This window comes from Pyrgilauda ruficollis, unplaced genomic scaffold (genome assembly GCF_017590135.1).
Source record: "Pyrgilauda ruficollis isolate IOZ18807 unplaced genomic scaffold, ASM1759013v1 scaffold65, whole genome shotgun sequence".
Classification (NCBI taxonomy): domain Eukaryota; kingdom Metazoa; phylum Chordata; class Aves; order Passeriformes; family Passeridae; genus Pyrgilauda; species Pyrgilauda ruficollis.
In genome coordinates, this window is record NW_024528266.1 from 4,851,060 (window position 1) to 4,923,148 (window position 72,089).

Sequence of the window (72,089 nt, forward strand, 5' to 3'; positions counted from 1 at the left end):
GGCTGGGACACTGGGACAGCTGCAGGCGTTCCTGCAGTTCCACCCCTGCCCCTCTGCCTGGAGGTGTCCCTGGCCCCAAGCTCCCGGAGCAGAGGAGTCCCATCTGTACAGACCAGAACAGCCCAGCGGAGCAGCTGCTGCCCTGCCCAGCCATGCCAGGAGCCAGCCAAGCTGAATTTGGTGACCCCATAAGGCAGTCCTCCTGGGCATGTTCCAGCCCAGAGGGGCAATTATTCCTTTCAGCCCCTGGGCTGCACCAGGGATGCTCAGTTCCTGTGGTTACCTCAGGTGAAAGCAAAATTACCAACCGCAGAGGCTTTTCTCCTGTCTGCTCCCCCAGTTCCTGTAAGAGGTTTTGGGCAGCCCAGTTAGGACACAGCCTTGAGCAGCCTGCTACTGTTTTCCATGGCTGCTGGCAGCTCTGGTACCCAGCTCAGCTGTGACCTATGGGAATATAGCAGTAGTGGCATCAGGCACAGGCATGTCCCTGGTAGGCTCAGGTGGGGAATGACTTTGCTCCCTGAGACTGTCCTCTCCTGCAAAAGTGGCAAACACTCAAGTGGTAACAAAAGTGTTTGAGGAAAGGCGTTGCACAAAGGGAATTCAGACGACAAAGATCATGTTCTGGGCTGAAAAAAAAAAAAAGCATTTCCCAGTGCAAGTTCCCCATTCCCATCTCCCCGCAGACGAAGTCTGCCACTTCCCAGCCACCTCCCCAGTCATTTGCAGGCAGAAGCAGGGCAAAGCAAGCAACACTCTGCATTTAGAGTAATCTAAGAAAAATGCCGACCTGCCACGGCCAGACAAGATTGCTTTTTCATGGCTCTGGATTCCAGACTGTGCCAATTCGATGCTCAGAGCCTGAAGGACCACTGAGGCTTGGCACAGCTCAGTGCAGCCACTGCAGCAAGCGGAGATGCTTGTCCAGCAGCAACAGCCAAACACAGCATCCCCAGGTGCCAAAAGCCCTGAGTTTTGTCTCCTGCACATGCAGAGGGGCAGGAGCAGACCCCAGTTCCACAGGTGCCACAGGTAATGGCAGCAGAAGGCACTTGACCCCCCAAAAAATAACGTGGAGGAAGAGCAAGGAAAAAACTCTCCCTTTAGTTGAACAAACACCAGGAACTACAACACCCACTTTGTTTAAGGGGAAGATATTTGAAGGAGCAGCAACAACCCACAGGAGGAAGAACCACGGTGCTGTACATCCCACATCTTGTGCAGATTGCTGCCAAATTGGTGGGAAGGTGACACATCCCAGGCAGAACAACAACTTTAAAATAATAATTAATGAATTATTACTGACAATTGGAAAAAAAAAATCCCAGTGGCTTATACAAATGAACGTTGGCTTCTGGAGTTTCTAGCGATAATAAATATTTAAACACCTCCCTTGTTTTAACATAAAGCAGAAGAGAAACGCAGCAATCGCAGTGGGAGCGGCGAAGTGTCAGAACAGCGGCGTGGAGCGTTGGATCAAAACACGGCGGAGACTCGCACCCCGTCAGCAGGGAGCGGGGAGGGGCCACCCCACCCCCGGAGTGGCACTGCCACGGCATCACCATCACTCCCAGCACATTCCTGTGAACAACCACCCTGGATATAACCTGCCTCTGTGCTCAGCACACCAGGCCAGGAAGCTGACAAACTGGGTTGCTGGTTCTTTTCAGTGGAGTTTGAGACAGAAACTGCAGCCCTCGCAGTGCAAGTGCCAGGAGAGCATCTTTTCTGCCTGCTCCTTGGAGCACAGTTTGGCATCTTTGGAAGCATTTTCGCTGGCAGTGCCACAGTCATCCGCCTTCCTTGCCCAGCTTTTCCTTGCCATCATACAAGTGCTAAGGAGATTCCCACCCAAAAATCCCCGACCCACCCCAGCTGCTTCCAACCTTGCTGGTAGAGAACCAGTCTGAGTCTCCCCACACAGCGCAGCAGAATTAACGCCCTTCTCACTCCCTCCTTTACTCCTAGCAAAGCAGGTGGCAACATCTGCAGTTTACATCACCTGAAGTGCCTATTACAAGGTCCCATTTTTGGCGGTTCATAGCTTTACTTAGGCCTTTAATCCTACAGGCTGAAACCTTTCAGGCAAGACATCTGCCTCCAGCTCAGTGCCTGCCTTGAGCTAGGTGTGCTTTCAAATTCCTAGCAAAACCAACTCAGCTGTTTCCAAGAAAATAATTAAAGAAAAAAATGGCTAAGACCTGGCTTTCTTTAACCTCTTTTCCAGAACCCTTGCTGTGGCCAGAGAAAGTTTAGGACATGCCAGTGATAGATCAAGCACATGTCTTACTCTCTGCCCCTCAGAAATCCCCCTAGATTTTCTCAGCACCAGCATTTTAGGGCACATGTAACCTACACATTCAGTGCTATCATTGCAATCTGCATCAGCTTCCTGACCCTGCCACGCTGGGGATGTAAAAGTCCAACATTGGCTGCTTCAGCCTGGTATCTGCCACCATTTCCCCGTGGAACCCAGTGGCACAAGCAGGAGGGCAGTAACCCACATATTTGCTGGGGCACCACTCCACACACCAAGCACCTACCTTGCAGGTGCTCCAGCCTCCAGGAGCTCAAGCCTCTGTGTAGCTGCAGCCACATCACCTTCCCAGGACACAAAGCACAGAGCTGGGGACTGCTGGCAGGAGCCACAGCATCTGCCATATCTGCCTTCCTCCAGGGAAGAAAGGAGTTAAAAGGAAGGAAATACAGGGGAAAGGGGAACAAAGAAAGAAAGAATGAGCAAATGAGTTTTTTTCCTCTGCCTTGTTGGGGAGCTGCAGTTTTCTCTGGCTGCTGCAATTCTAGCTTATGTTATTGAAGTAAGATGTGCTGGGTCACAACAGGAAAAGGAAAATCATCAGCTAATAATCCTGCTTGTGCTTCAGCTCTGTGGTGAGACTGCCTCAGGATCATCCCCATCTTCTAAAAGTCACTCTTTCCAGCAAAACTAGGAAAGGCAGGAACGAGAGCAGTGGTCCCCAGAGATCCCTGTCTAGGACAGCTGTGCCACTGGCAGGGTCACTGTACACGGAGGCTGGGTCCTGTCCAGTCCAGCTGCGCCATTCAGTGACACTTGATCTCACTGCGTGCATTCAAGGCCTGAAAGCTGACAAAACATGAGCCCTCCTTCTGCTCTTAAATTCCCATTTGCTCTTTGATGAGATTAAGATTACCTGTGTGACTGGGCCGCCAGAGGACTGAAAAATACAATTTTTATGTATAATGTTTGTGACACACTTCAGATGAGCATATGGAAAGGATTTCTTTGCATAGAGGACTACATGTAGTGGTGTACAGACATCAGGCCAGTTTTAGCTTTGCTGTCTCTCTCTGCACAAAGTGCCATTCCACCCCAATGGCCTCCTTGCAGGGACCACGTAAAGGGTTATCAATTACTGCCAGCTTCCTCATCTACTGAGACATCTTAAACAGCTACGACATGAGAATTCATGTTCCTTCTGTGTACTACACGTAGCATTGCCAAGCTGTTTGAGTTTGAACTAACCACCGAAAAAAGAAAATACTCCACCACCTGCAGAGTCATTTCTGACCAGACATTTGCCAGGCACAGCAGGTCAGGGAGCATCAGACCCCAGGAGCGTGAGAAGATGCTGGCCCTGGCCCTGTGTGTGCCGAGAGGTCGCCTGCCCGCGCGTGCTCCAGCTGTGCCTGCGCCGACACGCAGCCTGCAATGAGCATCACCCCGCCACAGCCAGCGAGCCACACTGCAGGCAAATGCTCTGCTTAATTGGTCTCAGCTGGAGGCTGCCCTGTGCATGTCAGCGTGTTTAAGAAAGCAGGTCTGCAGGAGAGAAGACACCAGAGTAACCAATTAAAGAAAAAAAAAAAACAAACTATTTCCCTTCCCCCTCTTTCCCAGCCCTAAGCCCTGGAAGTTTGTTTTATTTTTAAGAAGGAGTGTTTCTCACTGTTAATGAAATCAACTTGAGAATAAGGTTTTGCTGTTGGTATTTCCAAGTCTAGTACTGACAGCATTTGTGGAGATAGTTACAGAAACCTGGTTAAATCAAGTCAAGGTTTGCACCTTTATTTCTTCCTTTTTGTTGTGTGTGGTTTTGGGTTCTTTTCTTAAAAAAGAGGAAAGAAGTGACACCAGGAAACGCTTCATCCAGTTCAAAGCCAAGTTTATTAGCCTGTAAAAGTCTGTTTCCACACAGTAATCATAATAAATGAATGAATGTTTATGGAGCGTAGCATAAAAATATATGGAGTCAGCCATAGGTTGGAGTTTATGATTGCTCACAAAAATTAATCAGCAGATCACATGGCATTGCATCAGAAAGGCAAATCAGTCCTAGGAATGCAAACAATCAGGATAAAAAGGCAAAACAAGTAAGAGCAGAGTATCAGAAAGCAATAATTAGTTCACAGTTCCTAATGTGGGTGACAGATTTTGTTAGATCAGGTTATTTACTCACTAATTTTCCAACAAAAGGTTGAAAACCAGTTGTAATAATTTTGCATTAATCTCGGTCAACATATCAGCTGCTCAAATTCACTGTCAGTCTCTAGGCATGACCATTAAAATGTAGGCATGTAAGAGACTGGGTATACTCAATAGCCCAGCTCTTTCTCCTACAGCCTGGTGGCCACCAACTCTCACAGCTATAAATCAAAAGCTAATGTGAGACAAGTGGGTTGAGATGTTCTAGTCCCTGTCTGAACATCTAAAAACCTTCTCTCTTCTTAAAAACCTCCAGCATGCTACAGGCTGCTCAGTTCTGGGGAAGTTCACCTTTCTGCTGGGCACAGCAAGCCTGACCCCCTGCACGGGGAGAGTGTTGGACACCTGGCAGAAACTTGTGTGTGTCACACGTACCAGGGAGAGGGCAGTGGGAACATCCCCCATGGCTCCTGTCTGCTTTAGTGCTGATGTTCTGTAGGATTGTGACCAATTGCCAAGATGATGCCTGGACTCTGCTCACAAGCTACATCCAATGCAGAGAAACCCTGTTAGGAGATTTGAGTAAGCAACAGGAGTTTCTGACCTTCTCAAAGGAAAATGTCTAGCCAAAAAGAGATGTATTTCTTCTAATGCTTTGGGCTTTCCTGAAGAAGTGCAGAGGGTTAGTCTTATTAACTCCATAAAGAGAGCAGACTTAAAGGACCAAGGGAAGAAAGGTGGTTTCTTCTCAAATGTAGGATGCTTATACACATCATAAACCAAGCTGGAGAGAAGTGCACCGAATAATTAATCCAGGCTCTGGCTGACATTATGACACCTGAAGATCCTTCTACCAGAATTCTGAATTATTTTCTATCAAAGATCCTTGACTCCACAAGTCAAGGTCCTATACAGGCCAATCAACCCACTGTCACAGCATCTTCTGTTATAGGGAAGTCATATTACACTAAGAAGCACCTTCAGAGTTGGTTGGGAAATTAACCCATTAAGGCTGGCTTCCAAAATCTGTTTTTGAGTAATGGGTGGTAGCATGACAAATTCTTCCTGATTATTACATTACTAATAATGCGACAATCCTTTAATATCATCTGAGAACTTAGAAGAGCAGTCAAAATCTTCCAGAACATCACAGCTTCTTTAGGCAATCTAGATCCTTTTCTTGCAAGAATAACGTTTTGCTATCTGAGTTTCCTTTATTCTGCCTGCCTTGGGCAAAACAGCTCTGCTGAAGCACCCAGCAACCCAGCTGACTGTATCCACCCTAAAAACCAACCGGCAAACCAAGACAAACCCACAGGGGGAGCAGATCCTGCAGCACTTCATCTTTCTTTCCCCAGATAGATACAGTAGTTTCAAAGATCATTGTATGTTCTGTAGTTATTACTGAGAAGAAGAAGAATTTCTTTCCTTTATAGATTTTGGGGCCATCTGTCCATGCTCAGTGCACACTGGTAACTGAGTAGATCCTTACAGTGAAGCAAGATCAAACTTATAACCAAGCCACCTATATAATATCCTCCAATTCCACGAGCTATCTGGTAAAGCCCATGGGAACATGGGGAGGACTGGAGCCTCCCAGAAGGCACGCTGCCCTGTATCACTAGACTGTTCATAATTTCAGACTTGTTCCTTGGAAACATATAAGAGAGCTTTGACATGGCTAGTGGCAAAACCAAATTGAGCCCAACACAGCCTAGAAGAATTGAGTTTCCACAAGAAAGGGTATTTTCCTTCCTTTAATAGGTTCAGTAATAAGTTTGTCAGTTTTGGCTTTGAAGAATTACCTGCTTCTTGACTGGGTTTTTACTTTTAGTTGCTTGGTTTTGTTGTTTTGGGTTTTTCATTGTTTTTTTTTTTTTAATTAAAAAATAAAAGCTATAAAAAAACTAGAGGTAGTTTTAAACCACAAGGTTCATATCTGGGGCGAGTATTTCTTCAGAGCTGAGGGACGTTTTTCATTCAGACCAGTATAAAACAATACTTGAGGGGAAAAAATGTTGAAAGAGAAAGCATTAAAAGAATAGGAACTCAGAGACCTCTTCCTGCTTCCAAATCGACCGTCTCATGAAATGAGTGTATTTCCTCCCTGTGAATTCTATATTTAATCCAGAGAGATCACTGAGTATGCCTGAGCAACCTGGCAGCCCTTTTCCTCCTCTTCAAACAGACCTCAAGATTCACTCTTGTCTAATGAGCAGTCTACATCTCCCAAGAAGATATATCCTTATGGATTTCGATGAGAGCAGACAGGATCAGTGGAAAATCCACTTCTGTTCCTTTTTCTTTTGTTGCTTTCTTGAAAAAACAAAAGGATACACCAAGGCTCCCCCTGGAAAATCAGCTGGCATTGAAAGCATCTCACAGACTAAAGGACCTACCTCATTTTTCAAACCCGTTCAAAATTCTGTTTTGGCACCTAAGAGCAGTCTTTCTGTTGATTAAAGGAATATTCGCAGAAAAATGACGTTCCAAATTTCACCAAAATCAGATGATATGCCTGTCACAAACCTTCCAACCTATCTCAAGTTGCTTCAATGCCAGCAAGTAGTATGGAGAAACAAAATGTCAAGAGGAAAACATTTCCTTAGCTATGTATAGTTTTTGAGACAGGTAGAGAGCTGAACTTTGAACTGAGAAGCAGTAAAACAGAAAGGAAGATAATGTTGTCATTCTCTCACAAAACATATTTGTAATTCCAAGTACTCCAACAGCAATGGGATGATCTATCCTCAGGACTACTGTTTGTTGCAAGACCTACAGATGAGATTTCACCTTTGCATGCTTCTCCATACAAAGCTAACTGCTAATTTATCACACCACCCTCACTAGTCCACTCTTTTTATACAACACAGGTCTGCGTTAATGGGTTTAAGGCTTTCTGTAATCAGTCTTGCTCTTACTTCACTAACCTTACATAGCCTCAAAATCTCAAAGTAACATTCCTAGTCAAAGAAAAGGCAGTATTTTTTCTGCTGCTTTAAAAAATCCAGAGTACGATGTTACCTTCAGTTACACAACTTATGGGGTTTCCATCAATTGCCAATTGAGAAGGAATAAGCTCTGTGGCTATTGTACCATCACTTCATAAGCATTCATTCCCACACGCAAGACTGAGGTCAGCATTTGGACCTTCTCGCTCATTTTGAGGGTTCTTTTGTAAAAGAGGTTTTCTTTGTTTAAGATCCCACAAACAGGACCTGTTTATGGAAAAAGAGAGATATTTTGAATACTAAAGTCCTTTATTCAACAACACAGAAATATCACAAAAACAACTTTACTGGGCAAATTGAATGTTTTTATACAGTTTTGTACATGCCCCATAAGTGATTATTTTTTTCATAAATACACTGTTTTCCAAAACTGTTTTTTTCCATAATTGCACAAGCATACATACACCTTACACAAATATCTATTAGAAAATTTAATAGATAACTGCACAGTTCAGAAATAGGAGAACACTGTGAAAGGAGTACATTTCTGTGGCCCATGTTTCTGAAAATACCCTCCTAGTTCCCTGCAATTGTGAAAATGGAATACTTTCTAACATAGGAGCTGTCTTTTATTCACTAAGAATACAGTAGAGCTCAGCGTGAAACTGCCAAATTTAATAAAAACAAAATCTGAAACATTTAGCTGTTACATGAGAACCCACTGTTTGATATCACTATGCATCTAACCATGATCAAAGACCCACTACTGCTTTTTGCTGAATGCATTCGACCCTGAATGGTATGTTCATTTAACTACTTTCTTTCTTCATTATTTGATTACAGATATAGCCCGTTTAAAGACTTTACATTCTTCAACATTAATTGTAGGACTTACATACCAGGGGGTCTGTACAAAAGGGAGTATTTTCCCTCATAGGGAGGGTCTGTTATTAATTGACAGAATGGGTACGTGTGCCTCCCTTTCAAGCTTACCATTTTTCATAAGTTTATCTGGGGTATGCCAAAAATGCTTCCACTAGGCTTAGCGCTCACACCTAGAAGACAGAAAGAGTTCTGCTTTTTTTTATTGCCCACACCCTTTTTTTTCTTTCACTGTGAGAATGAAGAACAGAGAAGAGTACAAATTTTCACACTGGAAAACGGTATTGGACCTTGTGAAAAGCACAAGTTGGTAATTAGAACTTGACAATAATCCGATTGACAAATATGTATATAAATGGGGAGGGGTGGGGAGGGCAGTGGGGAGAGACAGGCCAGAAAATGGATTTCCTTCTTCAAACATCACTAATTAAAATGCTCTATGCAGACTACATCATATTAAATACTGTTTCAGCAGAATCTAAAAACCTGATGGTGCAAAGGAACAACATCTGAAATGAAAACCGTAAGGCTAAATCAAAGAAAAATCACCTCTCGTTCATTTTCAATAATTAACAGGTGTGCTTGTTTGTGTGTTTAACAATTTTGAATTGACATGTAAAACACCACAATTACAATATACAGATCCATCAGTTCTTTAAAACAAAACAACAAAACAAAAAAAGGAACCACAACAAGACATGCAACATTAGGGTATTAGACAGTAAGTACATTGCTATGAGTATCTTTGTACACCTAATGTAGCCTGAACTGAACTTTGCCTCTTCTTCTGTAAGAGCAATGAGAGTTTTCCAAAGAGCAAGGCAAGCTTACCAGCCAGATGTGCAAATAAGGCTTCAGTTTGTAAGTCAATCAGTACTTTGGTAGAGAAGACCTTGCAGAGCTCCTACTGGTCTAGCGATCAGTAACAGAGGCCCCTAACCAAAAAGTCTCCAACACAAAAAAAATCCATACACGGCTGCCCTACAAACAGACACAAAGCTCACTGAATGGGCATTGGATGAGTATTCAACTGAGGATCTCACAAACTGTAAGAGGGGCACCATGATAGAAGCATTTTAAGTGTGACATTCCATCTCCGAAGGCATGTATGTGGCATCACACGACGCAAGGACACAGACACATGCACTGACCCTAACCTGAGGATGCAGGTGTAAGCACAGCCCAACTGTGCCCTCCAGTTACCCTGGCTCACCCACGCTCTGCCTGGAACTGCTGACACACACATGTGACTTCAGGAGGTTTCTCTGCCTCCATCCCCTGGTCTTCACTTTCTGGGCTGTTCCCAACACCTGCCAGCCCTCACTTGCCAAAGCTGGCATCTTTCCCACCTGCACAGGTCCCACACTGGAGCATTCCCAACCCATCCCTTGTGCTTCACCAAGTAAGTGTGACCAGGGGCCAAAGGCTGAAGTACTTAGCAAAAAGTGGAAGAAAGTGCTGAAACAGTAGGAGATTTACATGTGCTGTGCAACATTAACTGGTTATTTCCATGCCCAGCACCTTGTTTGTGAAACTACTGGTAGGCCTATCTTGTATAAAATTATAAATCTATCAAATACATGGCACAACAGCATTCACTTACTTTGGTGGCATGGCCTTTTCACTTGTGAGTGGTATGACAAAGCCAAGTGATAAAAAGTGATGATCAACTGATATTAAGTATCCCTAAGTAAAGAATCCTCTGTATTTTTTACGGCATGTCAGCTATATCCCTCTGTGTGCTGCCTTTCCATGGAGTAGACATTTCTTCCATACAGCTAGAACAGGAAGAGGAACAGCAAAGCATTTTTGTTAGGGCTTAAGGGACCAGTCATTCAGCAAAGCTGAGATCAGTGGACCAAGAAACGTGTGGGGAGAAGTGGTCTTTTTTAAAAGCATTTTTAAAAAAAGTCTTTTTTATACTGCAAAAATATCCAGGCTCTCAAATGAGCACAAGTGCAAGTGAGACCTAAACCAGTTCAACTGTCAAAACTCACTTAACTGTGAAGAGCTCCACCTGAACCAAAAATATGGCATTCCACTTCATAAAATATTTACTCCATTGACTGAATCTGTTACATAAGATCTTGTAGGTGAAGGGTAATTAAGCTGAGTCATCATTTTTCCCAAGGTCTCATACTCTGGTTTGTATACTAGAACAACCTTCATTTAAATGACTAGTTTTGCATATTTGCCTATGCTGGGCACAGTGAAAAATGAGTCAGACACCAGACAGCATTTGTGGAGAGATACCCCTCTGTAAAGCTCCTTTGGAAGCAATGCAAGTGCACAAACCACTATTCTAATATAGTGCTTGAAAGATTAATTTTAAGTGTTACGTCTTCCCCTCTCACAACACCACAACAGAAGGTAATTGCTAGATGCGTCACAATCTTTTTATCTTGGAAAACTTGGCATCAAGTCTCTATGGAAGGATGCATGGTAAAACAGTGCTGCTGTTGCTGCTGCTGCTGCTAAACAACTAGCAAAATAATAGTTAAAGCTAGAATTTATTGCTCCGGATTTAATTTGCAGAACCACACTGTTGTGTACAAACCATTTATCTCCATTGATGCTCAGACATGATTGTCTCCTTGTGTCTAAACACACAAAATACAAGCGGCTATCTGTACAGTTTACAGTACTGAAACACATATATTTGAAAATGAAGTATAGATATGTTACTTTTCAAAGATACATGACTTTATAGCAGGGGTTTACCCAAACTTTTTTTTTTTTTTTTACAGCCACTTTAAAAATAGACAACAACTTCACTAGTATAGCTAAGTTACATCAAAGAAAGAATTGGTGTACTGAATGTGAAGAAGCTGGCCAATTCCCCAGGCTCACAGGTTTTTGTCTTTTGCTTTTGAGGAAACCCCTATACATAAATGAAAATAGTGTCTGAGTATATTCTTCAATGGTGGACTAAGCAGTTTCTTAAAACAAGACTTTAGCTTGCCATTCACTTCGGACTGCCTCGAAAATAAGATACACTACTGCTTAAAAGAACCATCGGAATGCTTCAGCGCTGGGAACAGGTGTTCTCTAAAAAAAAAGCAAGAAAACAAGTTAAGCTTTCTTTTGTGGCATTGGCATACTCGAGATCTAGTTGTTCTTTTCCTTTACATTTTAGGCATACTTTCAGTTATCTAGGAACAACACGATGCCTCCCATTGCTTGGCAATTAATAGAAACATCCTTCTCCAAACACACACTATTTTAGGATCACACACAACACATTGTACTCAGTATGTAACACACCTAACACGCTGACTTCGCCTTAGGTTGTTAACAAGGTAGTCATGAAAATGCAAACATTGCTAGAAAAAAAATCTGGAAAACGGACAGTGCTTTTAGAATAACCACACAGTTGTACAATGGCTCCTGCCTTGACCCGGCATGCAGTTATGGTTCGGTGGGTTTGTGGGTTAAGCAGACACTTTGGCAAGACCGTGCTCAAGACAGGGGAGTAGCAAAGGCCCTGCTCTGTCACTCGGAAAGTGTGCTGTGTCTTCAGACACCTCAGGAGGAGAGGTTGGCATTTTCAAACCTCCCTTTGTTCCACATTTAAGTTGCAATGCAGAAAGAACTGAAAACGCATCCATGACTTCATTCCAGGAGGGAATCACCGTGCTGACCTAGGGGTGCTGCCCAGGACTGCTCCTGTCCTTTCTTTCACACACATGCAGGACCTTGGCTTACACAGAAACAGTCCTGTGTAAACAGAGCTACTGCCCCCCTCCTTCCCCCATCTGCTGCACCCTGAAAATGATACCCACTTGCACCCAGGTGCCTCCATACACATTTGAGTAGCAGCAAATTCCCTTCACAGCCTTAAAGTACAAGCTACATGAGAGGCTGAAGGGACTGAGCCTGAGAAGGCTGTGTCATTTCTGTGAGGAACTTCTCGTCCTCAATTTCCTTCAGTCTAAAGATGATGAAAGCAGCCTTGAACCCATGCATCTGGACCCTCCAGAATTAATGACTGCACTGTCCAGGGAGGGGAGAGTGAGCCCTAACATGACACTCTATCAGTCTGTCCCAGCTTACAAGTACTAGTTTCATTAAGAACTACCCAAAAAAAGGAGTGTTATACCTGAAAAAAAAAAAAAATCTACTAAAAGCAAAACTCTTGAAATTTGCAAATTAATATTTGTAACAAAGAAGTTCTCATGGATTTTGCTGGTGCCACATTTAAGTACATGTCTCTTTTTGAAAGAATTCTCTTTTTTTTTGTTTGTTTCAGGGAAGACTTTTTAATATTTTCCTAGTTTTTCCATAAAAATCCAACAGACCATGGATCCTGCAGTGCACACATGCATTGTACTCGGTGTCACAATATTTCTGAATTCCAGGGAACTGCTCATTAGTATGGCATGTATTTTTTGTTGAATAATTAGCCCAGTTTGTGATAAACAGGCTCAAGCAATACACAGCTTCTCTTTTTGTAAAAGCCAAATGAAAGGGGAGCTGTTATTGTTATGTTTATTGCTTCAGCACTTGGAAATACCAGAGATCAAAATAATTCTGCTGTATGATCAGAACTCTGACCTGTTGTCAATTCAATATCCACTCCCCCTCCACAAATGTTACACTTCAATAAATCATCTGAAAATTAACTTCCAAGGACAAAGAGCTGGTGTGTTGAATACAATCACGCTGACTAGTGCGAGTTCTCTTTGTGTTGGTGGTGCAAGAGTAGGAATTGCTCATATCCATCTTTACCAGTCCCTGCTCTGCCCGTTTACATGAGGTGAGCACGAGCACAAGTAGTGACAGAGCACGGCAGCCCTCGCACCCAGGTACGCTGAGGAGAGCGAATGCAATTTCCAGACCATCCACAGCGGTCTGTGTGGGCTGTAAGATGGCTGCTGAGAGCGAGGTTTACAGATTTATAATTTATAAAGAGCTTGGCTGCAGAAGAGGCTGGAGTTCGGAAACAATCGTATGACTAAATTGACCTCAAAAGAACAGTCAAACATGCAAACATATTAAACTCAATACACTGTCTTCTCTTGAAAACTAAATGTAATATTCTGCTGTGGGTCCATCTGCCTGAACACAAAACAACAGCTAGACAGAGAGATTTAAAGACATAGTGACTGAGACGGCTTTTATTTATTTTCTTGCCACATCAGGTTGAGTTACTGTCAGACGTTGTCATATCAGCTGGAAGTAAAGGTGTAATGTCTGATTAAAAGGTCATTCAGACCTTTAAATACACAGAACAGTATTTTTGAAGGGCAAGGCTGTGGTTTAATGTGTGTGCTTTTGAAAAACTGCAAGATAAGGAATTTTTGTATCTGTACACCAAGTTCTAATTAAAGATATACATTTACAATTAAATATCCATTGCGCTAACTACCAATTTGGGAATGAATTATTAATCCACCCTTAAACCAAAAAAAAAGAGAAATCTTTTAAAACTGAACAGCTAGATCAAGTTAAATCTTAACCAGTATATGCAATGAAATCCATAGATTTCACCACTCCAAGAATCAAGGTTATTTGCAGACAAAGAGAGACCCTTTAGCCCATTTAGAGGTTCAGCACACCAGCACACAAGTGCAGTGACCATCTACTGCTTGGCTGTATAAACCCAGCACTCCCAGCTGGGGGATCAAACTCTTGGTGAGATTACAGCGCATTTCTGGATCTCTGTGCTGCCGGTGGGGAATCATTATCCTGAGTGACAGGAAAGGCAGGTCCCCCTGGAAGCCTAGGGAGGGGTGGTGAGGAGCAGAGCCAGAGTTGATCAGCGCAGTTTTGCTGTAAAAGCCTTCACTGCTCGTGCCGGTGCAAATGCTGACAAACGGCAGCCTTGCTCTCAGGAGGATGCTCAGAAACCTGCAGCCCTGGCTTCTCCAAGTGGGTAATGCCATAAAGCATGGCGCTGGAGGGGATTTATCCCTACATAAACCCAGGATTAAATGTCCTCCACACTTTCAAACTTTCTGTTCTCCTCCCTATGTGCCAGCTTTCACTGCAGAAGAAGTAGCTCGAATATTTAAAATCTGAAAATCTAATTATTGCCTAGAAAAATGAGTTTCATATAGGGAACCACGCATGCCACATTTTTGGAGAAGGAGGTAAAAAACAGGCAATGGAAACCTACAGGAAATCTCCTCAATTAAGCAGAAAAATGATACCTATGTATCTGTCCTGGACACCCCATAGGGCAATGTAAAAACAGACCCTTGCTGTACACAACACGTAAAAACAGCATGCTGACAGGAGCTGTAAATTCCTCACCAAAGTCTGTTTCAACACTTGCATTTTCACAGCAACAGCGCTCAGTAAAGAATGATGCCTCCCACTGCCCTCTGGGGTGACCGACTGAAGGAGGCATGGGATGCTGGGACAGTGGGATTTGCTCATCCAAGGCCCACCTGCTTACCCAGCCCAGCTCTTGGTGAGCTCAAGCCTACCTCACCTGCCAGAGAATCCTCTCTCCTCAGCTCTCTGAGTCTCACACCCACCTGAAAGATGTGATACAGATACAAGGAATCAGGAAAGTTGGCTGCACCTGCTTGGGATGCTGCTGCTGCTAGGGTGCAGGAAAAATTCAGAGCCAAGACTCACTGTAAGTCAACTGTATTACTATTTTCTACAAGGCTAGGGAATCATTTGAGGTGAACTGCATTCAGAAATAAAATAGAATAATAAAATATATCAGAGCACTACATGATTATGACCTAATACTTTACCAATGTTAAAAGATATTGCATTATGTAAGAATCCTTTGATGTTTGATCCATGAGCAAAAATCCTGCTCTCATTGAAGTAAACTCATATGTTGGCTACAGCAAATTATTAGCCAGATGTGGCACTCCTCATTCCTCTTGAGGAGCCCTGGAAACAATCCAGCTCAACAGAGGCTCTTTGGGAAGTCTATAGCATCTGAGCTATGTCCAACGCAATCTTGGCTACCTGGTGGTCTTTACAGAGACCTATACAACCATAGAAATAAACAGCACATTAGTCAATCTGAAATTCACATGGCAAATGACATGAAACTGGTGGATTTCCCAAAGCAGCGGGACTGGTGCTAGCAACACAGGGAAAACTGAGCTTACCAAGATCTGCAGATAACCCAACATGAGCTTCTCAAGTTGGAGAACAATCCCTCCTTGAAATGTTTTGCACAAGAGGAGCAGTTTGGCCCGCTAAGTTATATACACATATATACATGTATATGTGTGTGTGTGTGTGTGTGTATGTATATCTCAATATATCTATATATATTGAGAAAGAGATATATGGTCAGATATAGAGAAATCCGGTGCTCTATGGTGGCCAAAACAATTCAGCTGGAAAGTCCTGGCCCCTGCATGAAATGCAATTTGAATCAATCAGCAGCCCAGCTCTGCAAATACTGACCATCACTGGCCATAAACCAGTGCCTGTATGCTTTCCTTACACTGTGTGAATGCACCTCATCAGTCTCACAGAGCCCACATGACCGCCAGCAGGAAAGCAAACTGGCCTTTACTTCATGTCACACCTTGTATTTCTAGTGCCACAAGCTAATTCAGGTGTGCGACGGTCAGCCTGGACATGACATCAGCATTGCTCATACATAAACAGGGCAGACTCTGGTGCAAATTCAAAACTCACTTTCCATCCCCAATTTCCCTCTCTGGAAAGAATTGTCCCCACACAAGAGCTGGGCTCAGGGCACATGGTGGTACAGGCACAGCCTCATTGCTGGAATGGAGCTGTCTCACACTGTGATGGGCTAAAGCCCAGCAGAGAGATGCAGTCTCCTGACCTGCAGAGCACTGTAAGAGCACAGAATGATTTGCATTGCAAGGGCCCGTATAGATCACCTCCAACTCACCTGCCATGGGCAGGGACACCACTCACTGCACCAGGTTGCTCAGATCCCCATCCAGCTCAGCTTTGAACACTGCCAGGGATGAGGCATCCACAGCTTCCCTGGACAGCCTGTTCCAGCACCTCACCACCCTCAGCATAAGGCATTTCTTCCTAATATGTAATCTAAACCTACTTTCTTTCAGTCTAAAGCCATTTCTCCTTCTCCTACCACTACGTGCCCCTGTAGAAAGTCCCTCTCCAGTTTTCTTGTAGGCTCCCTCTAGGTACTGGAAAGAGAACCATCTCCTGAACCACAGAGCATCAGCACCTCCTGACACAGAGGAAGGTGGGTGGAAGATGCCATGTGTCCTGCACCAGCCTCTTCTGCCACTGGCAAATGCAGTGTGGACAGCATCTCTACTCCTTACTTGCTTAAATGCTAAGGCATCCTGAGAGGAAAGCAGCCTTTCAAAGTATCTGCAGCCCACTTTGTTCCACTCATAAATATACATTACCTACAGCAATGACTTTGGGGAAAACCTCATGATGCTCAGATTCAGCTCACACAGTCTCCTTGAATGTTTTTCTTCAGGCAAGGAGGCTTAGGGGCAAGAAACTAGTGTGTGAACTGCATCCCCTGGAAATGCAGAAGGAAAAAGCAGAACCCAGCGTGTGGCACGTTTCTCCCAGCTGCTCTGCTGCCTGTCCTGGAGGTATGCCAGGAGACCCACCACGCTGACCCAGCACCCAGGGGGCCAGCTGTGCTGCAGGAGGATGAGGGGATGAGGCTTTGGCACACGTGCACACCAGCTGGCACAGGGGAGCTCCGTGCAGGAACAGCCCTCGCCTCAAACTTCTGGCATCCTCCCACCCAGCCACAAGCCCACGGGAGGGATGTGCTGCCCCAGCTCTGGACGAGGTGTGAAACAGTCCACGAAGCTGCCGCTCCCCACAGCTGCCAAAATCCCTGGCTGCCCACCAACGCTGTGCTCCTGCTCACTGTACGAGTTATCAGGCAGTAACAGATGTCCTCTAATAACAAGCTTATTATTGGACTTAGCAGATAAAAAGGGACATGTACGCTGGGTCAGAAGTTTGGTGGTGAGCTTTCTTCTACAGCCCACCTTAAAATATCTCTCGCCATACCTGAGCTACAGGCCTGTCTCCCTTCATACCAAGGATGAGTTTTAACATTTATTTTAAAAGTCAGCTTTATTTGCTCCGAGAGGACACGCATCTGTGTGCTGGCAGTTATTTTTCCACTTGCACTGCATATGTCTCAGGCTGTATTTGAGACAAACCAGATTTAGAACATACCAGATTAGGAAAACTCATTTGACTTTCTCTGCCGCCAGCTCCACTGAGTGAAAAGTAAACCTTTGCTACAGGACATGGCAACTAGACATTTTTAAAATGTACTGCTAAGTCAGGGTCATGGTTTGAAAACCCAGCTCTTCTCAAATAGCTCAGAGGTAACCTCGGGAGATTTCAGTGGAGTCAGCTGGGGAATAAAGCATTTGTGCCAATGGCCACGGAGACCTGCCACTGTATAGCTGGATCCTGCCTCTTGGACTTGACATCAGCAGCAGGTCACAGCTCCCCAGCCAAATCAATAGGATTAGTCAGAGAAGTAATGTGTTTCTCCACGGGAGAAAAAAGGAGCAAAGCTATCCCTCATTTACATTCACTGCACACCACAGTTTATTTTATATATTAACTTTTTTTTCACTGTATAGATGAGATCAAATCTGGGGGAATGGGGTCCTGATCTGAAAAAATGCGTAATGCCATTGGGGAAAACAGACGGCAACTACAGATCAGAAATAGTAAGGAATCCAGACTAATGCTGTCAAAGAAAAAAAAAACAAAACTCAGTCCCAGGAAGCCCCCCTCTGTGCCGGTGAGCATCCCCTTCAGCTCTAAGGGGAGCAGCTCCCATGCTCCACCATCGGCCTCGGCAGCCCAGGGGCCGGCCCGAGTCCCTAAAGCAGAGCAGCGGGGCGCAGAGGGCACCGGCACAGGGATGCAGGCACAGCCAGCCCTGGGAAGGAACACACCTCCTCTGCCCATCCCCTCCCAGGCTGGGAGTAGCTGCCTGTGGACGCCTTCCAGCACACTCCCTCCCTTGTGCCAGTGCAGCCCTTTTGGCCAGCGAGCCGGGGGACGGAGCCAAGTCTCCACCTCTGCCGTCTCGCTCGCTCCCGAGGGGAGCACGGCTTGGCCGCCGGCTTTCCCGAGGCTGGCATGCCGCAGGCGGGGCTGGCAGGGCGGCCAGCCGGGCCGGAACGCCTCCTGCCCCCTGCCCCTGCCCCCTGCCCCCTGCCCCTGCCTCCTGCCCCCGGCCGCCGGGCTCCAGCTGGCCACACTCCGGCCTCGGCCGGGGCTCCTCACGGCTCCCTGCCAAAGGCAGCGGGGAACGTATCACAGGTTTGGCTGTTCGGGTGAGGGGTCTCCCACGTCTCACTGTCAAAGGGAGTCACGTTTCCTTCCCTATTTCTACATCTCTCTTGAGAAATTCATGCAGTTCTTTCGCTTTTTCAGCTAGCCCTGTACCTGAGGCTGGAGCTGCTAAGTCTGCTGGAGTGCCTACTCAGCGTATGGGACTATTTTGCCTTTTTTCATTTATTATTTGCATTCCACCAGCATATGAAGGCAGGATGAGGGATTGTTTCTGTTGGTTCTGCCTGCCTGGCCTCTCAACCAGTAGGTCTGGCCTGTCTCCTGCTTTTTCAGGAAGGGCTCATATAAGCTTTAAGGAATGTTACTTCAGAGCCAAAGATGATGCTAAGCAGGTCAGAAAAGGTTTCATTCAGTGCTCTCATACTGACTGTGGGAATTAGTATCAACAGCTAAATGCTTTATTAGCAGAAAGCTGTTACTGACAAAAGTTTTAGAGAGAAATTATTGGATACAAGTTTGTTAGCACCATGCAACATAAAACTCAAGACTCTACAATGCACAAGACACTAAAAAATTAAATACCCACACCAGTGCTCAGCTTCTGCTTTTGCCTAGGATCTGTCTGGTTACTTCTGCTGACTTCTCTGGCAGACATTATCAACCAGAAGTGTGCCTGCCTACTGCAATGGATGTACCATGTGCACACACCTCCCCCTCTCTCACACACACACTGCCATTCACCTTCTCCCTAATCAAATCTCTGTGAAGACCATCCATCAGTCCCTATCATTTATCCTTCCCACACACACCAGCTCACAAAACAGAATCATTCTTGTTAACATTCATTCCATTAATGAGAAATCCCTGCTGGTTCATCATCCAGTGGTACAAGTCTTTGCACTCACAGGCTGACATCTCTATCATCCTCCAAACTGCTGCCCTGGGGTACAGTAATCTCTTACAGACTGGTCTCCAAGCAGAGGAGAGGCACGTTTCTTAGTACCAAACCTAAATTTAAATCTCTTTCCCTTTGAGCTGCTGGGGCTTCAATATCTTTTTCTCCTGCATGGAACCTAAAATCAGCTATGATGCCTCATTGGTTAGCTAACTGCTTCTGTCCTTTGGGATTTTTCATATGCTGTTGATAAAAGAGCCAGTGAAAAATATATCCATTAAATTCTTGGTCTCTGCTTGCTTGTTTCTTTTTCTGCAAAGCTTGCAAAAAAAAAAAAAAAAAAAAAAAAAAAAAAAAAAAAAAGAAAAAAAAAAAAAAAAAATACCTAGACTCAGCTACAGAAATACATCACTCAAATGCAGCACTTGATATCTGAGCTGAGGGAGTATAACCAGCCAATGCCTAAGACCCATCACAGGTGCCAGTTTGGCTCTCTTGTAGCCAAGCACCAAATGAGCACCATGTATTTTCTGACTGATGGAGGAAGAGGAGCAGCAACACTCATACAACAGATCACCACAATTCCTGACTGGTGAGGGAAACAGTAATGCATTGTAAATGGTCTTGAATCCCATTCTTTCCCAAGTGTGTCTTCTGAAATTTGCAAGGATGACAATTAAGACACATCTCAGTAATTATTTTCATGACACTCTGACCTCCACAGGACTTTGACCTCCAATTTACTCTACATCAGCTTCCAAGCAACCAGCCAACCATTTCACCACCTCCCAGAGCTCAGATGAGCTGGTGATGTAGAGGGGATGGGTTTTACATCATGCCTAAGATGGTGTAACCGAGTCCTCTCTCACCCCCTGCCACGTGGGTCACACAACCCTTCCAAATGTATCTTTTTCCTGTTTTGTTTGCTTTAAATTAAAAGCCTTTTTTTTACTAGTACTACTCACTTCGGAGATCACATATTTAAGAATGTATATTCTTTGTATATTCCTTGCCTCTCCTTTTCTGTTTCCAGCATCTTTAATTACTCTTGCTCTGCCCTCCTTGTAGCTTCTACACAGACTCTGAGGGCTCTTCAGCTCTCTTCCAAGCCTGTAACCGCCAAGGCTGCTGCACCCAATCTCCAATCCCCCACCACAGTTAGGATGTGTAGGACAGATGTCACTGAACTGCAGTTGTTTTGGGGTATTTTTTTCATGACAATGGGGAAATTTCTTTGTGTTTACATTGTGCCAGACTGCTATGCTGTCGGCATGCTCCAACTTTCCTAGGAAGCACAGTACACACCACCAAAGAAACCTTTAAGACCAAGAAGTCCTTGTGCAAGAAATCATCATTTTCAGCCTCTCCTTTGCAAGCTTCCCCTCTCTCTTTCATATCTGTTGGCTTTTCTGTATGTATGCCTTTCTCATTTTCTTACCCCTTGAACAACTTGTTTGGAAGACAAGACTCCACCCATACCAAAAGTTCACCCTGATATCGAAATTTTCTCCACAAACTCCAGTCAATTTTTTAAAATTAATTTTAAAAACTGGTTTATAATATCCACAAGGGCATGGGGAAAGCCCTGCTTAGCCTCATCAAGGTTCTCTTCAGCTCTGTGAAGTCTTGGCCTTCCCCTGCAGAAGTTTTGGGAAGATGGTTAGTGGTGAGCTCTTCAATTGCCTCACCTGAATACTAATGTATTACTCACAGCAGCAACCACACCTTGTGCTCTTCTCAGCATGGGAAATGTCACTGCATCCTCAGTCCTACCACTGCACCTTCAGCGCTCAGTCTGCCCCATGGTAACTGAGTCACTCCTGAGGAGGAGCAGGCATCCCCTCACTGAGGCTTGACATTACAACCAACCCTCAGCCACTCTGGAATTCTCCTCTGTTTGAGCACTCTGCAGCTCTTCTTACCTCCTCCTCTGCCCTCATCTTTAGTGATATCCATCCTGAACTCCCCTGGATTTACCCCATTTTCCAGTATTTATTAAGTTTTTCTCTCCACCTCAAATTTTAATACTGCTTCTCCACCTCCTATACCAGTGAATAATCTCTCTCATCTCTGTCAGAGATAGCTTCTTAATCAAATATATAATAAGATAACTTCTAGTCAAATGAAGTCTGATACCAGCTAGTGGGGATCCTACGTAGAAGTACAACAGACACCATGACCACAGCAGTCTGAAGCAGAAAAGAATACTGTCCTGAGAAAGGAGAGGTGCAAAGTTCTAAAATGCCCAACACTTCAGAGATTGAGATAAAGAAAAATACTGAGTAGAGCAGGGAAAAAATAAGATCCTGTGGTGAGTATGGAAAAGGCACTTGATGAGTATGCTGTCTGACAAGAACACAGTATCCAGCATGACCCAGGCTGCCTTTATTCCTTTTATGTTCTCGTATCTCACTTGGCACCACTGTCTGGTTAAAGAGGAAGGAACAGAGAGACTCTGGAAAACTGCAAAAGAATTAAACAGGCTTCACGCATACCTGGCTATGGATTTTTATAGTGTTAATTAAGAGGATGCCGAAGAGTTCCAGGGAGGAGAAAATATTTCCCATAATGTCTGAGAGTAGAAGTTAACAAGCCTGCTGGGATCTTTTTAGCCCCTGCAGAGCTAAGGCTTCAACATTATTAAATGGCTGTCGCATCTAAAGTACAGTGCAACATAACTCAACACACAACAGAAAGCACAGGATGCTGAATGGGGGATGACTTTAGATTACACCACAGAGTAATTCAGTTTCAGGACAGGTGTTTGCATGTGACTGAACAAGATATGACTGTGGAAAACAATTAAAGTACCCAAAAGAAGAGAGAAGGCAGACATGCAGTCAGGGCTCTCCAATAGCAGAAAAGGTGTCAAAGGAAGCTGCATGCTTCAAGACATTGTGGTTCAGTACAATCATCCAAGCAGATGAGCTATCAAAAACACAGATACTACAGAAGCAGAGAAATGCTTTCCCTGGATAGTGGCACTCCTCAGGAGACCTGGTGCCTGCTGCCAGTTTTTAAGCACATAGTTGGTGGCTTAGGAATTATTGGCCACCAAGTAACTCACAGTGACATGAGTTACTTACTGCTCCCAACTCACTTGGGTACATCCAAAAAGCTTACCTTAAAGCCTTTCCCTATGCAAGCAGCAGCCATTTCCCATTGCCACCAGTGATCAAAAGGATTATGCTGTATTTGATGAGTCTTTAAGGTGTACGTTCTAGGTTTGCCTGCTTAGAATTATTTCACCAAGCCTAACTCTTACAATATATGCATGTCAAGAGTTGGAAGACTACTAGTTTTCTTTTTAACAATACAAGTTTTTAGGATATTTGGAAAAGACCTGTTCTTAGCCACTGCCATACATAAAAGCATGACACAGCATACAGAAATTAATATAAATCTTTTTTTTCAACACTCTAGGGCACTTTTTTTTTTTTTCAAACCCAAAAAGCAGTACCAGGATGTTGTTTTCTGACAAAAAAAAAAAAAAAAAAAAAGTTTATGTTTCTTTTCTTTCCCCACTACCAAGGGATTCTTTCCTGACATCCTAACCCATTCTCCAAGTGAGCAAGGTCTTCCCTGACTCCAGCAAAGGTGTTAGGTGTGCACTTAGCAAGGAGAATTGCATGGAAAGTGACCCCAAGATCTGATAATATGAACATACATGAATAAGCAGATAAAAATTGAGACTGTTCCTTACTGTTACCCTCCTCCACTCAGTGGTATAAAGCATAACATTCATACATCTACCAACTTAAACAAAGTCTCCTTAAATGAATCAGGCATGATGTGTATAGTCTAAAATAGTTTGTACAAACACAGAATTGGAAAAGATTTTCCAAACATCCTGTAGCTGGCATAGGACTCCGAGTCATGATGGTGTTATGTACCTCTAACTGAAATATCTAGTTCAAAGTGACCTAGATAATTTGGGAAAAAAAAAAAAAAAAAAAAAAAAAAAAGACACTTATTATGCTAATTACTGCTCAAAAAAATCCCCAACCACCCTCATTCATCATCTTTCTCATGACACATGTAGCTTACCCAGCCTAAACAGAACACAGAGATTTCATTATGTCAGCTTAAAAAAATAGATTAAACAGTCACAACACTGAAATCCAGAGTCTGGCACAGAACCTTGATGTTCCAAGTGCATGACCTAAACTAGTACTTAGAAAATCATGCAAAGAACTACTGAGTGCAATCAAAATTCAGAACCACTGCAACCAGTTAACCTCCCTTACCATACAGACAATTTCACTAGCAAACAATCATAGTTCAATGATTTAAAGCAAGCGATTTTCAATGCAAGTAGAAAGCAGTGTTTGTATGAGAGAAGCTGTTAGGTCCCTGACCAGCCTACAATTTTGCAGAATTTCTTGAAATTCTGTTCAGTTCAGTACCAAGCCCCACCACTAAGAGATCTTCTTAGGCAGGAGTAACTTCATTTTTGCCCCCCCTTAACAAGAGTATGCACAGTGTATCATATCAAGCAGCCATTTATACTCTAAACAGTAATGTCATGGGGTTTGAGCACTTTCTGTGCTTTGCAAGTATCACACGAGGAAAGGGAAACAGCAACACATGAAACGGTAAACCAGGCACCATCCAACCACATTTCAGAGGAAATCACTTCCACTCAGTCATCTGCCAGAACCGCAAGGAGACCAAAAGTTTATCTCCTCTGGGCTCTAAACATATTCCTCCACCCCATAACTTCCACCAACTGCAGCACATTCCTGCCTTGCAAGACATGAACCTTACACAGAAGCTCAACTCCCTGCAAAGAGATTTCTGAGCAGCAGAGATCAGGCACTGGTGAGCAAAGATATATCTGCTCAGGTCTCTGCTGGAGGTGGCAGTAGGAGGCCTGGTGTAGTCCCCAAGAACCTTCAGAGGTCAAAAGGAAAACTCATCATAGAACATATGTTTATCACAGACACGCAGTATCTGAATGAAAGTGACAAAACCTCATGGCAAAATGTCCAGCAAAGGTCAGATCTAGCCCTGCCGCTCACTTCTACCCCTCCCTGCTCACACTGCCACAGCAGGATCGATCATGCACCATGTTGGAAGCCCCAAGCACGACCACCACAGTCAAGCAGTGAGGGCTCTCTTATGGTGCTAGCAGCCAGTTCCAGCACCAGGAACACTCCCTGCAGGCTCAAGCCTGGGAACAGAAGAACAAGAGAACCGTGGCAGAGCACCAGGGTCACAAACGAGGAGGAAAGAGGGGAAAAAACAGCTCTCAGGGCTGATCAGGGCTTTGCAGCCAACGCCAATGTAAATTGCACTCAGGGCAGATGGCAGTTCTTGCTCCAGCTGTAAACGCCCGGGAACAAGGACTGCTTTTTTGCCCTTTTGCAAAGCGTTTAACACATGCACACAGGGAGCCTCGGCCAGATGGAGGGCTACGAGACAGTGGCAGGCAGGAGAGACAGCCTGTCATACAGCAGCACTGCTGATGTTTAGTGATGAACGGCAACATGAGCTACAAGGTGGTCTTTCTTTCCACCTTCCAGTTAACCCGCTGGATCGTGTTAGCCGCCTGCTTCTTATCAGACTTTACAGCTCCCCCTCACCACTGCTCAATTCCATCATGCCGTCACTTAACTTGTGCATGTAATTTAAAGCCAGATAGACAGCGGGGAAATTGCTTCCTCTGAGGCCCCTACTAATTGACCCCTATCCACAGAGCTCAGCAGTCTTCCCTTAACAGCGCTCGCACGCGCTACGGCAACACGAAGTGCAAGTTCGGAGGTTGCCAGCGCAGCCTCTCTCCCCCGTGGCAATGCCATATGGTGTTAAGACTTTCAGGATCAGACGCCGTTCCTGCTGAAATCAATCATCACAACCTATCCCTGGAGAAGGCCATCTCAAAATCCCACTGGCTTGAAGCGCAGCTCAGCCAAGTGCCTCGGATTGGGAGGCTGGTATTGACTCAATCAGGTTGGTATGCAAACGCTCACTTTAATAGCACACATATCAATTAGCTGAGCTGTTACAAAGGGAGCAAGTGGTGCCCGCTACGATGACAGCGTGCCTAAACAGCTGATATTTCACATTTGGCAGGACCCTTCAGCCCCTGCCAACACAAGTCAGCCTCTCTGCCTGAACTTGCTGTCACGCTAATGAAAATGAGCACTGGGGCAACTGAGATTCACACACTGAATGGGGTTCGCTTAAAAGAGAGAAGGATGTGAACTACCAACAGGCACCTAATCTTCATAACCTGCAGCAGAAGTTACAGATGTGCACCAATCAGAGGAAAATAAGTAGTCTCTATGGGTAAATAAAGATTATGTCTCTTTAAACCAACTGTAAATCTGAATGAACACAGAATATACATACACAAGTAGGCAGCGTGCAACGTGACGTCAATCTGATTTTTATAGATTTATTATTGCTGTACATAAAATTTCCTAGTAATAATAACATTCTATGAAAAATACTAGAGCATTGGGACACTTTTAATGTGAAAACAGTACAAGAAAAGTAGGAAAAAAATAATTCAAGTGTTTTAAAAAAAATGCTGGGTGAGAAGCATTTCATGAAAAATGCAAGGGTCAGGAAGTGGAAAGTATTCACGTGAATCTGTCTTCAACTCCATATACTATCTTTGAGAGTTATATCCTGTGCCTTCATTGCACCAGTAGAAGAGATTTAAAGGAAAAAGAGGGAAATGGTTTCTGTGGGGTCAGCCAGTTTACAGTTTATTGGTATTTTTCCAATTTTTCATTTGTTTTTAAACATGGTTCCACCCCGCTATAAATCACCCCTGCACTTTGCAGCCACTGTCGAGCACAATTCACGAGTCATCTAAGTGTGTAGTGGAACGTGAGCCCCTCAATCCTTGACGCATAACCATGGGTGTGTGCCAACCAAGGTGCCAGGGGATCATCCACGCAGAGCAGTGGATTCCCCGGGAGCACAGGCCAAGAGTCACTCCAGGCACTCACTCTGCAGGGAGGCTGCCCTTGCCCACCCCCAACACCAACACCGCTGCCACAGAGCCCTCCTGGAGGCCCTGTCACCCTCTGACACCCTTCCAGCTGCTGGCCGTACAGCCAGAGCACTGCTGCTGCACCTGTGCTGTAGGCAGCCCTTCTGTCACTTTATTAATTTTAATTCCTTAGAAAGAAGAAAGAAGACATAAGGAAAACACCATGTAAATTATTCTTCCTCACCCACTGACAGACCACACCTCTGTAAAGAAATTAGCCACATCCTGTGACAAAACTTTGTGATGGGCCATGACCTGCAGAGAAGTGATGCCTTAGTGGCATCTCCACAGCTGGAAAGAGAAACCTGTTTCCTTCGAGTCACAGTACAGCAGCAGAGGAGCTTTTGTGTTTATCTATCTGACAGAGCACAAACAGGAGAGCAAGAAGGGGAAAGAGAGAATGAAGAAAAGAAGCAAAGGCAGGTGGTTATGAGAGCACAAGTGGCCAATTAAACCATGGGTTTTACTAGTCACAGTGGTTAAACAATTTTAATGGGAGGCTTTCTCATAGCACGCCTGAAAAGTTTTTAACACTACCGAACACCTTTGTCAGGAGCAAGGAACTTCTGGAAATGTGCTCAGAGATGCACACAAACCCATAGGAAGATATGATAATGTACAAATTCGTTTCTTCCAGAGATAGCTCACTTTCTGCACAGATCGATAAACCATCAGAACCTATCATTTATCACAAACATTAAATCCCAGCAGCACCCTGGTTTGCAAGCCTAATGAGGGAACTTGGCACACAAAGGCACTCTCAGTGCTGGGTAGTACGGGGGGAACTCTCTATGCCTCTGGTTCAGGGAGTCTCTTTTAGGCTATACTCAGCATTAACAGACTAGCGTGTTAACTATCCTTTTTGCAAACTTGCTGCAAAACCAGAAAAGGCATATTATTGAGAAAAGCAAGAGCTGAATCAGTTTCTATCCCCTGGGAAGTCCATCCTGGTTTTTGTGTTAGCGATGCTAGGTCACCATTCACAAAAAAAAAGAGCTAAAAGGATGCAGAGCTACAAATGAAACTTTCAGCAAGGACAGTTCACTCTTGCAAGAAGGAATTAATTAGTTGTTTTGATGAGGCTGGTTAGGAAAGAGTTAATGCTATCAGCCAAATGTCAGTGAACCCCCAAATGTTGCTTTTGTCCCATGACAGTGTCAATACCAACACTATTATCTCAATTTATTTAACACAGAACAAATTAATTGGCTCTAAGTGTTGCTTTTTCCCTGGAATCCCTCATCCCATCTCTTCTTGGAGAGAGCTCCTGCGAGCAATGAGCAAGGGAATAAACCGCTATGCAAACACACACAGGCACACACACACACACACAGAGGGAAGTTGCAATTTCTCACTTAGTTGCTGATTTCTGTGCCTACAAATCTTGGTGTCACCCGCCACACACTACTCCTCTGTACTAAATCCATCATCCTCGACACCTTCAGACGCATCTGAGACATGTGTCGAACCAGCAACACTATAATTTTTATAATGACAAGGAATTAAGTATGATTACTAGTCTTTTCTCTCACTTGTTTCCTTCCCCTAACGATACCATCCAATTGCCATTTTCCTCACGGTTGTGTATTTTGGTTCCCATTGTCTGTCGTACCCAATACAACAACTGAGATGTCTGCGACACGGGATCTGCCTGTCTCTCGTGCGTCTAGCAAATCTGAAAACCTGTTGTTACAGCTTTGGGGAACACAATACATTGTCAGTTCCGAGGAAACGTTGTAAAAATAACCGTACATACAGTTCAGTCAGAAATTAGTTCAGTCATACCTGTGCTATTCTTCCATTGTGTTTAATACACCACGAGCAGGTTATTTCATAAAAGGCATTGCCAAAGAGATCACTTGTGTGCGTTTCACCTACTACTGGGCTCCGTGGCCCGTTGTCTGTCTGGGACACATTGCTACCAGCCAACCTGGAGAAGAACTTGCCATTGCTTTCCCTGAACTTCTGACAGCGAGAACCTGGTGTTCAGCTAAAACTTTCCTTTTCCCACCTCCCGCTCCTACAAACCGCCCCGAATCGTCATGATTGCCATTAATTAAAACAAGGGAAAAAAAAAAAAAAAAAGGAGAGAGAGAATTTTTTTAAAAAAATAAGAAAAAGGAACCAGAGAGCCAGCAGTCTTATGGAAACAGCACGGCTTTTAAAAAAATAAGAAAAAGAAAAAGGAACCAGAGAGCCAGCAGTCTTATGGAAACAGCACGGCAGGTAAACCAGGTTAGCATCGTTCCGTCACGGCCACGAGCTGGCGGGGCGGGGGCCGGCGCCCCCCGGCCGTCCCTCCTCGGCCCGGGGCCGGGGGCCAGCGGCCGGCTCGGCGGGGCGCCGCGGGAGGCGGCGTTTCTCTTCCCTGCGGGGCGGAGAGGGGCGGGCGGCGGGGCCGCGCCGCGGGGAGCCGCGCCCGCGGCGGGGGCTCCCTCAGAGCCTGAAGGAGGCCTCGGAGAAGGGATGCTGCATCTTGAAGCTAGACAAGAAGCACTGGAGGGGCGGGGGCAGGGGGTTGAGGAGGGACGGCGGGAGGCTGGGGAAAAAGAAATCATCTCCTCTGACCTCTAACGAAGTGCCCGGTTTTTTCTTAAGCTCTTCACATTTCCTAAATTTGCAGATCTGGTGTCCCGTTTTGCGGTTCCTGCAACTGCTGCAGACTCCACAGTTGATGAGCCGCTTGCAGGGCACGCACACCCCGCAGCGTTTCCGCTTCTTCTTGGCGGGGTTGCCCGCCCCGGCCCCGGCCCCGCCGCCGGTGCCGCCGGCCCCCCCTCCGCCTCCGCCGCCACCGCCGCCGCCTCCGCCGCCCCCCGCGCCGGCGGCGGCGCCCAGGGCGGAGGCGGGCGAGGCCGAGGCGTGGCTCTGCGGGCAGTCCGCCAGGTTGGCGATCTGGAAGGCGCTGTCTGTGACGGCGGCCGAGGCCGCGGCGGGGGAGTGCAGGGCCGTCATGACGATGACCCCGGGGGGCAGGGAGAGGCCGCCCAGCGCCGGGATGGCCGAGAAGGTGCCGACGCGGTCGGGGAGGTTCATGATCTCGGCTTCGGCGGCGCCGCACTTGAGCTTGTTCATGCACTCGCCGGCCAGCGGCCGGCAGTGCTCGGGGGCGAGGGTGGAGAGGAAGTTGCCGTTGGCCATGGGCAGGGCGGGCTGCTCGGCCGGCGGGCAGCCGGGCTTGCCCAGCCGCTGCGAGTCGCTCCGGTGATGCATGCCGCCCCTGCCGGCGTGCAGCGAGGAGGCGGCGGCGGCGGCCGCGGAGGCGGCGGCGGCGGCGACGGAGGAGGAGGAGGAGGAGGGTTTCCTCGCGCCGCCCGCCGCGCCGCCGCCGCCGCCGCTGCCCCAGAGCATGGCGGTGGCGGCGGCGGCCGTGGCGGTGTCGCAGTTCCAGGGGGACATGCCGATGCGGGCGGCGGCGGCGGCGGCCGCGCTGGGGAAGATGGGGGTGGTGATGCGGGCGATCTTGGCCGCCTGGGGGAAGGCGCCGCCGTTGGTCTTGTAGAAGGTGGCGAAGGAGCGGTACCTCTCCATCTCCGAGTTGTAATCCACAAGGCTGTTGAGGGCCCCTTCGGGCAGGTGGCTGTCCTTGGGCAGCCCCGGCGCCTCGGGGTTGGGGCCGCTCTCCACGCACACGTTGGTGTTCATCGTGGCCGGGACGGGGGGGGCGGCGGGAAGGGACGGGGCGGGGGTGGGGGTGTCGATTAATCCTCCTCCGGACGCATCCCCGCGGTCGGTGCTTGGCCGGGCAGCCGCTCCTCCGGCATCCTCACGGGAGCTGCCGCAGCTGAAACACAAAAAGTCAATTCCGAGGGGGTGCGCGCGCGCGGGGGGCGCTGACGGCCGCCCACGGCCACCCCGGGGAGGGGGGAGCACACACGGGCGGGGGGCACACGTCGCCGTAGCCGCGGGCAGAGGGCTCCCAGCGCCGGCCCGGGCGGAGCAAACCCGGTCCCGGGACAAGGTGGGGGGCGGGGGACACGGCACGGGGGCCGGGAGCTGCCCACCTACCAGCACCGGGGAAAATGAAAAGGCAGGGAGAAAAAGCAGGGGGGAAAACAAATAAAAGGAATTAGAAAAAAAAAAAAAGAGGGAGGTGGGGGAGGGAGCCGCCAGCTGCCACGGTGTCCTTCTGAGCCCGGCGGTCATTAGCTGCCTGCCGGCACAGCTGGCTCCGCCGGGCGCTGGTTGCGGCGGCACCGGCTTCCCCGGCCCCCCCGCCGCCTCCGGGTACGGGGGGGCTGCCTGCAGGCCGCGGGGGGCACGGGGCTAGGTTTAAAAAAAAAAAATACTTAAGCAATTTCACAGCTTGTGATCCCGGCGCCTGCAGCTGTACTAACGACGGAGTATTTATCGCAGCCTCTCGGGGAGGATTCCCCGTCACCGCCGCCGGGGGCTGCGCAGGGAGGGCTGGGGACACACACACCGAGACGGGGACAGCCCCTCTGTGGGCGCCGCGGGGCAGGGGGCTTCGCCGAGAGACAACCCGGGAACGCTCGGGAGGGCACGTCGCTGTACCCGCTGAACTAACCCTCATCGGGGAAAGATGGCTTTCTGCTCCAGGCTAGGAAAGTTTAGGAGGGGGCTAAGGACACGGCGTCCGTTTTATCTCCTACCGCCCCCTTTCTCCCCCAGGGAGGTGAAGGGGGGTATTTTAGTTCATGGCAATGAGGAAGGTATATTATGGCAGCCTGCGCGAACTAAAGCAAAACATAAGCATAACTTAAAAAGCCCTCAGTTTATGAACACTGCCTCTTTGTTTTCCAGATGCTCTACCTGAATAGTTCAGATATTTCCAGCATCTTTTCTGATGCAGGGCTATCAGAAACGCTCACTCGTGGGGCTACGTCTAGTTTCCAGACTCTGGTATGTTTAGTTCAAAATGGTTATCAATTACGGTAATTACGATCATAATTAGATTAATGAACCGTTTGCAGCCCAACCTACCGAGTGCAAAAACTTCGTCTTCTCCCAACGTCGTGCACTGAAAGCGGGCTTTATGTAAACAAATCCAGATGAAGGGAGCGTAAATCTACAGAAGGAACCTCACCCCCGGCTGCACTGGGGACTGGCGGGCGTCCTTCCGTCGGGAAAAAAGAAAAAAAAAAAAAGACCCCGAGCTCGCAGGAGCCACCTCTGTGTTTCCACGTCAGGGAAAAACCCAGACTCTCGCTGCCTTCAGAGGTCTAGTGGCAATACAAAGGCTGCCCCGGAAAGCTCTAGGCTAAGCGTCGTCTTGTGGAGGGATGCGAAGGATTTGCTTACAGCAAAAAAAACCCTCTCCCGTTTCCAGAAAGGAAAACCTAGCTGCATGTCCTCGATAACAACTACTCAATAAAACTAGTTTTGCCAGCCATGTGTATGAAAGCCACGCATCTGGTAAGGAATAAAATGTTAGCGTTCAGCCCTTTATGCCAGAAGTCATATGCATTTTCTTGCCCTATTTCCCCCAGCATTAAATTGGCTTCTCTCCACAAAACCTTCCCTCGCTGGCTACCTTTTCTCTCCCCGCGATCCCCTCTCAGGCTTTATTGCCACCAGCAGCGAGAAAATGATGGTGCCCACCAACCGGGTCATTATTGTTTAATCGATGCATCTCCGGAGCATGAAAAGGGTACCCGAGACGCAGTTATTGATTTCCCTCCCCCTCTAACTATCGCCCTCTTTTCCACGAATGAAATAAATAAATAGAAATTGCTAGCCGGGTTTTGCGATTCTGTCCCTGCTTAAGCTAAATGTGACCGTACATGTTCAATATTGCATGTCTGCTCTGCCAAAGACAGAGAGATCAAAGGTCATATTTAAGATTCAGGAGGAGGGGCGGGTGCAGATTAATTAATAAATTAATATAGCGACGCCTTTTATTGCCCAAGTCTAGTATTAATCTACTTTTACGATCCCAGATAACAACAGAAAAAAAGAGCACCCGACAAACCTAAACCTACAAAATTAAAAAAAAAAAAAAAAAACCACAACCAAACAACCCATCCCTCTTAAAAACCCCCACAACTAAAACCCGAAACCTCACACACACAAAAAGACAAAAAACAAAAGAAAAAAAACCCGCGAAGAATAAGGGGGGGAAAGATGAGGGGGGAAAGCAAACCAGTCACTTACCAGGCTCTTTATTTGGGGGGGCTTGAGTGTGCAGACGCTACCAGCCTGTCTGCCTTTAATTAGTTGCACATCAGTCCCTAACACAAAGAAGAAGAAGAAGAAGAAAAATATCCAGATGTGCCTTGGCAGCTCCTCAATTACAACTTTGATACTTGTAAACAAACTGCGAGGGGCGGTGGAGGGGAGGGGAGGGGGCGGCGGGCAGGGCGCGCCCCCCGCGCTGCGCCCCGCCACCCTCCCCGCGGGCGGGCGCGGAACTGCCGGCAAACTTTGTGCCCCGGGAAGTTTGCGGAGGGGAGCGGCGGTGCCCCCGCCCGGGCCGGCGGGCTGGAGCGGCAGGCCGGTGCCCCGGGCAGCGCACGGCCACGCAGCGTGTCTTTTCTCACGCGCGTTCGCAGATCTCTAATGACTGCCAACCCCCGCGTACGCTATGATTTTTTTTTCAGACGCGTGAGGTGCTGCAGATTTCAGGCACATTCAGGCGAAATAGAGCCAGCTGAACCGTGGATGTTACACAAGTGTCTCGGCATTCACTAGAAGTTCTTTCCCAACATTTGCCCTTTGCAGGTGTCAGAGCACAGGAGGCGCATGGCACCTGTCCGGGCACCTGTCCGGCATCTGTGCGGGCAGGCCAGACAAATCCCACACCTGAACTGCCAACATTAAAACGGATCTCTGAACAAGCTGCTGACGTACAGGTACTGCACGCAAACACAACACAGTTCCTTAAAGAATTTCAGCAAACTATTTAAAAAAACACCAGCCAAGCCCACCTGCCTTTCCCGGAGTTCTTACAAGCACAAAAAAGGCCTATATTCACTGAATAAATTATGCATTGCAAGTTCTTCATCCAGCCCCCCTTGGTACCTCCAGAGTGAGCGCTGGTACTTACAGAGCCACTGCTGCAGCCTGGTGCTGCCAGCCTGGGCACTAAGCAGTTAAGAAATGGATGTTTCTGCCAAGAAAATAATTTTAACCATTCCTAAATTACAGAAAAAGAAGGGAAAATCGCACTGTTTCATTGGTTTTATATGTAAGTAAATGAAGGATTTATTTGCAGACTGAAGTTTTATTTCCTTCTGCTCCAAGCTGAATTCAAGCTCGGGGTACTCAACTCTACAGAATTACCCAAGGGAGAGGACTGCAGGAACCTCTCCTCAGGAGCAGCAAGACAAGGTGGATTTGAGCAGCGGGGCTTGGCAAGGACCAGCAGCCGTGTGGCCAATGCTCCATCAAGCGAGACTGACTGGTACAGATGAGGGACAGTTTTGGTCAATCAGGTAGGTTGAAGATCTGCAAGAAGTCGTGCCCCTGGCATTTATGTTATGGATTTGTACGCTTCATTTGGAAGCAGTATAGTTTATCTAGTTAATTAGCTGCTTCTAACCATACGATATGCATTTTGAAATACCCCCGAACATGGATTTACATAATAAAGCATAACCTCCCAACAAGCTAGCATCATCCTTTATGACAGTTCTGCTGCCTTTTTCAAAGTCTTTTTCTGTTTTGATACATTTTAACACAAACTTATGGGGCGGGGGGGAAATACAAATGAGGGGAAACAGTGTTTCAGTAATGTCACAAAGTGACAAAAAACAAGAGCTTTTCCTGTTGAGGTTCATTCCCTACCACTTTTCTCCCAAATTAGTTGTCAAAAGCCATATGCAATACTCCAAACACTGAGGACGTTTTTCAAACACAGACTTCTCCTGAACTCCAAACTTCCTTTAATCACAACCTGTGTCTCACTTAAGCAATCCTTTCCGAGTTAATTTATTACTCTTGAAGGAGTTACATTTTTAATAAGCTAAAAGAGAAAAAGGGGAAAACTCTGATAATCTTTTCTCATGCATAAGGAAGACCATTTCATGTATTTTTTAATTGTCACGTGAATTAAATTGCAGTGCTATATTTAACCTTTCTACTCCAGCCTGTAAAGTTGTACACTTTTTTGGTGCTGGGGAAGAAGTGTGGTATCCAGCTCAGATATTTGGGGGCTTTTTTTTTTTTTTTTCTGAAACCTTTTGTTTAGTAGAGTTTGGGGGCTTTTGTTTGTTTATTTGAGGGGTTGTTTTTTGGTTTTTTTTGGGGGGGGTGGGGTGGGTGGGGAAGAGAGGAATTTCTGGATTGTGTTTTGGTTTTGGATACAAATCTGTTTTATCCTGCATCCTGCCCTCAGCCTGGGAGCTGTCAGTGAGGTAGCTACAACTGTCTCATGATGGAGTCCTAAGAAAGCAATTCCAGATCATCCTTTTCACCATAATCTGTGCTTTCATGGGAGGAACAGAAAGTTAAAAATCACAGGCTCTGATTTTTGTTCAGAAACTACTCCTATTTCCTTTTTCTCAGGAATGCAGATAGAGCAGTATGTTGTGACATGGAAACATGGGAACTGCCCTCCCTTTGTAAATATTGATGTTGTTCTGAAAGAAAGTTGCATAAAAGAGAAACAAACTGAAATTCACATTCAGTTCTTGTTCATTCTATTACTGACTCTAGTGTGTATCTACAAAGTGACCACTGTAAACCTACCCAGATCCATCAAGTCTTACAAGCATTGTACCAGAACTAGAAAAAGGAGGTGAAGCAAGCCCTTGGGGGATTCAGCAGTTCATTAGACTGCGAGCTGGAGTTTTGGGGTTTTTTTTCCTAATATCATTACTCTTTCCTTTCTTGTGCTCTTTTCCTAGGCTTCTTAAAGCTCATGGATCCACTGTCAGGGCTAGACTCTGACCCTGTTGCTGTGTTTGGGTTCCCTTCTGCTGGGGCCAAGAGTTCTAAACCGGACATGCTGCAACTCTGCTTCTCCTCTGGGTGGTCCACGTGGCACACATCCTGAGCGGGCTAACCTTGGGGTGTGGGCTTTTCTTACAGAAGAATTGTGGATGGGGACAGGAAAAGTAGCTACCTCTGCTCCCCTGCCTTTTTCATGAGGAAATCTCCTGCCTTGAAATGTAAATAGTAGGTTTTCATTCAGGACCAGGTCCTTTTACCTGCCTTCAGTTTTGTGCCACACCTCTTGATGAAAATGGAAATAGTATCTCAGCTGTTTTCCACTCTCAGGAAGAAACACATTTCTGGCACAGCCTTTCTTCTTGCACCAGTCTTGTGGGCACTGAATATATGGCCCTTTCCTTCTTAGATGGGGGTAAATTAAAAAAGAGATGCAGAAGTTTTCTCAAAATTCCCAAACCAAATTATTTTTTACTTCATTGGGGCAAGAAACACAGGGAAACATCTTGTACACCATCCACAGCCTTAACAGCAGACCTGCACCCCATTGCCTGCAATCCCTTATAGCTTTTTAGCATCCTTTGAGGTACAAGTTATTTCATAGACCTGGGCTCCAATCTAACCTGAAAGCTGTCTGTCTGCATTGCCATGATACAACACCCAGCTCCTCCTGAGCTGCAGTTCACCTCTGTGACTTACAGCAGTGGTACTCTTCCTTCCTTCCTTCCTTCCTTCCTCCCTCCCTCCCTCCCTCCCTCCCTTCCCCTATGTGCCATTCCTCCTTCTCATAGTTGCAGCCAGACACTCATCCTATTCACCTCCCTCATACCTGCCCCTCTTGATTTCCACATGTGCAACCCATCCCAGCTCCCTGACAAAGGGGGGTGCTTCACTGCTTGCCAGCTACTGTGGAATTCTTGTATCAGTAAAGGGAAAGACCAGGCACAAACTGGTTTTTGTGTGCTGCAAGAAAAGACACCTGAGAACTGCTAAAAAGTGCTATCTGCCAGCAAAAATCAGAGTAAATCCCTCCATTAGAATTCCTTGCTTTCATCCAATATTACTGAAAACTACTCTCCTTTAGTTTGAAAGGAAATGCAGTGATTACCCCCTATTACAGACACCTACAAATATTTACTAAAATAATGTAGCAGAGGGATTTTTTTGAAAGTTATCACAGCTTAAACATTCCCATTACTTTGAATGTGGTTTGATTCTGCTTCAGGTACAGATGCTTTCCTGATGCTTCCTAGGCAGGAATTCAGATTGCTGATCCCCAATTATGCCAACTCCCAGAGGTGTTGGTGTGCTCGATCCATCACTGATGCAAGTCAACAATGCAGCGCTGCATTTGATAGGATTCTGCCAGATGAGAAACAGCAGTGCCCAGGAAAAAGAAAGCACACAGGGAACCTTATTGTCTCGATACTGGGACTCTGACAGGACAGAGATGGAGAGCTCTGAAATCTGGGTCCAAAGAGCTGGCTGCTAGAACCACCTGGATTTCCTTAGATCAACTCAGTACCTCCAGGTGTCTCTCCCCTGTGACTGACAGCCTGTGTCAGTCCTACAGTTTCATTTCTTTACGGTTCTTAAGAACCACCTGTTATTGGAGGGGGACTGGAGTGGCTTTTACCCTGTGAATGCTGTATGAATCTAAATGTCAAGCCAGAGATATCATGCCAGCAACTAACAAGGGGCTTTAGAATAAGCATTCCCTGGCCAGGGCACAGTAAAGCATAGGCTCATTCACCTAATCAGCTTTTGGGCTCCTCAGTGCTAAGGCTGCATTCTGTTTTTTTCAAATGGCATTGCACCAGCGCTCTTCTGGGGCAGCTACTCAGAAAGTGTATTTGTTCTTTCAGGGCTTGCATGCCCCCCACCCTCCAAAAAAAAAAAAAAAAACCAAAACAAAACAAAACAAAAAAAAAAAACACCCAGTGAGAAAGATTTGAATCACTGCTGCTAGTTCAGGATGCCTGACAATTTTTCTTTCCTTTTGGGCCCTATATTCAGAGACTTCTCCATTTGTCAAGTTTTACCTCTTTGATCTAAAAGTTCCCTATTTGAGAAGTATGCAGTCTATAAAACCATTCACCTGGTTTCCAGAGTCCACTCTTAACTAGCACATTTTCTGTGCTAAAATAATAACTATCTAAAAACTACTTTTCTAAGGAGCTGTAATGCCTTTGCACTTACAAGCAAAAAGTTTGAAATTTGGTCATCATGAATATACCTCATTTGGCTAAACTACCTATATTTCTGAGTTATAAGAAAGAAATCTTAGTTCACACACAAGAGAATTGCTAGAATTGCAATAGGGAAAAATTCTCTGAAGTGTGTAATTCTGGCTGATCTTTGAATACGGTTCCTTCTGTAGATACACTACCTGCACTGGAACTGCTAAGTGGTGTGACAGTAGCAAAAGGTCAGCATCACCCACAGAGTATTCAAATTTAGTGATCTCTTTTACCAGATTATCAAAGGAAGGAAGACATCCCACAGAATGGAGACCAACTCATTGATACTTGAGAAGCACATGGATATCACAGAGAGAGCCTGTACAAATAGGGAATTTGAAATTTCAATTTTGGAATATGGTTGTGTGGAGCTGGGACAACTGTGTGAAGGAAGAAAAGACTGATGCTGAGAATGGACCAGGGACTAAATGAGGAAATAATCCTGGGGGAGACGAGTATGCAATCAGACATATGTACAGAACTGGTACAGTAAGGATTTAATGGATAAGCTCAACTCAGGCATCTTCTGGATTTTCAGTACTTTAGTCTGTGACCTTTGCAAACATTCTGGAGGTTCTATCTCCTTGGCTTGGCTGCTTTTTAAATTTTGGTACTTGTCTTGGAAGTGACAGGTTTTGTTTTACCACTGTATGTAAGTTTTTGATAAGCTAGTTCCACTTTCACATTTAGTAAATTGGGGAGAGTAAAGACTTAATTAAAAAGCAGAGTTTTGCCAATTTAACATCATCTTCAGATGAATGACAGCTGTCTCATGTCAGGTTTTCATATAACTGCGATCAAACACCTCTGGTAAAACACAGTAATGAAAAATCAAGCTCATATCACTGAGCTGTGACTTTGGTCCTGGGATGCCCAGGATAGCTACATCAAACTATTCCAGGTTCTGTTGGTCTGGAAGAGCATCTGAAAGCAAAGTAGTAAATACATCAAACTTTTTCAGTACCTCATAAAACAACAAAAGAAAAAGTAGGGTCTGCTTCAGGTAATTTCTATAGGAAGGAAAATTTCAGTGGGGTTTTACTCTAGAGAAAAGTCTTTTCTCTGTAGTTGTGATGTTGCATAGCTTTGGCTACCTTCTCACTGAAATAGCCTGAGATGCTGCTTTCATCTCAGTTCTCACACTCTGACAAAAGACATGTATATTTTACTATCCAGTTTTGTTAATGCTTTGCTCCCCTCATCTGTTGTCACACTTTCACTGTTAAGACTAGTCTGAAATAAGCTTATGTTTTTAAATACTTGATTTCACATACTGCTACTATTTATGGTTAAGGCTTCCTTGGGAAGAATGACAATCACTCATGACTCAAAGATGGTCTCAATGCCAGAAGCACTTTGTATCCTGCTATAGGCCATCATTTTGACTTACAATAAGCACCAGCAGGCAGTGGATGGCCATTTCCTTTACTGTTCCCTAAGGTCATGTTAATCATCCTTCAGCTTTACTGTCAGAAGGCATAAAAATGGGACTCCACTGCTGCACAGTGTAGGACTGATGGATGACCCCAGAGAGTACTGCTGATCCTCTGCTGATGTCCCCAGAACCTGCTTCTTTCTCTGATTTCAGAGATATTCCACAGATGAATAGGGGTGCAGAGGCCAGCTGGTGGTTTAGAAGGTGCTGCAAGCAGCTGGATGCTGAAAGCACAGTGCCTGGCACTTAGATGACCACAGCTAAGCACCTCCTTTGTAAGGCAGGACATTCTGCAGCAGGCATTGTTTCACAGAGAAGGTAATTGCTGAGGTTTAGATAATACCAGTTTCCATCATTTTACCACTGTTACCACAGTTCCCTGAGTGCTTTTCAATATTCACCTACTTACAGCTGTGGACCCAAAGGTTCAAGAAAGAGGATGCTGGGAAAGGGAAATGATATTATTGATGTCAATGTGTGGTCAAAAGAATACACTACAATCCCAAAAATGGCAACAAAATGTGAGCTACTGGACTTGGGAAGAACAAGAACGAACACAGTGAAAAGCAAACACAAAAAAAAACCCCACAGACTGACAAGAGCCAAAGAAATATGGATAAAAAAAGTATTGTGATGATTTAACAGGAAAATCAGGGCAGAACAAGACACAGAAGGCACCACAAGGGACATGAGCAAACTTTCTTGTTCCAACAAGATAGCTATCCTTTCTCACGCATGTGCAAGCCTGTCCAAATGTGCTGTCACACAAATATTTTAAGCTGCTCTCTCCTGCCAGCAAGAGCTGTTATGATGGCAGCCGGTGCTGTGCTGCTGAGATGAGCCCCCAGAGAAAGCCCTCTCGCCTCTCACTTGCTGGTGTGCCGGTGTGATTCCCTGCCACTCCCGGCACAGCGCCCTACGTGCTCGGAATGGTGGGCACGTTTCGCTGAGTGCTCCAGCCCTTCCTGAGTGTAACTTTAGCCCCCTTGAGGAGTCACATACCTGCTTTACACTGCGTCTGCAGAACAGAAGAAACAAAGCCCCGAGCGCAGAAATCTTGTTAAAACATGCTATAGGCAGACCAGGAGATTTTATCAGCCAATTGAACAAGGACCAATATACCTGCACTCTTGAACATTTGTTTGTTATCACTGCTCTGCTGAGTCTGCTTCATTCTAAGTTGCAAAAGCGTTACTCTAGGCAGATGACAGGAATGCCCATTGTTAAATAATGTTATTATTTTATTACTCTTGGTTCTTAATGGTCCGAGACATTTTAGGTGACAATTGAGATCAAGTAACAGAGTTATTTCTTTTATACCTGGACTGTATTTTGCTACAAAACAAATGTTCTCTCAATATTTTTGTATGTCAGTCCGTCTGTCTATCAATCTATAACACCTGTGCAAACACTTTAGAGTAGAACTCCACATACTCAATATGTGAAGTTCTCCTTAACACTTCTCGAGCCCATTTACTATTCAGGTTTGCTGTTACACAAAGCAATAAACTGACCACAAAACAATTCGCCTTATAGATATAAAGCGAAGATTAAGGCTTTAATCAACAGTGTTGTCAAAGTATCTAGAAGAAATTAGTTTATCATGCATAGCAAAGATGGGTTTCTTGAGACTTCTAATGAAAGCTGATATAGCCATTATCTGATTACTGTAACATACACTCAATCATTAATACAAAAGTCCTCTTTAATGATCTTCATTTTATGCCCACAGCCATCCTAGGAGGAAGCCAGGAGGTGGGAAGGGTAAAGTAGTGCTTCTTGCTTTTGTTTATGCCAATTCTAATGGGGTTGTGACACTGAAGAATGCTAATTTGAGACTGATGTGTATTTCTTGGCCCTGATCACAAGATGTGGGTCAGACTTATGAGAGTTCAGCAGTATTTGATGTCCTGAGGGCAAGATGATGCTATTCAAGATGAATATAGAGGCTGTGCTGGTCTTCTCCAGTCCCAGGGATTGCCAGTTGCCCCATTAAGACAGTGTAAATCCATGTTCTCTATTGCAGCAGTGCTGAACCAAGTCCTGCTATGAGAAAGGAGCTGTGCCCTGGCATCAACATGGAAGTGATGATCCTGCTCTTCAGGAGAAAAACCATGGAGAAAGTAAAGATGCGTAAGGGGTCTGGTAATTATTTCTCATGTTTGTTATTGCAAACTGTACACTGTTGTGATTTTGCTGCTGGCTTCTGCTAGTAATTTGTTCTCGGGTTTTAAAGAATAGATCCCCCAAAAAATTTGTTAGCATCTGGCTCAATCAAAACGGAAGAAGTCACAATAAAGAAACTATCTTTCAAAAAAGGTGAGGACTGTGTCCTCTGAATGTAGATTTTTTCAAATGACTTTGGATTTTGCAGATTGTTGTCATTATCCAGCTATTTATGAAGAAGCATTATTGCTGTCTTTGTCATCAAAAGAGCCTTGAGAACACTGTTTGTCACCTAGGATTAGTATTGCCACAAAATAAATGTTCTCTCGATATTTTTGTAGATGCTTTCACAGGTCTCTAATGTTTCACATTAGAGAACCTGAGCCCCACTATTATTGCAAATTAAAATTATTTAATAGTGCTGCCTGTGAAAGTGTGTTGTTTTTACAGTTGTCAAATGTCTCAAACATTGATAATTTTGTTTAACAATACATTATTTTCCTTTAGTTCTTCTAGGCATACTGCAAGTATTATCTTATGATTCTTTAAATGTCTGTTATTGTAAAAGTAGTAGTATGCCTAAAATAGGTATTGATTTTGCATCCATAAAAGCAAGATACTGAGAAAGCCAATTATCTGTTTACCTCAGAAATATTAATGTCTTTATGCACCATGCAATGCACGCTGCAGGGTGTAACTCTTTGGACATACTGTGCATCTTTTTAAACCTGTAGGTTAAATGGAGAATAGTCTTGCTCTGAATCAGGAATTAAAAGTATCATTCAGGAAGTCTTCTAAATATCTTGACTTTAATGACAGGAGCATTTTAGCCTTTCTTTTTGTTAAAGCCTCAGAATTAGCTTTCTGTTGGTCACCCTCCCCCACATAATTCCTTCTCCTTTCTGGAGATTCTCAGCTGCTAAAACACACCCCTGCCAAATCTGCTGCAAACTGGACAAAAGAGAAAGTTCAATGAAACAGGAACACTCGAGTTTTCTGTTTGTGCCATGTGACTGTAAAACAATGGAGTTGCAGCATACACACAGAGTATGTAAAAGAAATGAATCTTTAAGAAATGTATGTTTTCACACATTGACAGGGGTACTAAACTCCCATGTTTTCCTTCCATATGAAACTTGTCACTGTGTATAATTCTATCCACATTCCCGTGGTTCACTTCCTGCTGCAGTCATGACAAATGTCCTTTTATATTTAGGAATTTTAGAGTCATTCATCTTTCATTTCTGTTATCAAATCTGTATTTCAAATATCTTCTGCATCCTGCTCATTCCAGTGTGATGTATGAATCTACAGATAATATATGCACCCCATGCTTATACCCACAGAAGCATCCAGAATTGAGTTCACTGTTCTCTTTGTCTGATATTCTTCCTTGACCACTGCACCCCACAGCAATCCCTTCAGCACCATCAGTTCACCTAAATTTCCTCTGCTTTTGATCCAACTCAATAAACCCATCCATTTTTCCTAGAAAAACACTGGAAGTTTATGAATGATTCTTGCTTCCAACAAATATCTGTATGTACATATGTACATTTACATATATACAGTGGCCATTTGCTTGTGCTGTAATCCTTGGGGAGACCAAACCTGAGCTGTCAATAATATAACCTGCTTTAGAGTACAGGTCACAGATAAGTCTGACTGGCATCTTAACGATTCTTATCTCTCTCTCTTGACTCAGATTTATATGTTAGGAGGTGAAGACAGGTGAGATGAGTCCAACCCATACTGCTGAAATGTCCATTTGCAATAGGAAGGTTCATGCATCAAGTGCTGTAGGGTGTGCAGGGAAACGAGATTCCCAAAGCGCAATCTGAGACTGATCCAGGGAAGACCCAAAACTAAAATACTGATCAGATTTTAGGCAAACATAATTTAAGAAGCAATACAATTATTAAGGTGGTAAGCAATGAAAAGGGGAAGAGAGAAGATATGAGCATTAGTAGGACAGTCATATGTTACCAGCAACTATGCTCAGTGGGGTAGTAGCGAATCAAAGTGGTTTTGGTTACTACTAGGTCTGGTTCATGTATGATCCCTTTAACCATAAATAAGGTCATCTCTCAAATTACCTATCAAGCTAGGTTCCTTTGGCAAGGTGTTTCCTTCAGGCATTGCAGTGAAAAGTTTGTTTTGAAGAGGGATTTAAAAGGCAGATGCAGCTGGCATGGATTAGAGATCCTTATGGAAAGAAAGAAAATCTTGTCATGGGAAGGAAAGGTGGACATGATTTGACTCACTGGTCTTTCTTCTGTCTAGTGGAGACATCACATCCACCACTTTAGAAGAGCCTGCTCCACTTGTGAGATTTCACCATATTAGCCATTTTCAGGAATTTCTAGTTTGCAATCTTGCTCTCTTCCTCCATCAAACACCTATTAACATTTCCCTCACAGTAAATCTTGCCACCAATGTGAATAAATATATTAAGAGTAATGTGTAGTATAGTTATCATAGTAATATAATATATAGTAATACAATGAATAGTTATTGCAAGTACTCCAGCCTAGCCTGGACACTTCAGGAAGTTTCACAATCCATTCACGGACAGCCACAGTGTGTTGTACTTTCCTGCAACCCTCACAATTTCCTCACTCACAATATTTAGAAGGAAGAAAAAAAGGGGAAGAGGGAACATGCAGAAATATATGTTGGTCATAAAAAGCAGACAGGCTCCAGAAAAATAACCTAAAGAACTAGTCTTCCCATTGTAACAGTTTGCTCTGGTTCAATTGCATTTTTTCTGTTTGCTGTTTCTTTTCTCTGTAGCTTTTCAGTTTTTGCAGTTCAACAGATCAAGAGTTCTTCCTTACTACGTTTCCACTTACTGAATTAAAAAAAAAAAATTATACTTTAAATTTCGATTATACCATTATATTTAGGAAATCTCTCTTGTCTCCACGTAACTTAAATGACAAGATGTTTCCTCCCTGTTTTATGTGATTCTAATTGATTATATATTTTGCCAATAATGTAATTAAAAAGACAAAAATCACAGTTATTCCAGAGTGAGAAGCTGTCCTAGAGCTTTACATCACCCTGATTTGAGGTGCTGGAGAAGTCAATGATATAATTAAGAAGGTTTTGCAGTCTTCATAAACATTCCAAGGTTATTCTCCCCAGACTGATGTTTTTTTCCTTGCCTTTCCACTCCAAGCCCTGTACTTGCCCATACATGCCACAGGGAAAATGGAACCCTCACAGATGATTTCTGCTGTGCTCCCAGCAATCTCTGTTAGCTGGACAAAGGATACTGAGGGCAGCTCTAATTCACTCTTTCCCTTTTATGTGGTGTAAATGAGCAAAAGGGCTGTAAGTCTCACCTTTTCTCTCTTTGTTAAGGATAATCTATTCAGAGCTCTCAGCACAGAAGCATCTAGTACTGTGTGTGTGTTGTACGAGGGAAAGAGTGTTACCTCTTGCATTGCTGGGAAGTCCAAACACATTTAAGTCAAAGACAACCAAGTTTTGAACCCCCACTGCAGTTCCCATCTTGGAAGAGGAATTGCCTTAAGAGGTACTACTAAAGACTGCCCAATAAGGGATTTATGGAGATCATTGTTGTACACTGGGTATATCTTTTAAAAGGGCTTTATAAATTGCTAGGAAGAGTCTTAGAATACACAGGAATATGCATATACACACGTCTCTAATAACACTAATTCCTCTGGTCCTTTTTACCCAAAAGGATTTCTCTTGTAGGCTATGAAATAGACCCAGCAGGCAGGGAAGTCTGCTGGCTCAATAGCAGCGATAAAAGTTAGATATCATAATGCTTCCATTTCATTAGGAAGCTATCTGTCTCCTGGTTGTGGCTGGTTATGACCCAGGAAAAGTGGATGTAAGGCTTGACATGGTATAGAAAACATAAGCTATGTATTAATGGTCACAGGCTGTTTCTCTCACAAGGACAGTTCTCTCAGTTCCAGTTGTACATTGTTTGACTTGGCAGTAGTAGGAAAGGAAATAGATGATTCAGTTGCTGTAATTTGTAAAAAGCATCAACAATTTTAGCCTGCATTTTTCCCTTCAGTCATACTCTCATCTCAGTTAAAGCTTCTTGTTTGATGTTTTCCTTCACTCTGACCATCCTTTAAAGCACTTGAGATGAAGTCAGGTAGAGAAGCAGAATATGGTATCCTCTGTGTACACCCTAACAGCCTCAGCATACATCAGTAAAGGGAATGGATTACTTCCCCATTCAACCTAAACTCATTTTGCCCTCAAGTGCCATATGCATAAGGCAGACTAAGGACTAGGGAGGATCTAGTGACATTACTGTACAGCTATGGTTTGGACTAGCATTTAGACCAGCCATAGCAGATAATTAGACAGATAAAGGTTTTGATTTAGGTGTTTGTGTGTTGTGTGTACAGTCTATCAGCCCGTCTAACTCAGTCTCCCCAGTATCATTTTGGTGAGGGGGTTGACAAGTGCAGTGTTTCTCCTCGAGTTCCAGGTTGAGAACCATATCTTAATAAGATATTAAAGCTTTCCCTGCAAAGTCTAGCTACTTTTTCCACATGTAGAAGCTATATTAATGTTCAGTCATATTGCTCAAGAAGAAAACAATACATCTAGCTAATCCCACGTATTCACTTTGCATTATACCTTGCTTCCCATTTGTTATAAATTTCTCTCCCTCTGCAATAAATTGATTATTCTTTTTTCTTTTCAGTTTTTCTGATTCCAAACCTCTGACTGAGCTTGATTTGCTGCTTCTGTTGGGCCACCTAAACTGTGTCATGTGTATTATACCTCAGGGTAGATCATTAATTCTTACCTCTTTGATTTAGCTGCCCTCTCAGTCAGATTCCTGCATCATTTTATCTCCCTCAATTTTTTTCTGCCAGTTTGAAACTCAGCTTTGGTTCTGCCTCCTTAAACATTAGAAGAAAGTACATTTCTTTTTCTTTGACCTCATTTTCTCACCTGACAACACAGCTTTTTTACTGATGTCTCCCCAAATCATGTTTTTTTTCCATTTAGTACTAAGGTTAGCATTTCTGTGTTTCAGCAAAAGCAGCTATTTGCGTTCCTATGATGTTCAGAGTCATCCTATGTGTCTGCCTGTGCAATTCTGAGTTCAGAGCCAAAACAATTTGGGAATTTGTATTAAAGCTAGAAAGCCTTTCTACTATCTTGATAGCTTAGCTGTATTTGCTGTCACAGTATTAACACGAGCCAGTTGTTTCTGCATTCCTCAGTACGTTTCTGTGTAATCTCTTGTGCTCTGTATCATTGCTGGTCACTGGTTTCTAATCAAACATTTTCATACGCAATGATACATTCATCAAATAGCTGGTAACATTTCTGCTACTATACAAAAAATCAGGCTAAACTTTCTAAGTAACTTTCAGGCTAAATCTACAGTTGAACCATTTTCATATTCAATTCAAAACTATCCTCCTTCACATTTTACTCATTTATTCCAAGTTCACATTCATACTCTCCTCAGAGTCATGTCCAACACTTCACAACATTAGCAGTCCTTTCAGCTGTTAAGGAACCAAAGTTAAGGTAATGTATCTTTTATCAAATACTGCCACCAAAGCTTAATTGTTCATGCTCTTCATCTTAGATGGTCCACAATTGCTTGTATCAGTAGTTTTAGCTCTGTGTAATACTCAACAAACCACCACATCCACTGCAGATTCATCAGAAATCCCATCTGATTTAACAAAAGTGGAAGCTGGCTTGGCAGCCTTGGAGATCAAAGTACACAAATGTATTTACAGGAGCTGAACATGAAACTGTTATACAATCTTCAAGTGTATAACTTTTTATTCTGGAAGCCCTCTTTTGCAGGTCAGTCCTTCAGTGCCAGTACCCATTTACTCCTTTTGAGTCCAGAGAGCAGATCATGTGCTAGCCATGGTTATGATTTTGTTTAATTTTGTATATACCTATTCATCTTCAACCCTTATCAATGCACCCAAACCACATCAAACTGCATCAATCTTTAGTTACTACTAAAGGGAGCCACCACAATACTGATCTCCTCCATCTTCACAACCACCACCTGCTTTTTAAATTAATATATAGAACAGAATAATTTTTCTCTAATAAAAACCCACAACTTCATCTACTACATAGCTTAAGAGCTCATTTTTACTGAAGCACTTTGCAACCCTACTTACTATGCGCTGTAGAAATTTGTGCCTGGGAAGATTTTGTTCTCCTTTAAGAGTTTGTCTTTTGAGTACGGCTTCAGTGCGCAGGATAAACAGACTGTGATAAGGAACCAGAGGTGATAAATGCAAAAGGGTTTAATAGAACAGCAAAATCTCAACTTGCCATTTGATCTTTGAGTCAAAGAGGAGCAGTCCAAAAACTTCATGATAAAGGCTTTAGGGAGAGCAGCACAGGAAGATGAAATGTCATTTAGTTGTTTTTGACTGGATGAGACCACACTTGCCAGAGCAGACAACGGGCAGGTTACCGTGAATGCTATGACCAGTACAGAGCAGGCAGAAGTTACAAGGTTTGGGCACATGTGGTGTGACAGATGGAGTGACACCATCCTCCAGTCCCTGGTAGGGTACTTTTCTGCCTCCCTTTCTGTCCCTGACACTTCTTCCTGGGAGTGCTTGGCCATGCTGTGATCACCAGTGCTCAGAACCTCAGCTGAACAGGCATTCTGGCTCATGGGAGAACGTTCCCTGTATTATCTCGGGCTTTGCATTGCTGTAATGCACTAAGACTTTTTATTTTATTTGTTTTGGCTGGTGAGTGGGTGTGGATTAACAGTGCATAATACTGATTTACTCCAAGGCTGTTGTGTGATCTCCAGCTTTACAATCCAGCTATTGATAGGAATTTACCAAAGGCCTTGCACCCCCTGCAGCTGGGACTAAATTTTCAGAAGATTTCTTCTCCCTTGTAAGCACCTAAATAAATGTCAAGATTTTCCCAGAGCTCTACATGTTCAGTGCTGTGTGGACTGGCACTATGAGATTGGTTCTTGAAAGAGTCCTGTGAAGTGGGGATTGTGCTACTTACTATTTGTGGTGCTTTTAAAAATGAGACTTAAAATCATTCCCAGTATTTTCAGTCATTAGAGATCATAAGGAGTTATGTGCCACATAAATAATTACATCTCTGCCTGCCCCTCCCTCTCTGCAACTCTCTGTACAGAAGATACTTCTTTCCTAACAGAGACTGGCTCACTAATCTGACACTGAATCCCTGCAATTCATAAAGGGCTCACCAGAGGTAGTGGGGAAGACTGGATCTATAACACAGCTGGCAGAGATGCTTGAAGCAGTGGCCTCCTTTCCACAACTGATGCTTTACTTTGGGATCCATGCTAGTGAAGGATCCCGAGTCTGTAAAGGTTATTATTTATGCCATTATGTCAGTCATATTGCGCAAATACATTCAAATAAATTTGTTTTTCTAAAATTTGAAGCAATTCCTGAATTATGAAGTAGTCTGCGTTCAAACTTTTTACAGTATTGCCTAGTTCATAGTTTGAAGGAACAATTTCACTATGTAGGAATGCCACATTAGTTTTACATTTAATGGTGATATTTCACTGCTTCCAAAACTTTTCACACTATCTCATTTCTTGTAGTCATTCCCATTTCTTGTAGCCATTCCCATGTCATTTTTTTATCTGCCAAGCTGACATGTTCAAAGAGCTTTAGCAAAGCTTGTATGGAAAACTTGTATGAAAAATCGGATGTTGAATAGCACTTCCCAAATGCGAAAGAGATAGAGTGTTTTAGAGGCCAATTAACTATGGAATAATTCTTGAAAATTGTGGCAGTAATTAATGAGTGAGTAACATGCAGTATTTAGAAGCGAACAGCAGTTAGCAAACACAATGCATCGCTTTGTGTCTGTAATACAAGAAACAGTCCTGTAGCCATTTATTGATTATGAGTACTAACAGATTACTGTAGTTAATGATGTGTCTTGTGCTTATATAATCGAGTTCTAATCTAAAATGTGACTACATTTAAAAAATAGCACTTTCTTTCTTGCACGCATGCACAGGAGAGAGAAGCAAGTTTCTGTAAGAATTTGCTTGGGTTGAGAAACCAGCTGTGATTAATTCAGAGACAGTGGCAGAACCACACTGGCTCAGAGAAATAAATTAAGCACATCAGGAACAATGCATGATATTAACAGGAGGGCTCAGGTGGTTTTCCTCTTATTTATTCCCTGGGGTGCAGTCCTGCCTGCACCCTTTCTTGTAGCGCCTATGAGGTACCCTTTAGGCTTTGTCTAGCAGCTCATACACAGCCCTGAGAACAGAATGAGACCTGTTCCCTTAGTATATTGTGAGAAAGGTCTCCTAGGCTTCTGCACACATCTCTGATCTGGCACTGAAAAGAACTTTGCAATTTGTGTACTGCCAATGACATTTTTTTCTAGCTTGTTCAATCAAGCCTGCCAGCCAACATTGCTGACCTGCAAGGCCTATTTTAGCTACATCTCCATCAGCTCCTTCTTGTTTCAGATCATCAGGAAAGGGATCGTTTCTTTCTCTATATTTGTATAGCACTTAGGACAGGAGACAACCAGTATTAATTTGCAAGTGTTTGAAATAAGTTTACTCCATCTGAAAAAGAAGAAAAAAAAAGGTGGTGATGAAAACAAAAAGAACAGAGACATGATGACTACAGCCCAAACAAATTTGGAGAACTGGACAAGGAAAAGTAGCATTTTGACTTTTAAATGGAAGAAAGCTTATTGTTTACATCATTAGCAACATACAGAAAAAATCCTGGAGAACATTTTTACATAAAGTGTCACTGTGCTTTAAAACTCAAGGTTGTTTTATCATTGCCTTTGAAAGATCCCAGAGAGAATCAGCTTATTGAAATGCATTAAGACTGGTGACTTTCCATTAACTGCTTTCAATAGGATGAAAAAGTAACAGAAAAAAGGAAGCCTTTTGTGAGGAAGTTTACACCTTATCAGTACAGTCTGGGAGATGAACAGACCGAGAGCAGCCCCGCTGAGAAGGACTTGGGGGTGCTGGTGGATGAGAGCAATGTGCACTCACAGCCCAGAGAGCCAAACCTGTCCTGGGCTGCATCCAGAGCAGTGTGGGCAGCAGGGGAGGAAGGGGCTTCTGCCTCTCTGCTCTGCTCTGGTGAGACCCCACCTGCAGGGCTGCCACAGCTCTGGGGTGCCCAGCACAGGAAGGACATGGACCTGGTGGAGTGAGTCCAGAGGAGGTCACCAAAATGATGAGATGGATGGAGAACCTCTCCTTGTAAGGAAAGGCTGAGACAATTGGGTCTGCTCACGCTAGAGAAGAGAAGGCTATGGGGAGGCCTCATTGTGGCCTCCTAATACCCACAAGAATTAGGGAGTCTACAAGGAAGATGGGGAGATACTATTTACAGGGGCATGTGACACGACAACGGGGAATTCTCCAACTGAAAGAGAGCAGGTTTAGATTAGAGAGTAGGAAGAAATTCCTTACTGTGAGGGTGGCAAGGCATTAGAAAAGATTGCTCGAAGAAGCTGTGGATGTCCCATCCCTGGAAGTGTTCAAGGCCAGGTTGGATGGGGATCTGGTATTGGAACTACATGATCCTTCCAACCCAAATCATTCTATGATTCAGTGAGAAATTTTGGTTGTGACTTCCATAATTTCTTAGATCTCCCTTTTTCAAATTGAGAGGATCTGAATTTGGCTAACAGTACTGAGGACTTCTCTAACATGTCCTGAAATTTCTGTCCTGTCAAGAAAGCCATTTTACTACAAAATTACTTTTAGACTTGAACGACTGACTCTTGAAGGTCCTCAAGTCACAGCAGCCTTCCAGGCAACCAGCTCTCATCCCTGGGGCACCTGTGTTTTGCTGTTGCTTCATGGCTACAGTTTAGTGGCCTTGGAACGGGACAGGCAGTGCTTGGCACCCCACTCCACATGGAAAAGGACCCAGTTATCAGCTATGAAGGAACTGCAAGAGTTCCCCTGAAGATAAATATGTAGGTGCCTGCCACTCTGGATGGGTAATTTTATGTAACCAAGACTAGTTAGTTGGACGGTTTAAGACACATTAATCATGTGTGTTTGCACATCAGTCAAAGAAAACTATGTGATTCATGCGGCATTGTCAAAATATTTACAAGATGACTGCTAATGAATTTAAGTTCCCATGTGTTTTTTTCCTTAAGCATATTAATAATATTTGGCAGGAGGCGTCAGTATGAACCCAAAATAAGGCTCATCTTTCCTCACAATTCATTTTTGAATAGCGGAAGCTTCAAATATGAATTATTGACAGGTTGAGATTAGTCTGTCACAAGAGCATTAAGAATTTATTGCTGATTGCTGTTAAAAAAAAATAAAAAACCAGCTACTTTTAGATGCCTAAATTACTTATTTTGTCAAAGAAGAAGAAAAAAAGACAAAAGCTGCATGTATGTAAAAAACAACCATGAGACTGAATGTCTTTTTCCTCATTTTATTAAGGGAAGGAGGGGTTAAACTGCCATCCACTAAAAGCAGCGATTTTATGCTGAGGTCTCCAAGTCAGTGAATTTACATTTCGTAAGAACACCCTGAGGGGCTTTCAGTTACTTTGCTTAAAAGGTAGACAGGTACATTTACAGCAGCACACGCAGAGCTCCATGTGCTAGCATGGCCACAGATTGGCTTTCTGGAACGTGTGTGCTCGGGGTGACTTAGTTCCAAGCAGGTAATGCACCAGGACACTTTTATGTTTTGGCTGGGAATACAGATCAGTAAAGAATGTGACTGTAATTACCAGTAACGAGGGTATAAATTTCTGATCCCTGCTTTGTTGGCTGAAGTTTGCTAGTGTTTCTAAGCATTTACATTTTACAATTGCCTTATTTATAGCCAGGAATTTGGTGCACTAGTTTTTCATGCACGTGAAATGCTTTTTATTGCATATGGAAGGAAACTACCACCTTCATAAGCTAACTGCTTGTAAAAATATTACAGCAAATTTAGTTTAAAATATTTTAATGATTTAATAATAGATTATCGGAGATTTTTAATTGGATGGAACACATAAATTCTATTTATTAATTTTTAAATTTCAAATAAATAAAAACCCTGAATCATGGTGTGTTCAAATTAATACAATTACTACAAAGAAATAATTTGTAAATAAAAACCAGTATCTCCCATATTATTCCTACAAAAAAGGCTATATCTGCAATGTGAAGTTGTAATAGGAAATGTGACATTAGTTCACCTGTAGCTTAAAGCACACAATATGCAAGACTGCAGTTTTTACTTCTGTTCCAAAGCCATTCAAGCAACCTGCCTGTGCAAATCATTCCATCCACTTCTTCATGTGGATCAGATCAACTGGGTTTGGGGCCAGGCTGCCATTCACAGCAGGACATTTGGAAGAGTGCCTTTTTTTGATGGGTGGGCTTTCCAAGACTAGACACTTGGAAGGTCTGCATGTTACTGGGCTTGGACAACAGGACACAGAACAAAGATCTCCTACAAATATTATAGTAGTGAACTAATACCTGAATATTACATGTCTCCCCTGCCCCTGGAAAGGCATGTGGGACTTAACTGTCCTAAATGTCCATTTTTTTCAGCACCCATCATACTTGCATCACAGTCTGAGACTAGGCTGTGCAGTCACTCAATAATAATACATTTCAAATCTGTGCCCTTCTGCAGTTAGAGCAGTGCCTGTCTTCAATAATTTCTTACAACATTTTAAGAATAGCTCAAGCTGACTGAACTCAATGCTTTAGGGGGTCACCTTGCCTCACCAGTCAAGTCCTGAATCAAATTATTCAATTAATATGAACATTTGGTGTGGACTTGGCTTTCCTCCACAATGAATCAGGCCAGTTGTAGAGTCCTGTTTTCTGAGCCAGAAAGTAAAATTTCCAGGCCTTATTTCAGTTTTAGCTCTTGATTTCAGTAGAGTTGCACCAAATTTATAAGCATATCAGGGAGAGCAGAGTTTTCCTCTTCATATTTCTCTTTGAAAACACTTCAATGGAAATGTCTAAAGGTGAGTTTTGATTCTGTGTTTAAGTGGTTTATGATGCTGATGTCAGTGATACACTATTCTGTTGGAGATACTTCTTGTGGGATAGGCTATGGTTGGTCATGAAGCGAGAAAGAAGAAGAAAAAGATGAGATCATAGCACTTGTATGAGTTGTACCCGGATCAGTCTCTTACAAAGCAGGGTCCAAGATGAGCCTGCTTGCCTCTTCCCACCTGCTTCAAACAATAAATTACATGAAATGAGGCAAGAAGGAAGCAGACTACAGTCCTGCTTCCCTCCACTTTGATACATAATTGATTGAGAATGCAAGAGGGTGCTCTTCACCTGAAAATACAGCTGAAAGCACAACTGTGCATTGTTCATGCTAACACTATTTTCATTAGCATACTACACAACTCAGACATAGCAGCAACCAGAGCCTGACTTCAACCCTCTCCTGTCTTCAAAGTGAAGCTAACTTTTGGCTTGTACTACAAACATCACAATAGCAGCTACTCCTCATAGAAGCACCTGCACCATCTTCAAACTGTGGCGATTACATGAGTAGAGATGAAGACTTGTTGAAGGCAGCATTTCCCCTTCTGCTCACCCAACACATAAAACCTTCCCCCTGACTGCTAGTGAGGCCTGCATATCAACCACACATGACTGGGTCTAGCATCTACTGGACTACAGCCTGTTTCACGGTGGGTTTACCTCATGGACGATGCACTTGAGAAGCAAACAGGAATATAACAAATTTATTTCAGGGACAGGAGGGAAAGCTCAGTTTCACAGCTGACTTTTACTTCAGCTTTGAAGAAAAACCTTTTTCAAAGTGAAAAAGTTAATAGGGACATTTGGACCCATATCCACCACAGGAGTATTAACAAGGTGACCAACTTGCTTGCTTAGAAGTGGAAAAGGTGAGTTTAAATTTATGTCCTGCTTTATCCCTACAGGAACTCTGGCCTCTATGGTGGATACCAGGAATCTAACCCCTGACTTACCCAAAGAGAACTCTTTGGACTGAAGAACGGTGAACTATTCACACCACAAAACACCTCTGACAAGGCTCAGAGAAATTGGAGAGGCAGAGAAATAGGCAGACATGCAGTACAAATCACCTCTGCACCCAGGCTGGACATATATGGGGTCATCACTGCTTCCCAGGGAGTCATTTTCTCTTCTCTTTTTCTCTAAGAATTCCAGTCTAGCCCTGGAAAGTTTTCCCCAATAAATTTTCATTGAAACAAACACTTCCATTAAACAATTTGTATTTTTGTAAAATGCTGTATTTTGACAGAAGAATGTTTTCTAGACGGGCTTTGGGGTTTTTTCCCAAACAATACTCACAACAAGGCTCTAATGCATTCTAGGTGTGGTTTTGACAATCCAGATAACAGAGAGAAATATCAGCTCAAATACAACATCAAATATTTAGGCCCAATTCTGGAAGACCCCACTGCTCATACTGATACTGTGACTGCCAGTCTCAGTACAACACCTCAGATCATTATTCTGCCACTCTTACCATGGTACAACAGAGAGTTTTTGTCAAAACACACCACCCCTCTATGCCACTTTTACTAGCAAAAACTTCCTTCTCAAAGGATCTAAGCTAAGGTTCAATGTAAAATTAATATAAAGAATAGAGAGCTAATGTTCCTGACCACGTGGACTACTCAGAGATACCACATCCTATTGATAATAGATTTCCATGGTATCAGCAGCTCTGCTCCCCCAAAACTTCAGCCACAAGTCTGAGGACGTTTAGAAGGGATGACCTTTCATGCAGTAAAGAACTTTTCAATGTAATAGTGGAAACAGAAATCCTTTGCTTTCCTCAAATCTCAAGACAGCAGCTTTTCATCCTGTGTTCAATCAGGCTCAGCAGAAATATTTAAAAGGAGAAGAAAGGCTTTGTTTTCACATGGCCCTAAAGCTGCTTCTCCCTCCTCCTTCTCCTCCTACCCTGTACTTCCAACAGACTTTTACACTCCATAACATCAAGGAAACTTTATTAGACTTGGAATCACCATGATTTTCTAGATAAATTCTACATTTAGAGAAACCTACTATGTCCAGCTTCGTACATTTATGTGGGTGCAACCTTCTTGAAAAGTCAGACTATTGTTTAAGGCTTTATTTCCACGTCGTTCACACCAGCAGAAATGTGATCAGAGTGTAATTTTCAATGTTCTGAGCAGTTTTTCTAAGGGACAGAAACAGCCATATATAGGCTTTCCCTGGATTTCAAGTTGACTTTTGATTAGCTTTTTGTGCAGGTATTCCAGGTGTTGCCATTAGTTAGACACTCTTGCTTTCTAATTATATAGTCCACAATTACTATCACCTTCCATTTCATTTTTGACATGACATGATCTATTTGGAGATGTATTTCGGGTACTCCAGGCACTAGAACTCCAGCTCGGTATGATGTGACATAAATTGCGTGTTGCAAATTATATGTTCAGGTCTCAGGAGCTCAGCCTCATTCGTCAGTCTCCCAGGGGGCTGGCAAATGTAACAGCAACAGTCACTTCCCTGCTCAGGGAGGAAAGGCTATGGAGGCAGCTGGCCCTCTTCTGCAACAAAAGAGGGCTGGAAAGATGCAGGCCGTGATTTGATGCGCTGGCTGCCACTGGAGAACAACAAAGGGCCTTGAGAAGGCACTTCAGCTGGAAATACAAAAAGGAAAAATCAACTCTTCCAACCTCAGCGTTGAGCTGAGTAGTAAAAGACATCCATGACCCTTTAGGAGTCTTTCTGGCCGTGGTGGTGGCAGGTACATGGGCAGGCAGTGGTGTGGATCTCTCCACTACCTAGGATTTCAGTGTGAGTTGGCCACGTGGAGATTTCTGATGTCATTTCTACACAAACATTCAAAGTACTGCCTTCCTCAGCAATCCTGACCAAACACAATATGCTCAGATGTCAGGGAATTTTTCTTGCTATTTTGGCCTCTAAGTACTATCAGGTCTGAAGGCAAAACACTGCTATTGCTTACACAGGCCCCTTACCCACCTTCATGAAACCAAACTACCAATGAAGTTGTATGTCTTCCCATGTGGGAAAGAAACAGCAAGTGCTGTGCTAAAATACCACCAGGTACTGCTTGAACTTTAACATAAATACCAGTATTTAGTACCCTGTAGGCACTAAAAAATACCTACACCGGTTGGCAGAAAGACTTTTGATGACCATGTATCAAATCAGAGAAGAACACAGACAGCAAAATGAAAACAACTGAAATGAGAATTTCTGTATATCTTCTTCAGAAAAAGTTGGAAGCAGGTCATATAGTGAGATAGACTAACATATTTAAATCTATAATGCTGTCCAGTGGTGTTTCCAGTACAGAACATGACAAAGAGCACAATTTTTTTTTTCCTCCAATGATACCACATTTTACATATTTATGCTTTTACTGACTGAAAAGGTTTAACTGGGAAAACCATGTACAGAAGTAAAACACTTTATTTTTATTTTGGAAAAAAAAAAAAACGTTGGAACCATTTTGAATTTAAATTACTGAAGGCTTGGCTAGAGCTGACCATGCCTTGTGCACAAAGAATCAGAGAAATATTTCTGGTTTTCCCTCCCCTCCTTTTTCACCTCTAGAGGCTTCTAATGTTTCCAAAAGAGAATCTGGCCCATCTTGAAAATTGAAGCCTGGGATAAACTAGGTTGTAGCAGAGCACTAAGGATTATACCTACACTGGAGATGTACTAAAACGAATGTGTTGTGCACAGTTTGACTGGAAGGAGGTGTGAAGCATAGCATATAAGAAGGAAAACATGTGAAAGACCGTGGCAGCAATAGTGGGAGAGTTTAATTATCTAGACCTCAGAGAAGATTAAGGGGAGGAAGCAAAGCTTGATGTGGTAGAGGACTGCTTTCTAATTTATGTGTACATAAACCGACAAAGAAGGGAAGAATGCCAGATTAAGCAGGTATTAAGCAGCACAGGGAATATGATTTAGGACATTAAGGTACAAAACCAAAAAAAGAAAGGTAGAAGGTGCAGTGACTGCTAATCTAAAAGAGCTTCTGCAGCAGCATTCTCTACACCAGCTACAAGGTGTACTTAACCTCCCAAAAGAGAGGGCACAGGTACAAGCTGCCATGGCTACACATCCTTGCTGGAGCAATAGGTGGTCCTACAAAAAAACCCCTCACCCTACTACACAGCTCTGCTCCAGTGCAAAGTGCTGGTACAAGCAGTGTGCCCTCTGCAGCCCACTGGCAAACCTGGTCTCTCGAGCAGGCTACAGAGACCTCCTAGATAAACTACAGTCATTTTACATCACCTCTGCCCTCTCTGGGTCTGCTGAATAATCTGCAAAAGCAGGTGAGCAATGCCTGCAGGCTTGGGGGCCTGTTTATGTTTTAGCTGCCTCTCAATGGTGCTTTTTGGGTCCCAGAGCTGTCAGGAGTCACCTCAGTTGCACACCAAAAACAACCCTCCCAAGACAACTCCCTTCGTGCCCTCCCTGCACACGGGCAGTCTCACAGCCGGTCTCTGGTGTGTAACATATTGATGCATGAAAGGAAGAAGTTTATCAGAAGGGGACTTGAGCTTGTAATGACAGTGGGATGGAACACAACACAGCAAATCAAACACAGCCATGTAATCAAACACAAAAATGTACCAAAAAAAACCTAGCATAGACATACAGCAGTTATAATCTTCTAGGAAGAAAAAGGGATTTACTTCAGAACCAGGTCAGATATTTTTCTTCATGAGGAAATATAAGCTTTTTTCCAAAAGGTCTTCTGGCAAGTTTCATGTTTCTATGTGATTACCCTACAAAACATTGTTTAGACCCTTTAACACGAGGCAGCATCACCACTATGCCGTGCTAAAAAGCCTTGGGTAATTTATGAGCTATTTCAGGTCCAAGGCCAGATTCTGGTCTTGCACCGCACTCTGTAAAAGTAGTGCCACTTCCACTTCAGAATGTCCAGATGCAGAGAAGTTTGCCACCCAGGCCCCAGCCATGGTTTCAGTTTCCTCTATTGCACTGTTATTATATTACTTAGCAGGTCTGCCAATGACATTGCATTCAAAATGGAGCAATTATAAACACTGGCAGGAAATGCTGGAGTAGCAAATGGTTTTTAAAAAATGGCAAGGATGTGAAGAAACTCAATGGAGATCTTTCATCTGATATATGAAAAGCAGATGACCAGGGGTGGAATCAGCCAGGCCATGAAAGGGAATGAGTGAGAAGTCAGTGACAGATGAGACTGATGCTGCACTGAGCCTGAATTAATATCCTTTGCCTGAGTATTTACAGAAGAAGTTGAAGGTCACATCCTGGAAACAGGGATCCATTTTCATGAGGGGAAAAAATGAAATGTTAAAAGGCTTTATCATCTAATCTGGACAGGTAGTTAGTTAATTAGAACTATTAAAAGTTGACAGGACCTGAGACTTAGATTAACTGCATCTCTGAATTTGTAAGGAAATAGCAGGGGAAATTGGCAAACCTTTAGTAATACTGCTTGATAGCTTCCTGAGGATGGTGTATCTGGAGATGCCTAGAAAGTAACTACTCCAACTTTACCTTTTAAAAATAATAGTACCTAAAACGACAACAAACCAAAAAATATTTTTTCTTTTTTATGTCAAGGGAGGATTTAGGAGTCCATTCACCAGTAATCCCAGCAGCAGCCGCAGAACGGATATTGGAAACATTAATATGGGATGGGGTTATGCAACAAGTAGAAATGGCCAGCCAGGGAAGGAGAGGCAGCTGGATTCATGTCATGTCTGTCAAATGAGCTGTAAGTTCTCTCAATACATTTCTCAACAGAGAGTCAAAAGTGAAGTGATGGGCATGATTTATCCAGACGGAAGAGATTCATCTGGTGCTGCACCCGACATAGCGAGATTGTTTGGTAGAATCAGTAAAGCACAGCACAGAAAAAGCACAACAGCAAATGCCTTCCAAATTATCTGTGGGATAAGAAGCAAGGTGTCAGCAAAACAGCACAGTTCAGGGTGACTAGAGGGACAGGAACAAGGCAGTACTCCCAAATTTAAGCACCCTACCCATTTTTATTCAACTTTTATATAAATGGCCTGCAGGGGATATAATTTTTAAAGTGGAATTTTTTTGCTGATAGCACGTAAGTGTAAAATCGTGCACAGAGCAAGCAAATATAAAATGATTTGAATAAATTAGGCTTATGGACAGATAAAGGGCACATCCAGTTCAGTGCAGCAGAGTAAGACATAATGACTGCAAGGCACCAAATATAATCATAGGCAGGAAAAAGGAAGGAGAAGAGGGAATACTGTCCAGGGAAAGGATATAAGGTAATTACTGATCAAATACTAAATGAATGCTTAGAATAACTGGGAAAAAAACAAAGGCAAATTCTTCATGCTAAAAAAGACAAACAAATTCTTCATACTACACACTGAGCTGTCTCTTCAGTAAAGCTGAATTGAGACATCTTTTCCAGCACTCTAATAATGCTGAGATAAAAATTCAAGAGTTTGAAAGTAAAGAACTGCATTGTCTCAATAAAGATGCAACATAAGACTTATAAAATACATTGTCCCCTCCCCCCAGCAAACAAACATGCAAAATTACTTTCCTGCATTTTAAATGTTAATTTGGGGTCTATTTCTGTTAAAAAAAAAAAAAGGAAAAAAACAAGCATAAATAAATTGAAAGGTAGTTATTACCGGTGAAAACAGCCTTTTTACTGCAAAGGTTATGACATTAACCCAGGGAAAAATTCATGAATATTCACAATCACCATTTGCTATTAAGAATCATAAAATTAAATGTGGAGTAGGGCTTTAGAAAACTCCTCCAGCCTACTAAATTCCCTCTTCACTACTTGCTATTATGCTAGCATATATAGCATTTCTTTTTTTTTTTTTCCATGCATGCATTTTAGCACATTCCTGTAAGTTTTCCTTATCTACCTCTACATGGAAAAGAGAATGAAGATAGGAATCATAAAGACCTGTAGAAACCTGCCAAAAAATGAACAACTAAAAATTCAGCCAAGGATGTCTTCAGGTGTTTGTAACAAAAGAAAGGAATTCCCTCAAAGAAACACAAATATTAAAAGTGGACAGAATTACTGGGTTTACTCTTAAATACCTCAGAAACTATTTTGTTTGCACATTTGCACCTGTCAGATTTGCTACAACCACCAGGTGCTATGTAATATATGTGCAAACACAATGGAGGGCTTTTGCAAGGAAATAAAAGGGCTAGAAACCTGACTGGGGGGGAAACCTAAGAGGCAGATGTTTCTCAACCAGGAGCAGCCACTGGAAGCTAGAAGGATTGAATAAAAAATATGAAATTAGGTGAGATGCTTCAAATACAATCTCAATAGGCAAATGGCTTGCCAATATACCACAAAGCAAAGAAATAGCACAGATGTGGAACACAAAACTGGGGGTTTGCTCACTGAGCAAGAGCAAATTCTGTGGAAGGCAGCTCTAATGCCAGAGGGAAGTGACGAGAAGCCACAGCAAAAAATGAGGAGCCACAGTGAAAGCAGAAACCATCCGCACTCAGAGAGCAAAGTGGACTCCCACGTGGAGCAAGACGTCCATGTGTGGGTACATGCACAGAGACACACAATAGCTCCTGAAACATTTAGGAAAGCTCCACTGTTTATCTGACATATCCACTGACATATCCATTCATCCTCATACCACAAAAACCAATGTGCCAGTGGAGGCCTGGCTGTCAATCAGAAAGGAGAATAGCTGTCCCCAGTGTTAAAACATCCCAGGCCATTTGCATGTTTACTGTGCTCAGTGATTAACATACTGAGAGGGTGACAGAGCCAGGATAATCCACAGAAAGAGAACAGCTACACTGCCAGAGAGATGGGAAAGGGTACCAAGGCGCTCAGATCAGGACAAGAAATAGGCAGTGCATTCTTATCTGTCCCTATGTTTTAGAAATAAGGAAAAGCACAAAGCAGGGAGTTTAAATTCTGAGCTGTGTCATATGAGCTGAGACTGGTTGTCTGGGCTCAGCCCCTCCAGGGGCCACAGCAGCCCAGGTCTGTTCACGAGGGGCAGGGGTAGCTCCCTGCTATGGTGCCCTGGAGAGCAGCTGGAGCACTGGGGTCATTGGCTGCAGGCTGCTCTCTAACCCTGGCCAATAAAGGCCATCCTGATGATAAAACATCTGTCCCCAGTTGCTGCAGAGGCTCAGCTCCGCTGGGTAATTTTGCACTGTTAGCTGCATGTTACCTAGTCCCACCATCACCATCCCCTGCTCCAACCTCAGAATACCTGGGCTGTCTTTGGGAGGCACATTTCCAAAATACCTGAACAGCCCTCTTTCCCCAGAGAGAGCGAGCAGTGCAACCAAATGTCAAATTCTCACCCTACTTCCACATATTGCTGATGATAGAGCTCACCTTCAGTAGCTTGCACTCCTGTTGCATTCACATCTTCCCTCTGGCCTATTAATATATACAGCCACTTGTGCTCATTGGCATGGTGACTGTGCTTATGTCAGTCATGCTTCTTTGTATTCTCCCTGCCTAGCCACTCGCTGTTGTGCAAAGGATGTGTGCATCAGGCTCAACACCTGCTAGAAATCTCTGAGCTCTCTGTGCCTTTCCACCCTTTGCAAGCACTCTGTCCTCACATCGAGTATTTTGCATTCTTTTTCCAACCTTTCCCTCATTTTTATTACTTTCCCCACTCTTATTTTCCAGCCATCCAGCTTTCCTGGTATCTCTTTTTTTGTTAATTTGCTGTATCACTGCATTTGAATGGCAGCCACTCAGAGCCACATTGATGGACAAAAATTTTAAAAATGCCTAAAAAATCCCTGTTCTCCTTCCTTTTTCCCTATATCCCCTTGCTTCCCAGAAAAAAATAAACCCTAATTCTAAAACCCTGCATGAGCAAAAAGTGAAAGACAAGCAAACTGAAATTGTTGTCTGGCCTGTCTGACTCATCAACATGATGAATCCTGAAAGCACTTCACACTGTGGTAACTGGGGGTCCTTGCTGCTGCCATTTGAGCAATAATACCCTGTCCCCTCCAAGGTGTCTTCTTGATCCCTCTCCCTGGGACCAGCATGCATGCAATGGTACAAATAAGCCCAAATCCTGTTCCAAAACTAGATTCAGCTTAAAACCAAACCTGCCACCTATTTCCGGCTATAATTCAATTCTTACTGTGGTATAGGTCTAACCACAAATGTATTCTCAGTCACAGATAAACAGAAATCAGCATTTCAGTAAAAAAAATTCTGGCAAAACCTTCACAAAGCTTAAAACCCTGCAGAGACATCCCAGATTTTGGCAATGTTTAAGCTGGTAAGTTTCTGGGGTTCAGGACAGAAATCTTAGGTTACTTAGAGGAAGACTCCAATTGAAAACATAGCCCCTGCTGTGTAAAGCGGATGATTTGGGATGAAGCAACATCAGGAAAGCATTTGAAAAATGGGCTAACTGCAGTAGGAAATTAAAGTACATTTTAAACCCTTACCACTTGTTTTCTCCCCTGAATTCTGTGTTCCCTTTTTTTCCTGTATTAATTCAGACCCTAAATGGCACAGTGCTACTGGTATGAGTTTACACAGTATATATCATGATGGTATTTAGTACTATTAATGTTTAAACATCTTATTAACTCCCAAATAGAATTTGCTTTCCCCCCACTGGACTCCCTTTCCACAACAAAAACTAGGAGTGCCTTGCAGATACATCCATGTAAAGCTTCCCCCTACACAGCCCTTCTGGATTGCCCAGAGAACAGCATGGAGACCCAAATCATAACACAGGGTTCAAAGCTTAACTTTCAGGAATTCACTTTGCACTGCTCCTATCACCTTGAGAAGAGCTGCACCAGGCCACCTGCCACCATTCATCATTTCCTTTTTTCTGAAAGATTTTTCTTTGCTCCGTTCACTTGCTGCGTTATTTCCCAGAGGACTGCTCCTGGATTGACTGGGCTTTAATTGCTCAGCCCTGCCAGGCTCAGGGTGGAATTTCACCTTCTCTTCTCCCCCTCCCTTGCCCTCCGGAGCTGCCACAGCTCTCGGTGATTTCTGGGGAACAGTGATTAGCAATTCACTAAGTTTGTCCCTTTATTGCTGTCCTGGAGTGACTTTATGATGCTGAATTGGATGTGTCCACATGCCTTCATGTGGATATGCATGATGTAGGCCAGCTGATTTGCATTTATTCCTGCTATCCCCTCGATGCTTTCAAAGATCTGTCTTCCTGAGATCTTTACTTTCCGATCTTCCTTTATTTTAAAAGAAGTCTAGTGTTGCTGTGACTTTCCTCATCACTCCTTTCCTCCTCCTCCTCACTTATTAATGGACATGCTCTTTGTAAGCATCTATCTTCCTGCTGATGCATTTGTGCAGTCAGTTCTCATTCCCCAGTCCAACTTTAACCAACTTTGCTGCTATCCCCCATCCTCACCCACACAGCTTTTTCCAGGCTGTACTCCTGCTTTCATCTGCCTGCCTCTCTGTTGACAAAAGGGTACCTTATGCCCTCATATACAGAAGTCATCCTTCATGTGTCTACAACAGGTAGAAATTTGCTGCCACATGAATCTTTGGCACAGAGCCATCAGGAAACCAGGTAAGGTGAACAAGGAGGATCTGCATTATCGCAAGCCCTGATACCTCAAGAGCATCCATCAGAAGTTGCCTGCATCCTCTGCTATTAATCATTCCTCAGACTCCTCACAATGAGGCTGAGTTGGAGGCAAGGGCTCTGCAATGGGTAGAAGATGCTCATGTGAAGAGGGCCTGAGCTACTTTGTTTTTGCCTCTTTCCTGTCATGTTACAAGAGCTCAGCACTGCCAAGAGGCCAAAAACCTGGGCAAAGTTTCCTTGCACTTCCCTGTTACTGATTAGTTCCAGTTATCACTCCTTACTGTTGCTCAGGGGGTGTTCATTTTGCCTGGGCTCACCTGTCCCTATGCTTTGGCCTGGACTCTTCTGCCCCAGAATGCACACATTGCTCAGCCACTTCCTTTTATTCTCCCAGTGCTACAGGCACAGCATGTCCCACACATGACCAAGTAGGTCCAAATCAAAGGTACACCAGCAGTATTTTATGTTTTCACATGGTCTCAAACTATGCAGCCTCTAGCTGGAAACACAAAATATAACTTTGGCAGTATTTCCTCGGAGGGGATTAGTTTCAATGACTGTCTAAAAGAAAGTGAACTGCCCTTTGCCAACTCTTCTTTTTTTTCCTGGCTGCTTTGCCCTCCCTTGAAGGTATATCATGCCTGTTAAGTACATAGGAAACACACAGGGATAAGCAACAAGAACAAGGGGATGCTGAACATAAGTCTAACATATGAAAAGACCAGAGAACACACTAACACCTCATTCCTGAGTTTAATGAAGAGCTTGTCAGCTTCTTGCTCTTTGTCCAAACCTGCAAGCTCCTTTATGAAGGAGGAAGGAGCAAGACACACACTGCTCATCACTGAGGCATCTGTGCCCCAGGGCCACCCTTGCGCAGTGCACCCTCACTTCCTCACAATAACACAAGAGTCTTACAGTTGCACATGAGAACTTCAGGATCACAGCTGGATAGCCAAAACCTGGTGTCATCACATAAAGTTGCACGTGTTGTGTATGTTCAGTGGAGCAGGGGAAATAGCCAATGAAGATAAGGAGTAAATGGGAAAGAAAGGCATCTGCATGAAAGCAAAATTTGGCTGAAAGACCTGCAGAAGGCAAAAAATATGGGCTTTGGCTGCACAGTCTCTGCTGATGGGTTTGCACAAAGGGCCTCAGTGTGCAGCAGGTATTCCAGCTCTGTCAGTGTGCAGATAATTAAAAACAATAATGAAAGGGAGGTTTTCTGTGCCTGCGCTCTAGGCACAGACACAGCTCCTGAGCTGCAGAAGCTGAGTGGTCCCTCTGCAGCAACATTTGCATTACTGCTAATCTGTAATTGGGATCCCCACTTAGCTCTATGACTCTTTCTGACCATTTTCAGACCTTTACCATTCAAGTCAAGAGGCTCCTTCCTCTAGAAATTACATTAAGATTTGAAAGCATGTTTCCTAATTTGTTTTAACAGGCAGCAATGATTTCTGTTCATATCTACATGAGTGCATTGTTTTCCCAGCATGCAACTCAAAAATAAAAGAAGAATAATATCTATTTCATAATTCTCTTCTAAAACCAGGTATATATGAATTTAAAGATATTGATATTGTTACAACTGTCTCATCTAGCAACAGAAAATAACAATGAGGTCTTGCTTTCTCCCTCACAGAGTAAGGGCCAAATTCATATATGAATCTAAGTGAATCTGAATTATAAATAAGCTACTCCTTACTTTAGTTTCTGTATTCTTCTATCCTTCTGATTGCTGTCTTTCTTGCTACACATCTCTTTTCAGACCCTCATCCATGTAAATTATTCCATGTTAGACTACTTCAGATTCAGTTAGACCAAGAGGATTAATTTCAGAGAGGACGTGTAAGAAGGTGTAAATTCTACACTGGGGTGTGAGAAGGGACAAGATTTTCCCTCAAGGCTTTGTCCTCCTCCTGGATTTACACAGAAAGGAATCCCAATCCCTTTATCATTGCCAGGAAGAGGCTGAGGAATCTAGAAATACACAAAATAGCAGCTTAGATTTATTCAGACTCATTTCTTAGTTTGCGCCTGATATGAGTATTGCACAGTCCCTTCCAAATTTAAGGCTTTGTCTGGAAATTGTGAGAGATATGCTCTCTTAGGGAGATAATTCTGGAATTAAACAAAAAAAAAAAAAACCCGAAGAGGATATATAAAGATATACAGCCCTCAGTATAACTTAGGATATCCTTAGATCTCTAAATGCAAAACACATGAATGTCCAGTGACACCTAACTTCATTTTTAGACACTTAAATGGGAAGCTTAATGATCAGAGCTGCTGTGTGGCTACAGCTTCCACTGAGTCTTGACTGTTGACAACACTCCTGGGAGCAGAAAAAAAATCAAGCCATTTATTTAGGTGACTCCTTATAAATGGATGCTTGTATTTTCAGTTTTGCAAGTTTGAATGTTTTCAGATGGTATAAAAATAGGTGAAACAGATAACTGCTAAAATCAGCCCAACATTTACCTAACTCCTGAATGTAATAAAATGTCCATTCCTCAATGATCATTTTTTGTTGATGCAAATTCAGCATGGAGATAAACAATCACAACTTCAGAGATGGCAGTGTAACTAGCCCCAAGAAAAATTTGGACCTGTAAATCCAGTCAGAACACAGAACCCTACAAATATTTCAGACTTTTTTCAGCCTTGCTGAAAAGTCCATTCCCTCTGCTCCTATGCTTTGCAAGGCAGCAAAAGATGGATTGCCAACCTCAGCCTGCTGTCTCAAGTGAAAATTCTCACTGCAATGTTTTTGAAATTTAGAAACTTCAACAATTTAATATGCTGGAACCTTTCCCCACTGGGCAACTGAAAATTATCATCACCTAATGATTATTCAGTGACATCTGTAAAATAAGTTTGATGTTTTTGGGCCAGTTTCTCTTGGACAGATGTCAGTATCATAAAGTATGCTATCATTGGCACTAATTGGTATCACTCTTGTCAAACAATCTGCAGTATGGCAAAAAAAGAAGTAGAACTTACATTAAATTTCCCTTTTGCTTATGCAAGTATTTCTTCATGTCATGGACACTTCTACTCCAAATGTTTCTGTACCTTCAAAAAAACAAAGGATTCACCAAGGAAAAAGCTCAGGCCCTTCAAGCAGCATTAAACCCAGCATTTTGTGTGTGGATCTCCTCAGAGAAGACACAGACAGTAAACCTCATTCTAAACTGTGTTTGCTCTCAGTAAATATTTCTTCTTGCAAAATGCATTGCCATGGCATTGTGCAAAGCTGTATAAACAGTTGTAATTTTGTCCTACTTTTTGATCCTTGCAGCTTGTGTCCAGGTTGCTGGATTGTTCAGTTGTCAAGGACAGGCTTAAAATTTTTATGCATTGGCATAGCATGTGATGTAAGCTCTCATGCACCTGACATGTCACACATGAATAAGTCAGGCATGCCTTGTGATTCACTGTTGGGTTTAAAGACAAATAAGGGTAGCTTTTCTATGAGAATACAACACAGGGAGCTCAGTTTTGCAATTAGGAATTCAAAAAATATTTTACATCTCAGATTTTGTTTTTAAAAAAATCTATGAATCACTGAAAAGCTGTGTAAGTTTTCCTGTGCAAACAGATGCACACCGGGTCCTTTGCCATTCCTCAGCATGCTGTAATCTACTCCTGAGTGACTTAGATTTTACTTGTCCCTCTGCTAGTTTTGGTTTTCCTTGTAATTTCTATGCTAGCCTCATATAATCTTATGTCACACACTAAAGTGCTGTCACTGTGATGAACTTATAACTTCTCTTAGGACCTTCTACATCTACAGTGGGTATGGTACTGCAGGACAGGTTAGAAATGAAAAACCACCAACATTTTAGACCAGTCACAGCCAAACAACACTTACTAGCTCTTGATGCAACCAGGAGCAGAGGGCACTGCAGAGTGGTTAACAGCTGCAGAAAATTACCAGTTTAATTTTGCCAGGTAAGCAGACAATCAAAACATGCAGAATAACTATCTACTGTCCTGAATTCCCTGGTTCATATTTGTCTACATCCCAAAGCTTCAAACTAGAGTACGAGCTCAGTTTAGACCTGTAAGCAGCACCCTTTCCACTGCCTTCACAGACGGCATTCGCATTTAATTGTGCAAGTTTGCAAAATTAGGGCCTTAATTTGTGAGCCCTTGATAATTTTTCACAGGCAGGTCTCAAATTTGTCCTTCCTAGCCTATTGGCTTCAGTATGAATTATATATGAATTTCCAGGGGCAAGATAAGGGCCACAGTAATTTCTCTCTTGGTTTCCAGTCATTTCTTTTCATTTATTCCACACCAGCAGTTACAAGAAGTGGTCTGGGGATTGGTGTGCTGCTCTGGCAGTGAGTAATAGGGAGTCTGGGTTTGTTAATATGGATAGTCTTCAAAATAAACAGGTAAACTGAAGGAGGAAAATTATTATGAGGGGAAAAGAGGGATTTATGTCTAGCTCTGACAAACTGCTAATACCAACCTCTCTCAACCAACAACTAGTCCACAGCACTTTGTTCCAAGTTCTTTTTCCAAAGAGACATTTCAAGGCAAAACTCCCAGAGTGACAATCACTCTCCCAGAATAAGAGACATGAAGGATATTAGAAAAACTGAAGGCTGATTGAAAGCGAAGATTTTAAAGGGCAGCCAAATTCCTTCCTATGGTGAACTGGGACATAGCTGTCATAGTGTGCCATTTTTTTCTTTTTTCTTTTTTTTTAATCACCTGGGCTTTTAGTTCAATATCTTCTTTTAAAAAGGGGGTTTTTGGTCTAATCAGTGGATATGAGGTAAAGACACATTCATGTCCCTCAAAATAGGTAGCAATGCAATGAGCTTCCAATTACCCTTTAATTAAACTATTAATTAATTAACAACATGTTATTTATGGAATAATTATATAATTTCACACACCATTGATCATATTTTAAACAAATTCATTTAATTAAGTTGACATGTACACTGCATGCCCTCAGTAGTGCTTTCTTGAGAAACCAGTGCATGTCTGCCTCTGAGGAGATTCAGACTGCACGGGGGAAGTTTACAATGGCCCACAGTGGTATTCAGCACTGAAATGAAGGCACTTCATACTTTTAAGTAAATTTAATACCACTGACTGTATCCCCAAAGGCTAAAGTCCTCTATCTGCATAAAAGGCACTGGGAAGGCAAGAGTAGTGTGAGCTTTCTCTCTACCAATATCCCTCATTCTGACCTGGAGGGGCTGACTTTAATAAACGGTTAATCATTATCCTCTCCGCCAAGCCTGTTAAGCAGCTTAAGAAGCTTGGCATTGCTGTGGTGGGACTCGGCTAAGGCTACCAAATCATTTCACACAGCCTGCTGAAAGCCATCACATGCAGATAGTACGGTGTGCTAGGGCAGCATTTAAAGAGAGCTCTGTGCATGTTGGCACGTTTCCCCTTGGAGTCATCGGTTTTGCTCTGCCTCGTGTGCTCCCACAGGCTTGTGATAGGTTGTGGCCCTGAATCAGGGATCAACGCCTTGGTTTTCCTTCCAGCATCTGCAGTCTGGTCTGCCTCTGGGCTGTGGCCTCCTCCATCCTTACTGTTTTTCTAAGGTTAACTCAGGATATTCAAATATCTCTGTTCACAGTTTGGGTCTCTGATGCCCATTACAATCTGGTTCTGAAGGAACTATTCCAAAATACCTGTGCAATGCCAAAATTTTAAATTTTTAAATTTTAACTAGAAAACTAATACTGTAGTTGCAGAGTTTCATGCCTTCCAACTGTAATAAACCTCTCATTTTTGCAGCGGTTTGTTAACTGTTTCTCACTCCCTCACTTAAATTAATGTTAGTTTGTTGAAAAAGCCATAGTAAATGAAGCTACTTTTCTGGTGCTCACAGTCCCTTTCAAATTCATAGAAGGCTATTTGCTGAACTGCTTTTAGGCATCCAGTGCTTTTCAAAGTACCTGTTCCTTCCTTGGGAGTCCTTAGCTGCTGTTCTGCAACACTCTCTACTCACAAACTCCCTCCCCAGTGCTCCCCACAGAGGACACCTCATAGAGTCCTTTGCTTTTGGACCAGCTCTACTGTTTGTCCTTTGCAGCCTTCTCCCCACACAGCTGACAGATCTGTTGCTGCCAGATCCCAACATACACCCAGACAGTGACAGCAGACACATCTTGTTGCATGTATAACACAAACCTCACCAAATTCATCAAGAATGTTCAAACCTATGTAGAGATGCTGACTTTAACTGATGTTAGTGAAGTAACAGGAATTACACCCACAGGGATTTTGTCCCAGTAATGTCACTGAAATGGGCTATTCATGAACGTGAATATCAGAAACTGAATCTGAAAAAAGACAGTATAATATCTGGATGTTTACAGTCATACATTTCAATCCTTTATGTTTCTTTATGTCTACAAAGCCATTTTTTAGGTCATCAGAGTCTAAAAATTCAGCTGTCATTCTTTTACTCTTTTGTTCTTATTGAGAGTTTATCCATAATTTAATGCAAGTTTCAAGGAATTGAAGAAGGGAAGAAAAGGAACCCTCGAACTCCCCTAACCAGTCCCATTCACTTATCCCAATTCCAGTTTCTCATGATGTTCCTAGTCAGAAGGAGGGACTGGCTGAAATTCTAAAGAGTCTCTTAATGTTGCCTGTATTCTTTAGTTTCTATTCAGTCACAGCCAAATACAATAAAAATCTGCATTAAAATTGGTATTTAACACCACAGGTGGTATGGAATTTATGTTCAATTTTAGACTGTACATGCCTGAGAACAGCTAGCCAAACACAGAAATAAAATATGAGACTAACAACACATGACAATATTATCATTATAAAAGTGCTTCTCACAAATGGGCACCAGCTTCCAAATCACTCATTAGAAACCAAGATGAACCTGATTCATAACTAAAAACATCCAGGAAGATTCTGCACTAGCAAGGCTTGCAAGAGCTCCACTGACTTCTCTTTCTGTTACCCCAGACTCTCCTGGTTTTAAGAGTAAAAACCTGAGTTAGTAACAATCTGCTATAACAGCAGTAATCTGTGCCTTCTGACATCCAGGTAAGTCTGATTTCCAGATATTTACACCAGCAAAGAAGGTAGACCAAGTCCCCCACTCCAACTTCTTTTTCTTTCACACATGTAAAATTGTGCCTTTAAATCTGTGTTTATATACCCAGACAAGTGGCCTGAGATTAAACTGTGGTAAGCATCAGGCACTTTTTAATGAAGTTACCACCCTTTTTATTTTGTTAAAAATTATCTCTATGCAAAGCTCTTCACACTGGCTCTTTGCAAAAGGCCTTTTCCATCTCTCCCTGTAGATTTCTGAGCATTTTGTCCACAACCAAATGCACCTTCCCAGCAGAACAATTTTCAATCCTGCACAAAGCACAGCACATTTTATTGCTCTCAAGGCCAACCTTCCTTTCTACCACCTCTCAATTTTTTTTCACAGCCTCTGCCTCCTGATTTCCAGCCAGCTGTTGGACTTTCCACAGAGGCTGGTTGGGACTGGCCCAGTTTTTCATCTTAATATAACATCCCAAAATTGCAATTACCTTTTTTCCTTTTCTCTCTGTTTCAGCCCCTTTTTCTTCAGCCTGGCCCTGGGTGGTTGTTGTCCATTTACCAATCTGTTCACTATGTTCTCTCTCTGTTTTCCCTCTCTGTCTTCTCTGTAAGTCCTTAATCACACCTCTGTGTCCTCCCTGTTTCACCTCTTTCCCTTTCTCTTTCTCTCTCCTTCTCTTTCTCTCTCCAGTTACAGCTCTGCAGGCAGGGTTTACGAGCAGGGATCTCTAGCAATGTCCTACAGGAATATGCCTTGGCACACTGTCTGGACTCTTCAAGCCCTACTGCACCCCTGAGTGCCACAAAAAGCTCTACACAGAGCAGCAGAACAGAAAAGAAATGCTTTACAGCCACTTTCTTGTATGCTATTTTTTCCTCTCGGCATCTAAGGAAGATTTAGGGTATGGGGGGAGGAAAGAACCTAGATTTACAAACAGCAATCAAGCAGGTAAATATTCTGCTGTTTAGTTGCAGCCAAGGGAATATAGAAAGAGCACATTTAAGTACGAATAAGCCAGAGCCCTTTATGCTCACAAGTAAGGTAGCAATTTGAAATTCTTTTGCTATGTCACTCAGTTACCACAGTACCAATAATATCATACCTGAAATCCACCTAGCCTTCTTTAGAATTAATTAGTACCATACAGCCCAGGCTGGGCTGGTGAGCTGAGTGCCTGCTGAGAGATGTTCTGAGTTAGGGCACTGATACCATCAGGTCCCACCACTGAGACCGCAAATACAAGAGATTGTAAACATAAATAGCCACACTGCTCTCAGTTACATTTTCTTTGCTGGTTGATTTTAGGAGAGCACTGATGCCAGCATGATCAAAACTTGGAACAAATTTTTAATAGCAATCTTAGCT

At 43.5% G+C, this 72,089-nt stretch overlaps 1 protein-coding gene across 1 annotated transcript; it reads right to left on the reverse strand.

Annotated features, from left to right (window-relative positions):
- Positions 1–28,796: 28,796 nt before the first annotated feature.
- CXXC4 (CXXC finger protein 4) lies at positions 28,797–30,894 on the reverse strand. The gene is made up of 3 exons (XM_041484258.1): positions 30,694–30,894; positions 30,518–30,626; positions 28,797–30,364 (listed from the first exon to the last, which is right to left on the reverse strand). Exons 1-3 carry the CDS (start codon positions 30,892–30,894, stop codon positions 28,797–28,799), a joined length of 1,878 nt encoding a protein of 625 aa, XP_041340192.1.
- Between the last annotated feature and the right edge of the window lie 41,195 nt (positions 30,895–72,089).

Bases quoted from the DNA above. Each gene is read 5' to 3' on its own strand.
- CXXC4 (XM_041484258.1), bottom strand. From the start codon at position 30,894: ATGAGGGTTAGTTCAGCGGGTACAGCGACGTGCCCTCCCGAGCGTTCC. The intron at 30,627-30,693 runs GTACAGCTGCAG...TTTTAAACCTAG, and splicing joins CGATAAATACTCCGTCGTTA to CCCCGTGCCCCCCGCGGCCT. The intron at 30,365-30,517 runs GCAGGCAGCTAA...CGGTGCTGGTAG, and splicing joins CGGCGGAGCCAGCTGTGCCG to GTGGGCAGCTCCCGGCCCCC.